The sequence below is a fragment of the Watersipora subatra genome, chromosome 8, assembly GCF_963576615.1.
Source record: "Watersipora subatra chromosome 8, tzWatSuba1.1, whole genome shotgun sequence".
Lineage (NCBI taxonomy): Eukaryota > Metazoa > Bryozoa > Gymnolaemata > Cheilostomatida > Watersiporidae > Watersipora > Watersipora subatra.
The window spans coordinates 59,485,084-59,547,047 of NC_088715.1; the positions used below are offsets into that span (position 1 = coordinate 59,485,084).

Sequence of the window (61,964 nt, forward strand, 5' to 3'; positions counted from 1 at the left end):
ACGTGAATGGAGTAACAGTAATCTTTTACAACCTGGAGTTTCTTGAACTTTCACATAACCATTTTGTGACAGTAATCATATAACCAAAGTAAATAGATAGCTCTCACTCTCGTTTCTCATTTTTGTTTTTATTGTCTCCCCTGCCCTGACTTTCCTATTGGTTAGATGAGCGTTTGCTTTGCTAGTACTTTACTAACTACATCTCTATGTCTATGTAGTGTGTGAAGTGTAGTCCTCATTGGTCATCTTCTCTACGTTAGTCTACCCTGAACCAACTACTGCGTACATTTTTAAATTCTTTTTTTAACCGTCCTTCTCAATTTGAGTTTAGAGAAAATTTTTCTTTTGCCGAGTCATATCTTCTTAAAAATATCTCATAAAAACCAGGCAGCACTTCACTAGTCTAGACCCTAACAAAAGTTACACTGGTAAGTAAAGCTATGGTAGTTCATCAAGCATTTTGTATGTTTAAGCATAAAAATGGAACATTTCAATTTAGAGCGCCAAGTTTAAGGCTGGTTCACACTATATCGCCGTATCTCATCGTTGATGACACAATACTTCAGTGATCGTCAATGATAACAATTTTCACACAATGTTCACACTATTCAAACCCATCGTTTGCAACAGCAAATACACTATGACATAGTGTTCTCATTTATCTTACGAAGAAACCTCTTTGTTTTCGCATGCTAGAATCAAATACTAGTCTTGCAGCAACTATCACGAACGGAAATAAATAAATCACACTGTCACAACCGTGAATTACTATCGTCAAAATGGTTCACATAGTACAGGCTGTCTGTTGATGATCGCCGAAATATCGGGCAAGTTTGACAGCTGCAAACTTCTCCAACGTATCCACCTTGCTTCATCGATGCTACCAATCTCTGTGCACATAATTGATGATGATTGCCGAAAGGACATCATCTCCATACAGTTATATAGTGTGAACCAGCCTTTAGCAATAAAAACGGATGGATTGTTTATAGGATAACCATGTGAGAAAGCCGCTTTTTCTCTTTGTAGTTGACATAGTCTACAAGGAGAAAGTCTATTCGACAAGGGTCCAATAGTATACTCTGTCTATGAGGGTCTACATACTCCTTGTCATCTTGTAGTCTACTAGACTGATGTTGCACAGAAGCAATTGTGGTTGGATGCCCTTCCTAACACCCCCATTGTCCTTGTAGGACTTAAACTCCCAACGTGCTGATCGTAAGTCAAAGCCCTAACCTCTGAACCATGACTCCTCCAAGAGCCAAAGTCTAGCTATATTTTACTAAATCAAACCTCTAAATAAGAGCTCAAGTTGTTCTGAGATCTGCTTGGTATAAATAAGAATATATTTTTGCAATAAGACTTTAAAATTCATAAAATTCAGTCTAAAACACAAAACCTATGGAAACTCCTGATACATGCAGTCGACCTTGCTTTCTTCTGTTTCATCACTCACCCGAACTTGTAATTGTCTAAACAATGTCCAGGGTTTAGACGATTGTCCGATACGGCCGCGTTTATCTGAATAATAACAGCTTTGACCAATAAGTGGCTATCGCGACAGACAATGTGTGCATGTGAGTTTCCTACCAGTGTTGTACTGAAATTTTCATTTTGTATTCTTACTGTTATTAATATTATGTTGTACCCTATTGTAGTTATAACCATATGTTACTCATATGTTACTGTATATGCATCTCGTACTATATTATAGCCTAGGAGTATGTGTGGTAGACAATATAGGCTGTTTAATGATCAGTAGGCAACTTTTCATGTTTGGACTTTTTACAAAGTCTAGAAATTAACAAATCGGATGAAATGTTAATTCAAAAACTGCATATGCAATGTCTCCAATTATAAGCTGCTTTAGAAATACAAAAAACAATAAATATCTTTACACTTGACAGACACATATATACTTGCGCATACGCTATAAATACACTCAAATGAAAAGCTTTATTTCTTAAAGTATGGGAAAATGGCTGTAATGTATTTTCATTTCCGCTACATAAAGTTGTGGTTATTTCTTGGTTGTTTCAGCTCTATCTAACGATCGTAGTTTATTTTTAACATTGCCCGTTGACGGGAGTATTTCGCTTAAACATAAGTATTTATTGGCAGAATATCACCAATTACTGCATTAGATATATGTTATTACAGAGAGTTATGAAAAGTGTAGCCAAGGCTAACCTCCAAGCTATATCAGTAAACAATTTTTAAAAATCTTTTTTTCATGACGGGCATTTTTATACCTCTCCTCGAATATAGGTATTCAAAATATTGAGTGAATATTACAAGCATATTTGAGTCGAATGTTTTACCTTTATAGACTCCATGATGCTTCGTGGCTCCAACCAGAACAATTTGAAATGTGCATGATATTTAACACTACAGTAGCACCGCATCACTGTTCAAGCAGCATACATTTCCGACATTTGAGTTACCGGTTTTAAAATCCTGTGTAAACTAGCCAAGAATATTTGTATTCATCCATTCACACATATGACAAACACCACCTAATATTTTCTGATAACAATATGCTACATCCACCATCATATATTTCAGTTTATGAACTTTCTGTTACTTCAATTCACTATCTTGACTCCTCTACAATACTATTAGATTACTAACTTTTAAAACTCATTTGTTCAACTCACCCAATAATTCCTGATTTCTGTTTTCTATTTTGGTTTTGGCACGTAACGACGAAAACCATCATTTTGTTGATGACTGATGCCAACATAAAGTTATACATAAACCAGAATGAGGATGGTGCCCAAATACTTTACAAAAAGCAGTCCTCCGAATAATTGAAATAATTTATTTGTTCAACATAAAATCAAAGACTACCTATAAGAGCAAATATAAACTATTGACCAACGTTGTTTGAAAGAGGATGCGTTAAATCTATATTGTATTTAATATTAAAGGTAAAAACCAACTGACAAAAGGCATGTTCACATAATAATGCCTTCATATAACCCGGGTGTGGCAAGTTGACCGGGTTATCTTGTAAAATACTGATACGGGACTTGGTCTAAATGTGTAGAAACAAGGCTGACAAGACGCTGGCAGCCAAGGCATGACTGACAGAAAAGTAAGTGAATTGTCGATACACAAAGGAGATAAGACTGGCCTGAGTGAGTGACTGCAGGTAAGATGACAGAGCTGATGATGCTGTAGATTCAAAAGTAAGGAGAGTTGAAGCGATTTCAGCCAATCTCAGAAAGATATGTGAGTGGAATGGCTATATTGCGCCAACTCGAGATGAAGTCAGTCTCTGTCCTCTGCAAACTGCGTACATATGTTAATATAATTATAAAGAAATTCAAAATAGTCATAAAAAGGAATGTGCAGTAATATTTGCTATACATCAGACGTCTGGCACCTGTTGACACTTGTTGATATTTTAACCGCATACTGATTGGCTGGTTTCATCCGGAGCACATTCTTTGGCATGTATCTTGTCTGTAGTCGTGGTGCAAACTTTATCGATTGTGTCAGCCTCTACTCGAACTGCCCCTGAAAACCAGAAAACTGGAAAAATTAGTTTCTCGCTATCCCTCTGACTGTTACAAATGTCTACCGCTACAAACTTTTACTGTTACAAACTTTTGTAATTACAAGCTTTGCGATCAGTGTTCGAAATGGGGGGGTACGCAGGGGTACAGCATACCCCTAAGAAAAATTAGTGGGGGTATTCCCTAGGACGCATACCTCCTCATATAAGGTTGCTCATATCTTATTAAATGCGGTAAAACCGGAATGAAGTGAAATGTTCACACAACGTTTTTTTCCTTTTCGTTCCGAACTTATATTAGCTCGAGTTCATTACACCGAAAACAGTGCGCGTTTTCGGGACGAAAAAATTACGCTACTGATCTTTAATTTCTTTAGTCAGTTTTTTGATATTATAGCAGATCAACTAAATTGTTTTGTTAAAAACCTGAGAACTGATCAGTTTTCTATCAACTGACACAATCGACGGGACCCTGTGTCGGCCGCCCTGTGAAACCCTCGAATAGCTTGAGATTAATCATTGCTTGGATTCTTCTCTTGTGTTTTGGATGGTAGTTTTGAATAAATTCTTGCTTATTATACTAGTTTCTTCGTTTCTTTCAATTCATAATAAAACAGCATGGGCCAATAGTTAACTTTTTTAAAGGTGAGTAAGAATTAGTGACTGTCATGAATTCAGAGTCTGTATTTAAAAAAATAGTGAGTGACTGAGCTTATCATATAATAATAATCATGGTGGCTTGGAGATGGGACTGTCTTGTGTCTGGGGTCTGTGTGGACTGTCTATAGGGCTTTTTGACTCACTCACATCACAACCTGGAGTCTCCATAGTCATAGAGCACATAGGTTGTGCAGCTAAGCCCACTTTCAATTTCTTACTGAACACAACACAGGGTTTTAAGTTATGGAAAACAGCATAATTTAGGGGCATTCATGCTAAAAAAAATTTCCGGGGGAGTACCCCCGGACCCCCTCTACTGAGAGGGTGCAGCGCCCTTCTCAGACTCACCCTGTGGACGGCGAGCAGGGCCGTTGGCCCTGGACACTACCCTCCTGGCATGACAGAGAGTACCCCCAAGAATCTCTCTCCACTTCAGACACTGTTTGCGATATAGTTTCAAGTGCTCACAAATATTTGGGAAAATCAATGTTTTATAGAAACCTTTCTTTGTTGAATGCATCATATTCAAGGCATTTTTGTGAAATAAAAACCAATCCATTCCTAGATAGTTTTTGTGTGCCAAAACTGATCATATGTCGGAGCAAATATTTTCACAATAATGAACACCATTTTTCAAAATTTGACATGAAATTCAAGGGAATATTTTATCACGTGATTCCAACATACATGCACATTGTTCAAAGCTTCTTGAATAACTGCATATTGTAAATCAGTAGATATGCACACAGTTCTACATCACATAATTTTATTCTACAGTGCCCAAATCATATTAAGCAGCTATTCAGATTTAATTTTAACATCAGAATATAGCGCCTTAGAATGACATGAAGAAATTTTAGAGCAAAATGAGCAATTCATTATAAACCTAGTAGCTATAGTACGATAGAAAGCAAAAGTAATGTGAAGACAGGAAATTCTAAAATGAAAGTGATAACGCTGGCTGTAACTAAAATAAAATGTAAATAATATTAAACAATAAAACATATATATATATACTATTAACATAAAAATAAATTAGCAATAAAAACTACTTATTGATCACTAATACCCTGTCAGTCGCGTGTGCTGTGGGAGACCGTCATGTGTGCCAATAAAGCATAAAGAATATCCGCACAATTATTCCACGGGAAAGCAGTTGACTGGTGCAGGTGTTTGGGTGTTGGTCTACCAAACTGAATGCCGCGAGTTCGAATCCCATACGGTGCAACCTTTTTTGGTGGCTTCAAACTGTGACTACAGACGGACGAACACTGATTATAGGCATGATTACTTAAGCTTTTCGGAATTCATTTTTAAAATAATTTGATAAAATTCATTTATATTATTGCCGCGTGTAATTCTATGCAAAATATACACCATTAGATTTCTTGGGCTATGGAACAAATTAAAAGAATTACAGGGTCGTAAGAGACAATTTGCTTAAACTTTTCATGATTTTGATGTACAAACTAACAACACTATTAAGCTAGCAGCCCCGTGTGCCGTGAGAGATTGTCATGTGTAATCACTATATCCATTATTATTATTGATTCACAAAACAGTAAGGTGATAGAGCAGCTTGGCAGTGGTCATGTGCTTGACTTTAAATCTGAAGCCTAGGGTTCGATCCCTGTGAGAGGTAATTTTTTTCCTAACATACTTGGTGTGGCTTCGGACAGACAGACACTGCTCTAATTACAGTAAAGCCTAGCTGAAGGTCCGGCATTGCCTGAGTAATAAAATATGTCTTTGCACAGAAAAATTATTTTTATTTAACATATAACAACAGTTACTATTCTAACTTTCCAACTTCGATTCATAGAAAAAGTGTTTTGTATCGATAATATTATGAGAAAAAATAAAACAGCTGTAAAGTTTTTCAGACAAGTGCAACTTTTGAATTTCATATCATGAAAGAAAGGTTTTACTAAATAAATTAGGAGAAAAAATAAAACAACTGTAAAGGCGTTTAAATTTAAAATATAAAATAACTAGCAAGCAATGGCTAAATAAAGTATTTCTTGCTACGATTCCAATGAAAAATTATTTGGTGTACAATTATGTGATTTTAATTTGTTTCAGTGCTGGCATCGTAAGGCGAAATACCGTAGAATGGTACAGAAACCCATAGTAAATATTTAATGCAAACACTCTTCCCCCGGTAAAAATAACCAAAATTTTATATACATACTTTACATACTTAAATTTAGTTATAAAACAATATGTTAACCTTAGTAACTATAGTTACCTACAGTAACTCTTGTGTATTTAGTGGTTATGATCTGCAAGAAAATGCAACATTACAAGGTACTACATGCAGTACGTACCGTGGGGAGTTCTTACCTTCGAGACAGACGTATAACATAAACTTTGAATTTAGCTTAAATGGATATATCTTACTAAACACATACTTAAAGCTAAGTTATAGTATGGATTTTGCTCAACTAAACTTCAATTTTTCATAGGCTAAAATTTTATCACTTATCTCTATTCAAATTCATTTTACTATAACTGTTAGCGAATAACGCTGAACTGAGATAGCGAGCTTCTTATATCTCTTTGAGTGGTCGTGGGAGTGATTTCAGCGAACAACAAATCAACATTTTCATTCTTTCATCGTAATCAGTACATCGGCCACCAAATTTTAATTTTGAGAGAAACTTTTGCTAATACCGTCCGGCGGAAAAAAATCACCCTCACATGGCGAGGACAAAAAAACATCGTGTTCCACATAGTGAGGCAAAAAAATCTTGACAGGGGCATCGCCACCGGAGGGCACACTGTATTAATTAACAAAATAGAAAGTGCACATTTAGCGTGTGCAATCGGGAAAAGGATATACAGTATCTGGTAAGAGCGCTGGGTGTGATAAGTATGACTTAGCATTATGGTTATGCACACTTGTTAGTAGACTTGCAATTTGAATGTCGCGAGTTCTAATCCAGTGCGAAGGTGATTTTTCATTGTTAAAGCTTTATCGCTATAGCTGGACAGAGAAACGACAGATGACAGACAAACTTTGATATTTATATATAAAGACTATATATGGACTTTTAGTCGTTCATCTGAAGTCCTCCCATCATTGTTTGAAAGTTAATCCGATCTAAAACTCAGCTTATGCTGGAAATGAATAAAATGGAATCATGATTCTATATAAAGAAGAATGCACTTTTTGAGCGATGTTTCTTTTCGTACAACACATCAGTTTCTATGGTGATGATGAGAATCAACACTTTTATTTGAATAAGATACGTGAAGTACTGAGCAGCTACAACTTTGTCATTGAAATGATGCCTTCTCCCAGTGTATGTAGCCAAGACTTAATGAACTTTCACAACAATTTAGTAGATTTTATCAGAAAGTATCAATACTTTTCGAATATTTGCGATTGTTTTTGATGTTTGAGGTGATCTGACTGCCGGGATGTTTTAAGATTAAAATTAACAAAACTTGATTGCGGTAGAAATACTAGGAAAAACATACATGTATATGACATCACCAGTTGCTATAGCTAATATAGGCTATTGCGTTCAAGTTGCAGCGTTATGCGTCTCTATTCGGTCGGCCTCTTTGCAACTATAGACATCATAGTCATGTGTTTTAATCGTGATCAAATGAGTGTTTTGGCCAAGATCAAATTTTGTCGATTTTAATCTCAAAACATCCTGGCAGTCAAATCACCTGAAACATCACAAACAATCACAAATGATAAAAAAATACCAAAATGCTTTGATGAAATGTTCTAAAATTCTGTGTAAGTTCATCTAGAAGCAAGCTGTAATGCCAACGCTGATGAGAGTAACACAGACAGCAGACTGACCTGACTGGGGATACATGGAGGTTTGCCTAATGAGAGAGTGAGCGTGCTCATTGTTACAGTCTCTGATAATCCTCTCCTTCTTCATCACAAACTCGCCCACATGTTTCGCTTTCAATACGAGTTCACCGGAAGGAATCGGGGCATATTCCTGCAATAAAGGGGAGCCTATACACATCCAAGATTCATGTTAGTAATTTCATGAAGAATTCCTAATACCTTAAATTCTTTTTAAAACTCAGCATAGGGTATTCACGATATCAACGGAATATCAAAACCTCATGCGACATAGTAGCCATTTATATAAGGCACATATAAAAATTTTTTTAGGCGTAACCTTCGTAACGCGGAGTTGTTTTTCCATCACAATGGTCTTTGAGACATTAATTTACCACAATAGAAATTCATGATGCACCGCTCTTCACTAATTTTACTACCAGCGACGCTAGCCGTGTATGACAGGACACACAACCTTGCAACAATATAGTAGATGGGAGAGCTACACGCCAAGGTCAATATTGGATATCATGACATTGCCTAATGGAAAAGTGAAAGCCATGAACTCGAGAAATTACATCTATTGATAAGTTAGTAAGCTGGCCAGGATTGGTATAAGTCCAACAATACTAAGAAGATCTTGATCACATGAATGGCTAGTTTTTTCAAACTCTGAAACATTGAATATATTTTCAGCCAGGTATTCAGACTCGGGTCTCGGGTTGGAAACACTCTTGCAACAACATGTTCATTAGGTTTAGCACATTTTTTTGTCAGAAATTGACTAAATTCATGAACCTAAGGCTATCTTTTGATGTTTTAGAAAGTTATTAAAAATTAATAGCTATTATACAAGTATTACTCAAATATAGTAGAAGCTATTATTCAAAAATATAAATTTCATAAAAGGAAAAAAGAAAACCATCAACAAAATCTGTCAAACCGAGCAAAACTTCTGTTACTACAGAACCTCTGTAAAGGGGCTCGTATTCTAGTTAAGTGAAAATAAGTGTTTGTTTTAAAGATTCTGCAGAAAGAAACTGATGGCACACCAGTGACCCTTTTGAATGTTTAGTTTTGGTGGTAAGTCTGTGCTAGGGAATAAGCAGAGAGCCACAATTTCAGTGTCGAGGTCATGTAAAATTATAAATGGTTCATGCTATATGTTAACCTCTGGTCCAACATAAGCACAAAAAACATACTACTGTAAAACCTCTATTTGAGCGTCACCTATATTTGAGTGTCACCTATATTTGAACGGCTATTTGAACGTCACTATGGGAGAATGGTTGAAAAATAGAACGCCACCCTTTAATTGAATGCCACATCTATTTAAGCGATCCTATTTGACACTCTTAATCTATACAAACCCATATCAGCGAGTGATCATTAGAAAAGTGTCCACAAAAATGCACTAATAATGACTCGATTACATCAATAACAATGAATTAGTTCATTGTTTCGGTTCATATCGAAGTCCGTTTTCCAACACCAAGTCTTTAGGGTGTTTCATTAAAAATGTTGATTGCAACACCATAGAAATAATTAGTAACTGTATCAGGCTAATAGTAGTTCCTTTTTTAACACAGTCTTTTTACTTCAATGTATGTGGGAAAAGATTTCGCATTTATTATTCTACCTTTTAGAATAGCAAATGATGAAATGATTGTAGGTTAATTGTAAGCAATCGATATCAACTGGTAGAGACATGTATTAGCTTCCTCGTGTATGTTTATCTAAAGATGTTTGACAAGACGGAGGTGAGTTAGAAAATTTCTTGCGTCAAAAAGGGTTAATGTCGCACCGCCCAAAGGAGAGCACAAAATATAGACATTTTATTCGCCTGTGAGAGGGTTAAGTTTACCTTCTCAGCAATCTAACGAAGTGTTTGAAAAATACAACGCCAGCCTTTATTTGAACATCACCTCTAATAAAGCGCCCCTCTAAAGGAAGTTTTGAACAATAGAACGTCATGGCGTTCAAATAAATATTTATGGTATATTTAAAATTAGCGGCAACCTTGCTTGATACTTTAGATACATTTAACAAATGCTAAATAATGCTACTCAGATTCAAAATCTACAACAAAAATAAGGGTAGGACAACCCAAAGTAGTAGCTATCAAATGTAACAGCCATAGTAGAGCACCTGTCTAGGGGATTGCTGTGTAGGGGCTCCTTGAGGCTCCTGTTGGACATTGCGAGGTCTACCTGGAGCGGTATGTCGAATCTGTTGAGGATCTTCATGCATAGGATGTTGTTGACGTAGTGGGTGATGCTGATGATGTAGATGCTGTTGGTGCGGTGGAGGCTGCTGGTATGGTGGGTGCTGTTGGTGAGGTGGATGATGCTGATATGGTGGGTGCTGCGCAACATTTTGATCATGTATAAAGGGTCCCTGTTGTCTTGGTAAATAAGTCCGTTGTACATGTAGGGGTTGCCTCATGTTTCCCATATTGCGAGGGCTTTGTGGAAAATAATTACCAGTAGAAGGGTCATACGGTGGAGGAGCAGAGTACCTATGCCCAGCGTCTGCTCTAGGGTCAATTCGGTAATAAAATTGATTTTGCGGTAGGTACTGCTGCCTGGGATCGTATGAAGCTTGCCATATTGGGTAAGGGTAGTGCTCAGCTTCTGGGGTATTAGGGTGTGGAGGGTTTTCTGTAAGAGGACTAGGGATGCCTTCCTGCTCACTTGCTGGTCCGACCAGTTCCATGTGAGACTCTAAAAATGCTTCCTTTCCATTGTCAAGCTGAGTCAACCTGTGATACGAAGCCTCCTGCATAGTGTTTGTCGGTCCTGTGTCAATAGAAGATGAATTTAAAGTAGAGAACATTAAAGAATCGTCACTGGCCGGAGGATCTTCCAACATCAAAGAACATGGCCCTGCATCAGGCGCAGGTAGATCATCAGAGTTACCAGCAGGAAGCTGCCGTACACTGATACTGTCCATGCTAGGTATGTTTAGTTCCAAACTAGTGGCAGCTTGCTGCTGTCCAATCGCATTCATCCATAGGTCTTGCTTGACACTTTGTCCAAGACCCTCCTTAGATGTTTCTTGAATGTTCTGACTAGGATCAGAAGTACTATCCCGGGAGCTGTTCACCTCTGGACAGCGGCATTCGCTGACCAGAACATGGAATGAAGAGACATCCAAACCATTCTCTTCGATTGAGGTTGGAGGAGAATTTAAATTCTCAGCTGGCAGCAAAATCACATCATCACGCTGAGTGATATCGGAGAAAGGAGAGGTAGGGAGTTTGATCGATAGGTCCTCTATAGAAGCTAAGTTTTCCGTGTTTGCTGTTGCTATTCCTGAATCAGCAGTCAAACAGCTACAACAACAAAACCGCTGTAACTAGAAATGCCATTGCTATCTGATGTTACGGCTGCGATCAGACAGGCCTCCTAGAAATGTTGTTTGGATTGCAAAACTTGGATTACAACTTTGCATTGCAAAACTAGCAAATTGAAGAAAACATTACACTTGGGTCTTGCTTTGTCTGCAAAAATAGAATAACAGACATAGAGAAATATAGCGTAAATGCAACTCCCAAACTTTTAAAAAGTTTAATGAAAGCTTTTAGGGTAGGTGGACTAGAATATAACATAACATATATTATAATATTTCAGTTTATGTATGTTTCAGTATATGAACTTTCTGTTACAACAATCTAAAATTCCCTATCCTGACTCCTCCACAATACTATTAGACTGTGAACCATTAAAGATGTGGTTGCGTCAAAAAATTCGATTTAATGAAATTAAGACCCATAAAAGGCTAAAACATCAGCTACAATTTGATGCCTTTTTTGTCTTTGTAGACCAACCCTGTCCAGGGATATATGCGTTTGAATAAGGCCCTCTTTTAAAAAGCTCACATTCTAGCGGGTACTTATTTCGTGACATCACTAGTAATACATCTGAAAAGAAACCACGAGCGATAAATATAAGGTCACTTCATTAGCCAATCATCAGCGCGAAATTTTTATATAGGTCGTAATAAATGTTATCACTCGTAAATCATGTTGTCTGTGATCTCAAATTTAGGGATTTTACTCTATTATTAAATCGCATGGACATCGATATTTACTAAATTAATTAACATCGTTACTTTGATGAATTACTCGATCAGCACGTTTTATTGGCGAAAAACATAATTGTATAAATTGCTGTGAAGTTACTGCGAAGGTGACTTTGAGTTTTCTGGGCATCAGGTGGTTAAAGTTCTACGGAGGAAGATCGGAGAATGGAAGTAAATTTATCTTTTACTTTGAGTCTCCTATAGAGTTTCCTGTTGAGTTTACATTCAGATTATATTTCCCTGTTTGAGGCTATAATGCAAGTTCCTGCGCGTGTGAGATACGAATGTACAGTGAGTTCTTGACGGCTTCTCTTTAATCCATAGCATCTAGCAATACAATGGCTTAGATTGATGAATATACTAAAGATAATATTTTAGTACTCATTAATACATGTACTAGTTAATAAAATTATAACTTTTTGCTATCATTAATCATGGTTTTATATCTTTTTATCTGTTCACCTAGCTACATTTGCTTCAAATTTTCTGTGGCAGTTCTATCTAGTAAATTAGATTTATGATTTGACTTTAGATGTTCACCTCTCACTTGTAGAAAGTGAAGAAAATCGATTGATCAATGCAAATCTTTAAATTCCAGAACCAAAGCTTCGAATCGTTGGCTTGGCATACTTGTGCCTTTGTTTAACATTTATTCGTTTTTAAAATTACACTCGCAATCTATCAAACTCCCAATTTGAAAGCTTTCAGTAGATACGTTTTAGAATGACATATCTATGAATGACATATATTTATTGCATTTGTTTTACTGATTACAGGATGTTTATGTCGTCCCACCAGCCGAAGCAGCTTTGTCAGTGTGGAAACTGCCATAAAGGGGAAAGGGAGACTTAAATGTGTGCTGCATAAACCATGATGTTTTGTTTGAGTTTGCTGCAGTAGATGAATTTGTCTTATTGTATCAGCTAAAACTATGTGAGTGGCCACGACTTGATGAATATTTTTAATAAAAGCTTTATGCCGAGATAAAAATTTTTTGCTTGTAAAAATTATATAATAAAATAATATTGTTGAAGATCATGCAAAACATGATTTGCAGAATATTGTAGTGAATTGGATACGGTATATGGATGTCCGGAGAACTTGAGAATGTGAGTTCAAATCCAGTTTGCAGCAGACTTATCATCCTTAAAACTCTATCCCTATGTATATTCTTTTCAAAGACGCAGCTTGCTTATTTTACTTACGGTAGTAAGAAACTAGTTTTCGGTGTGGGCAATGATATACAGCCCCGCCCCAAGGATAGGCGACGGACTTAATGTGGGCGGGGCTTTTGGGAGGCTGTATATCGTTAGTGTGGGTAGCGGCGGAATTGTGCCGATAAAAAGACCTTATTCTACATAGTTTGCTTGACAAAATTACCGTAGACCGGTAGAATTGGTAGTCGGTACTCAAATGTTTACACAGCATTTGGAGAAAGTGAGTAAGACAAATTTTCAATTTTCGTTATTTGAGGCCTTTGAAACATTCATAATAATGTATCTTTAGCGGGATTTAAAATTTTATTCTAACCAACATGAGCAAATAGAAAATAAAATATATGCCAATAGAGCCGCGTAGGACTAGACTTTTATCGCAAATAGCCGATGTGAATACGAGATATATTGACAGATAAATCACGCGTGACATCATTTTGGGCAAGTCTGGGCATGTTTTTTTGGCCTGAGCGTTTTTACCGCGATCAGATTTTTTTGATTTTAATCTTCAAATATTTTGGCAATGAGATCACCTAACACAACAAACAACATATCAACTGATAGGGAGAAAAAAAGATTTCAATAAGATCAACTCAAATTTGACGCAACCACATCTTTAAAACACATTTGTTCAACTCACTTAACAATTCCTAATTTCTGTCTTTTCAATTTTCTTTTGGAATGTAATCAAAAATTATATATGTATATATATATATACATATATATGTATATATACATATATATATATACATATATATATGTATATATATACATATATATATGTATATATATACACATATATATATACATATATATATGTATATATATACACATATATATATACATATATATATGTATATATACACATATATATACATATATGTATATATATATACATATATATATGTATATATATATATATGTTTACATATATACATATATATGAAGTTTATTAAAAACTACAGGTTAAAATCATTACTACTATTAGTTTCATGCAATCGTGTTGCAATCTTCAGGTAGAATGACTAAAATGTATAATGTACAAGCTATAAAATTACTTAATAAAGCTGAGGGCTTAATACTATTGTGTGATATATATATTATAGTATACAGCAAATTATGTAGTCAAATTATGTTATTGAGCTAATTAGGTGTTTTCTGGCATGCCAGTATGTGGATATCAGCTCACTTCTAGTGTTAAGGCTGGCTAACTTCGGTTCGAATATGATGAAGTACTTTTCCCATAGACATAACTGGCAAGATTTTGTTGATGTGTTGTAAGACCGCGCTCTTTTGATGATCTTGCAGGTTATATTATAGCGAATGTTCTTGTCTTTTAAGTCCCATATGTATTTACTCAATTCTGTTTGTAGCCTTTTAGTAGGATATTTAAAGGATGTTTTGTGGTTGGCTAGTCTTGTTTTAAAAGTTTCAGTGAGGCCTACATACGTTTGTGTCTCTTGCCCATCGCGTTCTTCAGACTCTACGGTTGCCTGATATACTATGCATTTTGAAAGGCATTCTCCATTTAGAGGGCAATTTTCCCGATTTTTGCAGTTGCATTTTCTGTCGGTGTAGGTTGGTTGCGATAGTGCTTGTTTATTGTGCCCGCTAATTATGTGGTTGATGTTTGAAGTACAGCTATAACTTAGTTTTACGGAGTTTTTGTTGAAGATTTTGTGTAATTTGTGTTCTGGTGAAAATTCACTCTCCAGGATCTGGAAAAATTGTTTACCGATCTCGGTGTTAACAGCTTTGTTGTATGGGGGGTGGCTACAAACAGAATTGAGTAAATACATATGGGACTTAAAAGACAAGAACATTCGCTATAATATAATCTGGAAGATCATCAAAAGAGCGCGGTCTTACAACACATCAACAAAATCTTGCCAGTTATGTCTATGGGAAAAGTATTTCATCATATTCGAACCGAAGTTAGCCAGCCTTAACACTAGAAGTGAGCTGATATCCACATGCCGGCATGCCAGAAAACACCTAATTAGCTCAATAACATAATTTGACTACATAATTTGCTGTATACTATAATATATGTATCACACAATAGTATTAAGCCCTCAGCTTTATTAAGTAATTTTATAGCTTGTACATTATACATTTTAGTCATTCTACCTGAAGATTGCAACACGATTGCATGAAACTAATAGTAGTAATGATTTTAACCTGTAGTTTTTAATAAACTTCATACACAGCTCTAATTGACTCGATTATTGAGCACTTTACAGTGTAAACCACATATACTATATACACATATATATGTATACATATATATATATACATATATATATATACATATATATACATATATATAAATATACATATATATAAATATACATATATATATATATATAACAAGGATTAAAAAAGAGACTAAATAAGTAAATAACCTGGCTCTGTCAGACTGGACGTGTTGCAAAAATGTATCCCTTCAGATTAATCTGACAGTTCCAGAAGAAGCCCTTGATAAGTGTTAGGACCACCCAAGGTAGCTTATAAAAACCTAGTCCTGGCGGTGTGTTTCTCTACTAGAGAACACTACCAAGCACTGTCACTACATGACAGAAGCCATTATTATAAACAAATAACAGTATGAATGGTGCATAAAATAGTAGGCTACGATGTTGACAAAGGAAAAACTTCATTTCAACAACATGTAAGACAACGTAGCAGAAGAATTAAATTATTCACGTGAAACGTGGCAATCCAATAAAAAGTAGTTTCTGCCTTTTATAAATATGTAAAACTAGATTTTATCTAAATTAAATTGAGATTTGTCTTCAAGAAATGAAAATTCTTTGACAGAAACTACAAAAGGATTTGCTAACTGGATAAACTAGAAGAATGTATTTGTCTCCAGATTTTCTTTTAAAGCTTTAGCGGATTATAGATTTTCTGGATGCTCATGATATCAGCCAATGATAAGCCAATGATTATAAAGAGTTTCAGCCAATGAAACGTCCAAGATACACATAATTAGAACATCAGCAAAAAATATAGAACTACTAACACGATTAACAGAAATATCTTAAGTGGAAGAGTTGTCATAGCAACCAAATAAACAGAGTTAATAGAGTTTAGGAATGAGAATAAGCTGAGGACAAGCAATTACTGATAGAACTACTTCTACAACCAATAAGGCAGCATTCAGAGGCAGCGTTTAGAGTAGTCAGAGGCAGCATTCAGAGCAAAAAGTGAGCAAAAACCGATGTTTGTGCTTCTGAGGACTACCCTAGGACACTTATGTATTCGCGGCATCTAACTTTCACGTTTTCGCGGCAACAGCCTCTCGCGAAAATTTCATGAGCAAAACTAAACTATCATAACGAACGAGCGAAAACGCGAAATTAAATGGCTTTCTGCATTGATATTCACAATCAAATCGTCATATTAGAAATGCAGGCAATTTTCGTGTGTGGTTGGCTCATTGGGCAAGTTTTGCTAAACTCATTATAGCTAATACACCGACTGAGCAGCTTGGCAAAACAAATTAAGATAATAAGTTTTTTGAAAAAGCCTAGACAAATGAAGACGATGATGATACTAGTTTAGTTATTGAATTTGTAACTGATGAAGATGACAGTCTGGTAGGGAAAGGCATAAAATTGAATAATAATTATTGTGGTGATGAATTTTATTACCAACCAAAAGCGATAACAACCCGGGGCCATGGCCACCACGGCACCGCGTGCTATAAATACTTGAATTCTAATATTGGTACAACATCAGTCACTACGGCAGGGACCTTGACATCATTGATAGTCCAGGAGACAAACTGCAGCAAGCGATCAAATTGCATTATTGATCACGACTACACATTTCTACCTGCGGTTCACAAGTACAAACTACCGTACTTTTCGGACGATTAGCCGCTACTTTTTTCTGATGATTTGAGCCATGCGGCTTATAGGTAGGCCTACAAGGGTGCGGCTAATCACTGTGGCTTTTTCTTTCACCGCTAGGGCGCACTAACGGGAATCTCCAATTAGTGCACTTCTAGCTGTGAAAGAAAATACGAAACAATGCCTCACGGTACTGTCCCGTTAGGCACTAAGTTAAAAAGCGTCGGATAATACAAAACTGTGCCGTTCTGCACTGTTCCGTTTTAAATGGCAAAGTTGCTACCAGGTTAAAACACAGTCCTTAGTTCTGCGGCCTATGGTAATGTGCGGCTTATGTATTGTTTTATTATCACTTTTTTTAAATAAAGCACATGCAGCTTATATAAAGGTGCGGTTTATAGTCCAAACAGTACGGTAGTCCCAAATTGAAAAATATTTCGTACCAGTGGACTGGACCTGAGGAATCTAATGTTTGTTCCACTGCATTTATTTTCACATCACTATATTTTCGCACTCATCAGAGCTGCGAAATTAAGTTGCTGCGAAATTTTACTCTGTATGCTACTCACGAAACTAAATACTAGCGAAATATAAGTGTCCTAGGGTAGTACCGGTAGTGACAGCAAGCTGGAGCCATCGTCAGTGCCTTAGACAGAAAGTTCAGTTCGAGAAATCTCTGGTTTGTAATCTGGAGGTTTAACAGAAAGGCCGCGGCAGCACTTGAAATATATAAGGACTGATTGATTAACTAGTGCGTCAGAAAGAAGCCTTGCTACATTTTGATAGTCAGCCATTACAAATGCGAGCGCGAGACGATGCCTCATCGCCGCGAACATTTAGATGACTTCCATCCCATTATCTTCAGTATTTACTTTTTACTCGACGCAATAACTTCTCTACAGCCGAAAAAAGACTTAATCGCTTCTTCCAAAATATGAAAACTCTGAAAATCAAGGTATGGCTTTCGACACAACCGAGAAGAACACAGACTCTAAAGAATCTAACACTCTGTGCAAAAATTAATTTGATTAGTTTACGTAATCACGTAGGAACAGTATTTGTAAACAGAGCCATGTGAAAGCCGGTATTCCGACCTTTAGGGTTTCCAACACACACTGTGCAGGAATACTGGCCATTAGGGTTCAAAAGGTTGAGTAAATGTTACAAGCGGCATAAAGCGTGATCAAACAGAGCTGGACTGGTTCCACAGCGAACTAACCTGCTTTGAACTCTAACAACGCCTGATATGGCCTTCTGCTTGGGTGTGGCAATAACTGGAAGAGGAGCGATGGTGGAGCCTGGATCTAACAAGAGAAAAACCTCTACTGTAAGTATTGAAAACATATCCGTTGATGCGTAATACTAGAGGTACTGAGTCAATGAAAGATTTTTTTATGAAAACTAGTAAACTGGTAGTCCTAAGCGCCGTAAGAGATCATTATGTGTAATAACTATGTGCACAATTATTCCTTGCATGCTCTATGGTGGTTTTGTAGTGCAGTTGGTAGCGTGCTTCGCTACAAAGCTAAAATGCCCAAGTTCATCTTCTGTGTGGGGCAATCTTCTTTCTAACACGCTTAGAATGACTTTGGACAGACACAGTTTTTATTATAATAAGGAATAATCTAGGCATCTTTAATTTCATGGAATGCTCAGCGGTATTAGACTTGAAACACTGAATATAAGGCCCACTGTAACACAGCACGTGCAACGGGCCTTTTTACAATGTTATATTCTTCTATGCAGATGGATAATCCTGGATTGAAAATAAAATACTTAGGAAGAAAAGCCTCTTATTTCCATATGAAAGCTGACTTCATTCCCCCGAAGGTTTTCACTCAAGGAAACCAACTAGTTACGCAGTTCCAATGCTCAACGTAAATTATAGTCAAGAGGACTTGTAACAGGTTTACTCAAAGATGAATATGCACAAGATTTTTGTAAATTTCATCAAAAAGTATCAGTATTTTTCTATCATTTGCGATTGTTTTTTATGTTTGAAGTGATGGAGTACCAGGATGTTTCAAGATTAAAATCGACAAAAATTGATTGCGATTAAAATGCTCGGATCAAGTGAAAATGTGATTATGAAATCTACAGTTTCCAAGAGACTGACAGGATAGAGAATAGAAACACATAATGCAAATACTTGATCGCAATAGCTGATAACAACTATAGACGATAGCAACTAGTGATGTCATTTCGCATATATTTCTTCTAAGCGATTTAACCGCAATAAAGTTCTGTCGACTTAAATATTCAAACATTCTAGCAGTCGTATCACCTAAAACATCAAAACAATCGCAATGATAGAAAATTACTGGTACTTTCAGATCAAATCTACTAAATTTTTGCACAAGTGCATCTTTAGACCACAATATTTATTTGAAAAACTTTTAGCCAAATTCTAGATCATAGACATCACAAGTTTTTTGAGAATCAACTGATTCATCTAAGTCTGTGATTATAAAAAGCAATAAAATGATTGATAATCACAATAAAGATTACTGAAAATAAATTGTGGACAATCATGAGTCTATAAATCTCAGTGTTTGTCTTTTTGTCCACCCTGTGTCCACCCTGTGTCCAGTTATAGCAATAAAAATCTAGCAATGAAAATTCCGCACGGCACTGATTTTGATCTTGGGATCTCCAGATCTAGAGGCAGCAAACTTAAGCTATCCATCGGTTTTTTTTAACGTCATCAAGTCGTTTGCACATGCGCTCGTTCACGAAAAAGCCACCATATTTGTAGAAAACGATCGTTTTTCTTTTATTCTTTTATTTAATAATATTTCATGGTGTTGGTTTGATATTATAATAAAAAAATTGCTAACAAAAGCATCGTTTTAAAAAATTCATTGCAAAAGCTTCATGTTTTTAACGATGAAAGTTGCCTATAAAGATGGCTGACAACGATAAAATGACATCACGAAAAACAAAGGATTAAGAGTGCCCTTCTACCGTTCCGCAGTTCGTGCTTACTTTAGTTACTTAAAGGTTGACTTGCAACAAAATTCACATTACAGTTATTTGGTATCAAAAGATTCACCATGTCTTACTCTGTTGTGTTGTAGGTGTCAAATACGTGGAAATTTGATTACCAGCTCTTGAAAGCTCAAAAACGATTTTTTGATTGTTGAAAAAATAATTGATTGTTCGAAACAGCATTCTAAGAATCATTCATAATCATTCATTCACTGGCAGTCTAGTGTGCTGTGAAAGATCGTCAGGTGTAATAACAACACGTACAATTATTCAGATATGCCTGCGAGCAGTCGGGCGACACAGTTATTAGAGTCTCTATACAATGCAGGATGTTGCAAGTTTGAACCTCGTAGACGCGATCTTTTTTCACATACGGACAAACAAATATGACTCTTATTATGGTAGAGATTGAGAATTCGGTGAACAAGTCGTCAACTTTTATCTTGAAAACGAGCATGTTAAGATGATGAGTGCTAACTTTATCCAAACAAATGGTGGAATGTTTATTAGCGCTGCACATTAAGCTGAATACCCATAACTTTATGAGCTGAAGTAATAACATATCCACTACGCAACAGGCTTACCATCTCTGTTAGCCGGTTCATCAACTTCCTCTGGGCAAGGTATAGACAACTTCCTACTAGCTACAAATCCAATAGATAAGTTTTAAATAATGTGAAACCATAGACATCGATACAAGAACACCATGAAGGTTTGTGTTCAAAGATCATATACAAACGACGGATTGATAACACAAGAAGATGTTACAAACATGCTTTTTATTAGGCATGTTGGTAACATCTTCTCGAAGATGAAACTGACAGCAACAAGCAAACATCCACAAAATGAGGCAGCTAGGAGAGATTATGGTAACTAAAACAGAGTGAAAAAAGACATTCTTAACGGGACAACAAAACATATTTTAAATGAAGAGAAATCAACTAGCAACTCCTAGTTCTTCCTAAGCGTGCCAACCCTACAGCTTCCCTCACCCATTTCTAGTTATTTCTAACTATTTAATGATTAAGCTTTTTCAAGATGCTGTTTCATGTAAAAACTTCAATGGAAATAATTTAAAGATGCAGTCAAATACTTGTACACAAAAGTGCATCTTTACGAGGATCATAAATCTACAGGACTGAAAATAAATCTTCGCTAAAAAACTGTGCTTTTAGCTACTCATATTATTTAGCAAAAGATGAGATGCTCTCAGTCGACATATTTGGAGAGGTCACCTTAAGGTCACCTTAGAACGAACAAGAAAATATGTTGCGCTATAATTATACAGATAATTGTTTCCAACAAATACTTCTTCAACCTATATTCCTCAATTAGCTGTTTTTTTTATATATTATTGTATTTTGCAGATGTTTGAATGACCTCCTTTATTATATAATTCTTTTCGCGAGTACTTTATCTACAGTGTTCAATTGTTAGTCTGTGATACTATACTATTTTCCTTTAGCTAATTGAGTTGTTGCTAAAATGTTATATCACTACATCAGACTCATTTAGAAGCTTCAATCTACTCAACTAGAGATACACCTGAAAAATTATATGACTTCAATCTATCCAACTAGAGATATACCTGAATATTATATGACTTCAATGTATTCGATTAGAGATATACCTGAATATAGTATGACGTCAATATATTCAACTAGAGATATACCTGAATATAGTACGACTTCAATATATTCAACTAGAGATACACTTGAATATAGTACGACTTCAGTCTATTCAACTAGAGATATACCTGAATATAGTACGACTTCAATCTATTCAACTAGAGACATACCTGAACATAGTACGACTTCAGTCTATTCAACTAGAAATACACCTGAATGTAGTATGACTTGAAACTATTCGTCTACAACAATACCTGAAGTGCCTGACTTCTCGAGCAAGCAGTCGACATCCCCAGCGCCAAGCTGATGATCACAGACAGGTGTACTGTTGATAGACTCTGCCTTGCTTCTGCTCCTATGAACCTGTACAAGCTCCATATTCCCACTCACAACCTGGTGATCCATGGTGACTGCTGATTGACTCGTCAACTCCAACGCTATAGAGCTAGGTTTAGTGTTGCTTGATCCCGCGGACTGATCTATATTTACTGCAAAGATTGAAAGAAAGCTTCAACAGCGCTTGTGTAAGCAGTAGCAAACAAAAGGGGCATAAACCTTTAAAAACCTTAGGCTTAAAAACTGCAAACATAATTTTATTATCGCCAGAACACGCTTATCTTAACCATATCATGAAGGTGAAAATGTTGGTTCTTATTAGGAAGGCTTTTATACCACTCAGTGCACATTTGCTAATGTGTTAGCGAAGGGGGCGTAACTTCTTGTCTTTCAGAAAGTTACTAAAAATAAACCCTTTATGACTAATTAAAAAGGACACGAATCGTTAACCTCTTTGAACAGAACATAAAGCAAAGCCGCCAATATTGAAAACTAGAAATATACGACGTAGCGTTGTAATAAAACCATTGACAGCCATGATTGGTATGTAGCTAGTAACACATCTGCAAAATATTGACCACTAAACATCTGTGTCCTCAAACCCTAGGTTATATAACCCCTATTTTAGTGGAAATATGAAACTGCAATACGTTTTTAAAGCTGATTGAAAACAGCGTGACAAAAAACCAAAACAGCAAACAAAGAAGCTGAAAGTAGACCACCACTCGCTGACTGTCGCTGACCACCCACCCATATGGACGTCTCCTGTTACACCGATGTTCACATGATGATAGAAATTGTTGATATTCTGTACATTTGGTGTATTCTGAACGGGCTGGATTTCACCTTGACCGAGGGGACTTGTCACACCTACCCGAGGGGCTCGCTCAGTGTTGCTAGAGTATCCTGATTCTGAGCCCTCGCTACTGTCCACCGACTTCAGCTTGCCACTCTCAGCCTTCAATAGCAAGTCTAGATTGTATAACATATTGCAAGGTAAGATGAGAGAGTGTTGTGACTGAAATAATATATCGGATGTTTCTGACCCCTGCGACAGCAATGACTCTGTAGATGGCTATCATAGAAGCAGGAGATTTTAGCAATGTTGAGAACATGGCAGGTAGTTGGAGATTGAAGGAGGAAATGTGAAACTAGGTATAAACGACCAGCAGTTTAATAATGATTTGTAGAAATTGTGATTAATCTACCTTAATATATCCTAAGTTGTTATGGTTTGTCTGTCTGTTAGTCTGTGTAAATACTGCTTCCACATTTCGCCTGATTTTGTCCAAATTTCACCCAATTGTGCTCCCACCTTCAACTAGGCCACCAAAAGTATGCGGTTTTAAAAACCCTTTTGGTTCTTACAATCAACCTATTAAACACCCACCTGCTGACATCTGTTGACTATCGGATTGAAAATAAAAGGAATCCTGGGCATCATTAGGCTTACTGCGAGTTGTTAATAGGAGAAACATAACAAAAAACTACAAAAGCTCATTTTTGAGAAAGATTAATGACCTAGAGGTGCAATGCTTTTATAAGATTGATAGAACTGACAAAAAAACTACCAGACATGTAAGTTTGACCTTATTTCAGGTGATTTGTAACCCCATTTTTCTTCTTTTTGTTGTTTTAACATTATTGTATAACATAATTTAAATTTTTTTTATTTGAAATAAAATTACTGCCAATAAATTAATATGTATACTACTTTATTGGCAATAACTTAATAAATGAATATATATATATACAGTCAAACATGGATAACTCGAACTTCAAGGGACCGAGCAAAAGTGTTCGAATTATCAGAGCATTCAAGTTATCAGAGCACTGTCACAAGTCCATATATTTACTTATTTATTAGTAGATACATGTACATATACAAACTATAATATAAATCAAAAGCACAAATGGCTTGTTTCAAATTAAATGCTTCTAATGTAAAGTTTAAAACGTTTTCATGAAAAAGTATAGAGATTTTTCTATCACTTGAGATTGGTTTGTTGTTTGAGGTGATGTTATTGCCAGGACGTTTTTCAGATTGACATTGGCAAAACTTGATCGTTGTTGAAATGCTCAAAAGAAAAGACATTTTTTTCTTTTGGGGTTTTACCCACCATCAATTTTGCCGTTTTTTCTTGAAGTTTATGCAGATTACTTTACTTTACCTGGGATTCGTTAAGAGCAACACTCCGAGGCAGTTCAATTAGAAGTTTTACGAGGTTTTACGGTACATTCTATATCACTCACGCTTTTTTAATAGATACTTATTGAATGTACACACGTATTCTGTGTTTAGGTCAAACGATGAATAGTTTTTTGTAGCTCAGACAACGTATACGTTTAATTACAACATTTTTTAAGACGTTTTAAACATTCAACATTCCGACGTTGATTCAACACGGAATCAACGCCGGAAAACTATTCATCACGGGTTAGCCGAGTCACGCACTCAAGGATTTTCGCCACGCACATACAAAACAACATGCGATTTTTGTTTTGTATGTGCGTGGCGAAAATTCTTGCGCGCGTGACCCGGCTAGCCCGTGCTATTCATCGTATCGCTGTATAAATCAAATTTCACCAAACTTTTAGAAAAGTCGTTGACAAAAATATTTTGCCGATGGTGGTAATAACGACGCTTATGAATTACGAAAAGATGAAGTTTACCTCTATGGCTTTGAATAAAGTGATTTTCTAAAGCGAAAACAACCGTTTCGGTAGCTGTTGGGCAAAAAAACAGTTCGAACTAACAGTGTTGAATTCGAGTTATCTATAGCAATTTATCATTACGTGGGAACGGACCAAAGGAAATGTTCGAATTAACCATTTTTTCGAGCTATCCGTGGACGAGTTATCCATGTTTGACTGTATATATATATATCGTATTGGCATACAAAAAGTTGTATGGAACTATTGATATTAGTATCGTGGCAGTCTAGTGTAATGTGAGAGATCATCAAGAAAGTGGCAAGATGGTCGATTTTTGCAAGCTGGAAAGGTCGGTCTACAAAGACGAAAGTTGGGAGTTCGAAACCCGTTGAAAGCAATATTTTTTACTAACCTCTAAGCATTGCTTCAGACAGGGCTTATGTTATAATAAAAAATGACATGATTTTATAAACTTCAAAAATCAAAACATTGTATTAGAATTAATGTCTTTTGTTAGTATTTTTAATTTTTGACTTTATGCATTACCTAATATGAGGCAGTAATCCACTCAGATGAGTTGATTACAATAAATAATAATCCTTTTGGGTGGAAATTTTGAAAGAAACTATGGAACTATTATCTGCACTTGTTAACTTGTAAATAAGTTATTACCTTGTTAACTGATATGGTGGGAAAGCTGTGCCAATTGAGCCTTAGTTACAATAAAACTGTCAGAACCAGTTAAGATAAACTCAGGCAACCACTCAAACAGTTGAACAGTTGGCACATAGCCAAGAAAGCAACTTTTTAGAGCACCTTACTGAACAAATCAATTTCCCTGCAGGATAACCGCTACCAACGGCGAAACTACAGTAAACGGCACTATAATGTAAACCTCTTTTTACGTAAATTTACCGAACGTAAATAATTTATGCAGTTTTTGCTTTATAGTACATAAGAAATTCCATATAACTCCATATAATTCCATTTAACTCGATATAATTCCTCTTAACTCGGTGGAAGTTATCAAAATCAATTTGAACGAGAGACCCATAGTTAGCCGTAAAAATATCACTTTCTCTCTTGTCACACTTGGAAGAGAAAATGACATATAGAGTTATTTGTTGTATATATTTTTTATTATATTTTATGCATACACAATATTTTTTTCTTGAAGCGTATAACTTAACCTTGCAGTGGAGAAAAAGAAAAAGGAATGGATTAAAATTAATTGAAGGCATGCGGTACCCTTAACATAAACTTAGCGCAATCACGGACCCTAAACCATGTATAAGGGATAAATAAAGAGAAATATTGTCAATACAAATTAATAATATCACAGTTACTGTACAGTCATTAAATTAGATCATTAAGTTTAGTTTTTTCCTGTATGACAGGTCAAAGAGGTGAGTTTGGGAAGATCGTAAAATGGATGAAGCTAGTTACATGTATTTTACTGTTCACACAACATAAAATCCCACATAACGTAAACATTCTTTTGCTCGTTCCAGGCCGGTATTCCTTGGCTCTAGAGCTTTCAAGCATCAATGACTCTCAAAATAAAATTTTGAGTCATTGATTGATTGATTGATTAAGAATGATCAGTGTATTGCTCATGACCAGCCTGTTTATTTTTAGTGGCTGATCAACCAAAACACCTAGTTACTACACCACAAGGTTTACCTGGAGAAGAATGCAGTTAATTACTTTTGTTCATTCATTGTAGTCAATGTTCATCTAAACAGCTAAAAGCTCTATCTTTCAACAAAAGGGCTTTTTGAAGCAAGTTTGCAATGGCACAAGTTTTATATGATAAGGAAAATGCAAGTTTGGGGGTCTTCTTCACACCTCCAATATAAGCAATAGAGTTCAGTTTCCAAGTCTTAACTCTTTCACTACCGCAAGCCCATGTATCGGCTCGAGTTACCTTCTCTTCGTGGCCGGCTTTTAGACAGCGCGTTAGTTTATTAATAATTACTCAGCTTTCGCTTCAGATAGACCAATAAAATCTGGTCTCCATAAAAACAAGCTAGAAAGCAGAGCTAGAAATAAATTCGGTAGCGAAAGAGTTAACAAAGTTTCACAAGATCACTCATTTGGCAAGATCACAACGGAGACAATATAGAACGCTCATTGCTAGTAAATTAGTTGTTGGAAATTCCAAGTGAATGAGCTTAGACTGCAATTCTTAGTACTTGGCCACCGAAAAACACCAAAAAGTTGGGGCGGCTCAGCCGCCCCAGGGAATACAGGACTGGTTTGTTATACATTGTAGGTGTGTCTACTGTATATAATCTGACTGGTTCATTATACATTGTAGGTGTGTCTACTGTATATAATCTGACTGGTTCGTTATACATTGTAGGAGTGTCTACTGTATGTAGTCTGAGTTATGGCATGAATAATCAAGAATGCTTTAGGTTATTCTTGAATATCATTTGTCCTTTGCAGACGATATAGCCATAGGTAGTTGCAGAAAATGAAAATATAAAAAAAGAAAATAGTTGCAGAAAATGAAATGGAAAAACAATTCCGAATCGAACACCGTAACCAACATCATGAATTTACTTCATGTTCAGAATTGAAATTTGATCAGATAACTGGATGAGCGTTGACCTTGCTTATTTGCAAAGCACTACAAAAAAATTGTAGTTCAATTGTGATTTTGTTAACAAAAAGGCGTCATACAATTATAACAAAATGCAAGAATTTGATAAATAGGAAATGCGTACCAGATTAGCAGCACATGTGCCTACCTCAGGACCTATGGAGTCGTTCACACCCGTATATAGAGGATCTCTTTGTTTAGTAAGTTCATCATCATGCCCTGAATAATATAGTAAAATCAAAAATTAGCCTTATGCCAAGTAATATGGAGGATATGACACTTAATAAAATAACAAACATGTTAACTGATTAATCTGACTTCAATAACTAGAAACGTTTAGCTTTGAAAACAATCAAAAACTAAAAATGACCCGGCTCTAAGATATGATATCGCCATGGGGAGGACAACTCACTATCCCAAAGTACTGACAGTAATACAAAAGTAAATATTTTTATTAGAATTCTTCTATTGAAGTCTTTGCCGCAATACATACTCAGAATGCATAGCAACCTTCACCTTAAACTAAGAACATTTTACAACTTTTTTGACGAACATTTTTAGAACATCAATCGGCTGGTGTGAACATAGATTTAGAGAGATTTTTTAGCACACAAAGAACTCTCCAGTTATAAATAAATAAAAATTATGCACAAACCTTTGAAAAGGCTATAAATATTTAAAACATTGGTTCACCCGGAATGGCTAATTTTGCTGTTTTACGCAAAATATCAACTATCTTAAGCCGATTTAGTTTATTTCTAGGAATTTGTAGACTATTATTTCATGCATTTCACTGAACTTTTATATCTATCTTTGTGGAGTATAAGAAGAGCTTGTGCATTGTTTGAAGCTTTTCCACCTGTTACTGCTTGTCACTCGCAATATACTGCACTTCTGGTTTTCTGCTATTATAGAGACACGATGAGTGACGTGAGCTCAACATTCCATGGAGTGATTTTAAATTAATAGATCTGACTGAATTCAGTGTAATTTTTCAACTTTCTCAGATGGTTTGACAACCTATTTCCTTAATTTTTTCAGAATTAAGAGTTAGCAACTCCAAAAACTAATTTTTCCGTCACCCAATTCCATGTGTATATATGTACAGATTGCATATTTGGCATCTTGTTGCTACGCTACAAGGGCATTAACTCAGGTAAAAGGACAAAACAGAATTCGGTGCTAGCCTTCCTAGATTTTAACAGGTGAATAAAAATCAGCCAAAGACACGACTGCAGTAAAGAATGAATGTTGAATCTCCAAACACCGAACCAGACTTACTTGATGATAAATTGATTTCATTTCCAGCTCTCGACCTCCCCTTCTGGCAGCAATAGTTGATGAGTAACACAGTGATAATTCCTCCGAACAATAGCCCCACCAGACAGACAGCGATGATGACATTTCGTACCTTCATATTGACAAAAGGGCCTGCTGTTGTTGCACTCTTTACAAGATCACTCTCTACAATTCATTAAATTTAATGTAAGGAATCCCTTTAAGATTAAGTATGACGTCTGCTTAGCTCACTGCAATCAGAGGCTGTGTTTGTAACGACCATTGCTACACATACAATGGTTCCGTGATCTTAGCTAGACATGTCTGTGTCCAGTAGCAAGGAAACCTCGACCACTGCAGACATGCACAGTTGCAGAGAACAACTTGAAGGTTGACTAGCAACAAAATTCACATTACAGTCATTTGGTATCATTTGGATTCACCATGTCTTACTCAGTTGTGTTGTAGGTGCAAAACATGTGGAAATGTGATTACAAGCTCTTAAAAGCTCATAAACAAACAGTTAATCGCAGTCATCACGAGACCAAGACCGCCATAGGCTGGAATCCCTTTCCAAAACAGGTCAAATGAGACGTAGTTGAACAAGATGGCTTCTTTTTACACATTCATGCAAGCTCATTCGTCGAAATATTTTCACAAATATACTTCACGCATTCAATAAAACTATGTCTATTGTCCTTACCCGTCTATTTCATCATCATTGTAATGCTGTCATTTTGAGCACTGATATATCAAAACCTGCCGTAAAACCCGTTTAATTTTTTAACCTTAGCTCAAAGGAATGCTTACCATCCTTTGATAAACCTGACAAGCCTGTTGGTCATATGTGATAGTCGAAAGATGCTGCAGAAATTGTTCGCACTAAATGGCAGAAAGTATGGATCACATGATTAGATTACGACTAGATGATTAGACCAAACTGAAGCGAAACTGTAAAGTAGCGAGCATCTATATCTAATAAGGGCTCTCCGGTAAAACCCGAAGCGTTTGTCCTAAACTAGTGCTACGAGACGTTTTATATCGAGCCTTTTATTGGCCTATGAATTCACATGCCAAAACTATAACCATGTCGAGTTGAGTACGTTGTCGAAATAAGGGATTCTAAACTACGGCGTTTTCATGATGGCTACGATTAACTGCTCATTTTTGAGTTTTTAAGAGCTTGTAATCACATTTTCACATATTTTGTACCTACAACACCTCAGAGTAAGACATGTTGAATCTTTTGATACCAAATAACTGTAATGTGAATTTTGCTGCAAGTAAACCTGTAGGCCGTCATTCCTGTCATCATCAGTCACCTTTTTTGGGAATTGAATGCCAGCCTAACGGTTGCAGGTGAGGCATACTACTGCTAGGCCACAGCCGCTCTCTCAATTCATATGCTCATGCGTACCAACATACTAGAATTATTTCTAAAAAAATTTGCCAGTCTGTGTACACAAGTGACTGGTCTAAATCATAAGCCCAGAAAACAGAGTTGTCTGCTCACAATAACTCCTTGACACTGAGTAGACAACTCTTCATAATAACTAGTGAGGTTTGAGTTTATGTATTGACAAATACAGTTATTCATTCATTCATTCATTCAGTAAGGACTGGCGAGTTGCTTCTAGAGCAACAAATGACATAAGAGAAACAATTTCAAATCACACATTAATATACTAGTATGTATTACAATAGAATTATCAATTGCTCAACCTGTCAGATGTCAAAGTTGGAACATTTTTCTAGTTTGAAAGTTCCATTCTCTTTTGAAACACAACGTAATTGAACATACTCCTAGATATAATGGAAAAATAGAAAGATTGTGATGAATATTACAACTGTAAAAAATATTTTAGCCATAGTTTGGAATCTGTTAAAATTTCATGATAGAACCAACTGCAATGAATTCCATTGAAACACCAACTGCTATAGATTTCATAGAAGTATTGACTACAATAGATTCCATAGAGGCATTGACTGCAATGGATTCCATAAAAAACACCAACTGCTATGGATTCCATAGAAACACCGACTGCTAAGGATTCCATAAGAGAACCAAAGAATAACCTAACAATGTGTCAATTGAATCTAGCCAAAGAATTCAATACATTGAAACCCAAATATTTGCAGCTTACGGCAAGTAAACTGGCCAATAGAAGCTTTCTTACTGAATAAGTTTAAAATACGTCTAATATCATATTCCATTCTGTTTAGCAAACAGTTCATCTCTTCTGATACCCAAACTTGTGTGGTTCTTATAGCAATATGTAAGAAGGCATTCTCTTTGTCGCTGCAGCCATCTAGCCCTAACCATCTACCATTCATCCATCGTGAAAGCAGTAAAAACTTTACATATACTGTCACATGCGCTTCGCAAAAACACAGCAAATTTGATTTTAGAATCATAACTAGATTCGAAGCTTCACGCCGCTGAAGAACAACGTGTGTCAGCTTTACGCTCGCTGACACACGTTTCATAAAAATTAATTTATGCTAATTATTTATAAAAAAAACAGCTATTAGTTCCTTAGGCTAAACATGAGCTTCCACAAAGTTTTAGTAGATTTTATCAGAAAGTATCGGTATTTTTCTATCATTTTCGATTGTTTTTGATGTTTGAGGTGATCTGACTGCTAGGATATTTTATGATTGAAATCCAGCTTGATTGCGGTAAAAACGCTCAGAAGAAAAAACGTGTGAAATGACGTCACTGGTTGCTATCATTGCTATAGTTGATATCAGCTATTGCGTTCAAGTTATAGTGTTACGCGTCTCTATTTTGTCGGTCTCTTTGGGACTATAGACGTCATAATTGCACTTTTGGTTGATCTGAGCATTTTAATCAGCGACCGAGTTTTGTTGATTTTAATTTTGAAACAATCTGACAATCAGATTACCTCAAACACCGAAAACAATCGCAAATTATATAAAATACCGATACTTTCTGATAAAATCTACTAAAATTTTGAGCAAATCCATCATTAAGGTAGCAGCAGATTCACCAACTCACGGCTGTTCTTGTGAAAAAAGCCTCCGCTGACATTCTGATTAACTGGCTCCCGAGTGGAAGATATCAACACTGGATCTACAAAATAGATCAAACTAAGCATCATTACCAAAGAAATAGAACTGCTGCAAAATAATAAGAGATCTAGTAAAAGTCTTTCATTTTTAAAAACACCTATGCTAGCCTCACCGACATCTATATCTATATATATAAATCTCAGTGTTTGTTTGTCTTTTTGTACACCTTGTGTCCAGTTATAGCGATTAAAATCTAGCAATGAAAAGTCCATAACGCAAAAGATTTGATCTCTGAACCTCCCATTCTCAAGGCAACAAGCTAACCTATTAAGCTACACAGAATACAATGGATTCATTGGACAGATAGTCATTATCTGGGTTTAACATCACTAAAGCTTGCTCTCACGGCTCTTATTAGTATGTTAAGAAATACATATACTAGCTTACTCAAATTAGCCAATGGCAACTACATTACCTGCCAATGTTTATAAGCTGTTTTTATAACCCTTGCAACACCAGGCATTCTGCTGGTCTATGTATATTGTTATAAATACAACTGAACAGGTTGTTTCATGCTTTGGCTAAAATATTTGGTTTGTTTATTGACACATACATCTTGCTAAAAACAGACTGATTGAACAAAGAAATATTATTTGAAAAATACAAGTGTATAGACTTTTACTGCACTTTTCTTTAATGTTTTTATTTATAAATCATATTTTTGAAAAAATTTGGCACCTTTTTAGAGACGCTGTCATGTAATGTTAACAGCAGAATAAATCCACATCCTATACTTAAGTTGCGCAATTGTAAATTTTAAACTTTTTTCTAAAAACTTGAGGAAGTTTATTTTACTTCTAATGAAACCGCTGACAAAGAAATAAAGTTGTTTTTCAAAATATCTTTTGTAATCTTGGAACAAAATATAAACTTATAATTTTAATTAGAATTTCGTGAAATGGGAGACAATTTCAAATCATTCCAGCACAATAGGGAAACACAGTAGGCACATGATAAAGTTTTACTTAAGCCAACAATGACAAGACCTCAAATTTGCCTCACAACAAACGTTGGCTGAGTGGCAGACTTATTTAGTATTCCAAAAAATTAGTTTATCTTGATTTTAAACTGATGAGTATAATTATGTCAAAAAATTATAAAATTTTAAAATACAGACACAGCTGAGTGTTAAAATATATTCAAGATTTCAGTTTCCACCAGCAATATAATCCACATAAATCCATAGTGAAAGCTTTACTGATTTGCAAACAAGTGATGATCCTTGGATGCTGACGCTGTAGCTAAACGTTTTAGTTTCATGGTTGAAAGTGCTAATGAAGAAACTGCTGTAAAACACAGATTCTGATGAATCAGATGACACTGGTCAAAGGTTTAACTTTTAAACTAGAGTAATCAAACCTGAGGTGAGAGCTTATTTACACTTCATCTAATAAAGTTGGGGCACTTTGTTACCATAACGTGATATTCCGGTCACAGCATAGTGAATGACACAAAGAATCATTAGCCAATATTAAACAAGAAACAATTATGTATTTGTTAATTTCTATACAACTATTTGATTCAGCGCCAGAACAGATTAATCAACTCTCTCCACTACATGTCTACACGAATATCTAGAGGTCAAGTATTAAGACTCCACCCTGCATCTACACCAAATGAAAAGTACACGATCCCTGCTAAAACGATTATAATTTCATACTCGACACAACTAGACAAATTTAGAGATAAAATTGCTAATTTCCGCATTTGAGTGACACATTTTCTAGTGAGAAACATTTATGTGAGCCAGTGATAAAACTGTAGTTGATTAGAAATATAATTAAATGCTAAGACACCCCATGTAGTGTGACAAGTAGAAGTCAGTGACTTCTGCGGTAGACAGCAATTGCGTTCATTAGCGAATGACAGGCTGCCACAGATTAAAAAATATGCTAAATTTCTATAACAGTCAAAAAGGAGAGTCATGCTGTTACAGCTCAGAGGCCTCATGCATACGGAGAGGGCACCTTTAAAGGCCTCATGCATACGGAGAGGGCACCTTTAAAGGCCTCATGCATACGGAGAGGGCACCTTTAAAGGCCTCATGCATACGGAGAGAGCACCTTTAAAGGCCTCATGCATACAGGGCCTGAGAGAGCACCTTTAAAGGCCTCATGCATACGGAGAGGGCACCTTTAAAGGCCTCATGCATACAGGGCCTGAGAGAGCACCTTTAAAGGCCTCATGCATACAGGGCCTGAGAGGGCACCTTTAAAGGCCTCATGCATACAGGGCCTGAGAGAGCACCTTTAAAGGCCTCATGCATACGGAGAGGGCACCTTTAAAGGTCTCATGCATACAGGGCCTGAGAGACCACCTTTAAAGGCCTCATGCATACAGGGACCGAGAGGGCACATTTAAAGGAATATCTCATTATTTCCATTTGTCTGAACGTAAAGCTGGTAATAAAAACCTCTAGTGGATCTGCAGATGTTGAAAGATAGTAATTTTTTAGGTAATCGAGTTCTAAACCGAATTTAACAGCTATGGCTTGTTTCTTTAAAAACAATACATATTGTACCGGTCTTTCTAAACAACCATTTTAAATGTTATAGATCTAGCAAGTCTTTTTGAGAGTAAACAGAAGTTTTTTTTGTCAATTCATATTATTTTTGTTTTCAAGGTTTAAAGCTCAAGCATATAAAATGTGTTTGCTGACCATTCATCATTATTTTGTGCGTCAAAAACTCTTATAAAACTGGTGAACGCAGTGACAAGAGATTACTAAAAATGTAATGCATCATTTAGGTTAAAAAAAACTGGCATTCAAACCAAACACAAGCATGCGAGATAAAGATGTTGAGAGGGTCACATATTCAGGAAACCATTTCATGCCATTATAAGCTAAAAATGATACATCATTCTGCTCAACTTTCTAAAGACATAGATATTACTTTTGTTACCGAAGACTCAGAAATTCACAGCATGCATAAGACAACAACTCCAATAACATAGCATACCTGGATTACATAAAGTTCCCTCTAATGTCTTGTTCCAGGTGCAGAATCTAAAACAGTGTACTACGTTACTCATCAAGCAAATGAATACCTGATACCTGCCCAACTATGACTGTGAGAGTGGCAAATTGATTGAATACAATAATTATAACATAGTTGTGTTCAGACAGCGTACCAGCCAGATTAAGGTGACACACCAACTAAGTTAAGGTAGCATAGCTACCAGTTAAAGGCAGCATAGTAACCAAGTGAAGGCAGCATAGTAACCAAGTGAAGGCAGCATAGTAACCAAGTGAAGGCAGCTAGTAAACAAGTGAAGGCAGCATAGTAACCAAGTGAAGGCAGCATAGTAACCAAGTGAAGGCAGCATAGTAACCAAGTGAAGGCAGCATAGTAACCAAGTGAAGGCAACATAGTAACCAAGTGAAGGCGGCATAGTAACCAAGTGAAGGCGGCATAGTAACCAAGTGAAGGCAGCATAGTAACCAAGTGAAGGCAGCATAGTAACCAAGTGAAGGCAGCATAGTAACCAAGTGAAGGCAACATAGTAACCAAGTGAAGGCGGCATAGTAACCAAGTGAAGGCGGCATAGTAACCAAGTGAAGGCGGCATAGTAACCTAGTGAAGGCGGCATAGTAACCAAGTGAAGGCGGCATAGTAACCAAGTGAAGGCGGCATAGTAACCAAGTGAAAGCGGCATAGTAACCAAGTGAAGGCGGCATAGTAACCAAGTGAAGGCGGCATAGTAACCAAGTGAAGGCAGCATACCCTCAGACAGTACTCTCTCTTGCATTACTCAGAGTGAAGGGAATCAAAAGTCACCCAATTTCAAGGTTGACTTGCAACAAAGTTCACATTACAGTTATTTCAACTTATTCGGTCACAAAAGGTTCACCATGTCTTACTCTGCTGTGTTGTAAGTTTAAAATATGTGGAAATGTGATTACAAACTCTTAAAAGCTCAAAAACAAACAGTTAATCGCAGCCATCACAAAAATGCTGAAGGTTGGAATCCCTTTTCTTCGATGACAAACTCAACACGACGTGGTTTTTGTTTTGACACATGATGTTATCACTTGAATTGCAAGGCCAATAAAAGGCTCAATATAAAACGTCTCGTTGCACTAGTTTATGACAAACACTTCGGGTTTACGAAAACTCCTTATTAAATATAAATGCTCGCTACTTTACAGTTTCATTTCAGCTTGGTCTAATTATCTAGTCATAATCTGATCTAGTGACCCATATTTGCTGCCAAATGACGCGAACAATTTCTGCAGCATTTTTCAACTATCACATATGATCAACAGGCTTGTCATGTTTATCAGAGGATGATATGCACTCCTTCGAGCTAAGGTTAAAAAGTTAGACTAATTTTTAGGCTGGCTTAGAGATATCAGAGCTCAAAGTGACAGCATTACAATGATGATGAAATAGACGTGTAAGGACAATAGACATGGTTTTATTGAATGCGTGAAGTATATTTGTGAAAATATTTTGATGGATGAGGTTGCATGAAAGTGTAAACAGAAGCACACCGTGTTCAACTATGTCCCATTTGAGCGGTTCTGGAGAGGAATTCCATCCTACTGCGTTTTCGTGATGACTGCGTTTAACTGTTCGCTTTTTAGATTTTAGAGCTTGTTATCACATTTCTACATATTTTGCACCTACAACACAGCTGAGTAAGACATGGTGAATCTTTTGATACCAAATAACTGTAAAGTGAATTTTATTGCAAGCACACCTTTTACGCAGACAGCATGACATGATGGCAATCATTCGTGTATAACAAGCTGTTTCGATTAAATCTTTCACAGCAAAACTAAAAAACAGATGTTAGATATTTGTGGTTCTGAAACCAGGAATGGTTTGCTTGTGACAAATATGACCTAAGGAAACACTGCTAGCAATAGCCCTGTTGTAGCTGCAGACGTAAGATGTTGACAGATCTGGTATCTGCTCCCACAGTCGTCATCGATTGCAATCGATCAATTTTAGGTATGATCTCTGCGAGCTGCGTTACGTTCAAACCAAGATCGGCAAGGTTTATCTCACAGAAAACAGTGTAAGCGAGCACTAAAAACCTATCCAGTAAGGGCCATACAATAAAAAAATCTACTCAAAATTCCTGCTGCACAAGCGCTGCTGAAAATATATACTTTGATTCTTCCAGGCTTGAGGCATTTATTAATATCTTAATATTTTATGCTGTGATTAGTGACCGATTACCTTATAACAAATGCATTCAGCATACGCTAAAAACTGGATTAATTTGTGAGCGATTAAGGGTGAAAAAACAGTACCAGTCATCCATCGCTCCAAGTGACAAGTGGAAGATAACTCCAAACTTACAACACGCATCGGACTATTCAAATTAGAGCAAGGTTAAGGAAGTTGGAAAACTAAAAATGTTCAAAAATTTGGGAAAGGCGCCATATTATCGATGGTAAGGCGGGTAGGCGAAGCATAAAATTCTGACTCACACTCCCTTGACAGTACATCTAGAACACTCGAGGTAGGTGATGGAGTCCCCAGCAGGTTTATAACCTGAAGCACAACCGAAATAGCAAAGAGCTCCGGGATGAACGGTGGGCAGATCCATTCCTCGGTATTTATAAGTGTTCTTAGTACAAGTGGCCCTCACTCCAGGCTGTAGTAATGGTGTTATATCACATCCTGCAGCAGAATTATATTCATATTTGAATATGAACTTGAAAAATCTTTTAGAAATTAGTTAGTTGTCTTTTAAAACACTTGACAGTTGAAAACAAACCGTAATCGAACAAACTCGATTACGGTTAAAACGATGAGATGAAGCGAATGGTCGACTATGACATTTATAATTACAAAGAGACCAACAGAATAGAGACGCGTAATGCTGCAACTTGAACGCAATAGCTGATATCAACTATAGCAACAATAGCTACTAGTGATGTCATTTCACACGTATTTTTCTCCTGAGCCTTTTAACCGCTAGCAAGTTTTGTTGATTTTAATTTTGAAACATCCTGGAAATCAGGACTTCAAACATCAAAAACAATCGCATGTGATAAAAAAATATTGATATTTTCTGAATAAAAACTACTAAAATCTTTTGTAAGATTCTCAAACGAGTAAGCTTTAAAAAACTTGAAGTTTCTTATTTGATGTCTTAAAGTGTTCTTTTAACAAATCTATCTTGTATAACCTGTTGCTATATTTCAACTTGTCATCTGACCCGAGTTTCAACTGTTAAAAGTGTTAAAAGGCAGCTAACTAATTTCTAAAATTTTGTGTAAGTTCATGTTCAATGTAGCTTTTGTACAGTCCATCCAGTACCTACTTAAACATGGTCACTTGGATTAGGATGGAGTACAGTCCATCCAGTACCTACTTAAACATGGTCACTTGGATTAGGATGGAGTACAGTCCATCCAGTACCTACTTAAACATGGTCACTTGGATTAGGATGGAGTACAGTCCATCCAGTACCTACTTAAACATGGTCACTTGGATTAGGGTGGAGTACAGTCCATCCAGTACCTACTTAAACATGGTCACTTGGATTAGGATGGAGTACAGTCCATCCAGTACCTACTTAAACATGGTCACTTGGATTAGGGTGGAGTACAGTCCATCCAGTACCTACTTAAACATGGTCACTTGGATTAGGGTGGAGTACAGTCCATCCAGTACCTACTTAAATATGGTCACTTGGATTAGGATGGAGTACAGTCCATCCAGTACCTACTTAAACATGGTCACTTGGATTAGGGTGGAGTACAGTCCATCCAGTACCTACTTAAACATGGTCACTTGGATTAGGGTGGAGTACAGTCCATCCAGTACCTACTTAAACATGGTCACTTGGATTAGGGTGGAGTACAGTCCATCCAGTACCTACTTAAACATGGTCACTTGGATTAGGATGGAGTACAGTCCATCCAGTACCTACTTAAACATGGTCACTTGGATTAGGGTGGAGTACAGTCCATCCAGTACCTACTTAAACATGGTCACTTGGATTAGGATGGAGTACAGTCCATCCAGTACCTACTTAAACATGGTCACTTGGATTAGGATGGAGTACAGTCCATCCAGTACCTACTTAAACATGGTCACTTGGATTAGGATGGAGTACAGTCCATCCAGTACCTACTTAAACATGGTCACTTGGATTAGGATGGAGTACAGTCCATCCAGTACCTACTTAAACATGGTCATTTGGATTAGGATGGAGTACAGTCCATCCAGTACCTACTTAAACATGGTCACTTGGATTAGGGTGGAGTACAGTCCATCCAGTACCTACTTAAACATGGTCACTTGGATTAGGATGGCGTACAGTCCATCCAGTACCTACTTAAACATGGTCACTTGGATTAGGGCGGAGTACAGTCCATCCAGGACCTACTTAAACATGGTCACTTGGATTAGGATGGAGTACAGTCCATCCAGTACCTACTTAAACATGGTCGCTTGGATTAGGATGGAGTACAGTCCATCCAGTACCTACTTAAACATGGTCACTTGGATTAGGGTGGAGTACAGTCCATCCAGTACCTACTTAAATATGGTCACTTGGATTAGGATGGAGTACAGTCCATCCAGTACCTACTTAAACATGGTCACTTGGATTAGGGTGGAGTAGTCCATCCAGTACCTACTTAAACATGGTCACTTGGATTAGGGTGGAGTACAGTCCATCCAGTACCTACTTAAACATGGTCACTTGGATTAGGGTGGAGTACAGTCCATCCAGTATCTACTTAAACATGGTCACTTGGATTAGGATGGAGTACAGTCCATCCAGTACCTACTTAAACATGGTCACTTGGATTAGGGTGGAGTACAGTCCATCCAGTACCTACTTAAACATGGTCACTTGGATTAGGATGGAGTACAGTCCATCCAGTACCTACTTAAACATGGTCACTTGGATTAGGATGGAGTACAGTCCATCCAGTACCTACTTAAACATGGTCACTTGGATTAGGATGGAGTACAGTCCATCCAGTACCTACTTAAACATGGTCACTTGGATTAGGATGGAGTACAGTCCATCCAGTACCTACTTAAACATGGTCACTTGGATTAGGATGGAGTACAGTCCATCCAGTACCTACTTAAACATGGTCACTTGGATTAGGGTGGAGTACAGTCCATCCAGTACCTACTTAAACATGGTCACTTGGATTAGGATGGCGTACAGTCCATCCAGTACCTACTTAAACATGGTCACTTGGATTAGGGCGGAGTACAGTCCATCCAGGACCTACTTAAACATGGTCACTTGGATTAGGATGGAGTACAGTCCATCCAGTACCTACTTAAACATGGTCGCTTGGATTAGGATGGAGTACAGTCCATCCAGTACCTACTTAAACATGGTCACTTGGATTAGGGTGGAGTAATTATCTTTGCAAATCTGGGCACGGATCATTAAGCGAACTAAGCTACAAATTTGATCGATGCCAAACAACTAACATAATTTCTCACTTTTCTACAGCATATCACATCCGAGTACACATGCTCAACTGCCCTCTTTAATCTACACAATTAGAAGAAAAACAAAAAGGTCAAAAGCGTTTATTATGAATTACATATAGTTTATTATGAATTACATATAGTTTATTATGAATTACATATAGTTTACTATGAATTACATATAGTTTATTATGAATTAGATATAGTTTATTATGAATTACATATAGTTTATCATGAATTACATATAGTTTATTATGAATTACATATAGTTTATTATGAATTACATATAGTTTTAAAGATAAATAGTTCCAAATTTTTACTAAACAAACACTCTTTGGATATTAAATATTCTACTACTTTAAATGACAAAAGTCCTAAAAATGATCTCCACGCCCTTTATGAATTCGACGGTTGTTTTACGGAGTAAACTGTATTAATTAAATGCATTGTTATATGTATATAATTAATAGTACCGTGGCAGTCTAGTGCAATGAGAGATTGTCATGTTTGTTGATGAAGCGGAGAGAATAAATATCTGTACAACAATTCTGAAATACTGGAAGGGGATGATGACTAACCCGTGTGTTAAAGTGTGTGCTACTAAAGTCTGGGCTACGAAAGTGTGGGCTACTACTCTCAACTACCCGATGAGTGTTAGCGTGTTCACCTTGGTAGACTATCAAGGTGAAGGTTATGAGTTCAAATCACATAAGAAGCAATCATTTATTCTAACCTTGGCTCTTACTATAGCAAAGATCTGGTAGTATCATGTTGCAACACCCTAGTGACACCACGAGACCCTAGTGACCCCATAAAACCTTAGTGACCCTGTAACACCCTAGTGACACCATGAGACCCTAGTGACCCCATAACACCCTAGTGTCTTCATTATACCCTAGTGACACCATGAGACCCTAGTGACCACATAACACCCTAGTGACCACATAGCACCCTAGTGACCACATAGCACCCTAGTGACCACATAGCACCCTAGTGACCCCGTAACACTCTGGTGTCCCCGTAACACCCTAGTGACCCCATGAGACCCTAGTGACCCCATAACACCCTAGTGACCTCATAACACCCTAGTAACTCCATGAGACCCTAGTGACCCCGTAACAACCTAGTGTCCCCGTAACACCCTAATGACCCCATGAGACCCTAGCGACCCCATAACACCCTAGTGACCACATAGCACCCTAGTGACCACATAGCACCCTAGTGACTCCATGAGACCCTAGTGACCCCGTAACAACCTAGTTTCCCCGTAACACCCTAATGACCCCATGAGACCCTAGCGACCTCATAACACCCTAGTGACCTCATAACACCCTAGTAACTCCATGAGACCCTGAATATAAATCCGAGCAAGATCTATTATCATATTATTATATTATCAAAACTAATACCAAAGCAGTATCGTGTGCCATGAGAGATTGCCATGCATAACTATGTGCACAAATATTATTCGATGTGGAAAGGTGCTCTCGAGAGGTGTAGTCGGTGTAGTGGCAGCTGAGTAGATGACTTAGCTTTGAATCTAAATATGTGGATTATCTAGATATGTGGATTATCTAGATACCACTACCATGCGGAATATTCTTTCTTCCTAACGCTCTTTGCGTGACTTCGGACAAACGCGACTCTTATTATAGTAAATATTATTGGCTAAAATAAATGACTTCATCTTCAACAAAAGAAAATTCCAACTAGAGGCTAGTCGATATTGAATACTAAAAAACCTAAAATGAATATGAAATGAATACCATCCATTAACAAACACGTTTCAGCGGGACAATAGATATTGCTAAGAAATCGACTCACTCGCAACAGAGTCATTGTTTGATGAAATGGTAGGATTGACCTCCGCATATATCGCCTCTCCCATTCGCTCGCTCTGACACCCTGGCTGGATCCTGCTATATCTGTTCTTTGAAAACATGCAGAGAAAGCACCTGTCATCCCAATAGGACCTATCGAGAGAATTGAGTCAAATATGAAGGACTGCAGTTATTGGAAAGCATATCAACTAGCAGAGGGCTGGCCATGCAAGTACAGTCATACCTCTACATAAGAGCTTCGTGCGTTCTGGGACTGAGCTAGTACATCAATTTACTCGTGTCTCAAGGCGCTAGTTCCTATATAAAATAACCAAATACAAATCAATCTGCTACCATTCTAGGAAAAAGCCCCATAAAACAGGATAATACGGTGGTAAAAAAGAGTGTTTAGTACAGGACTGAGCTAGTACATCAATTTACTCGTGTCTCAAGGCGCTGGTTCCTATATAAAATAACCAAATACAAATCAATCCGTTACCATTCTAGAAAAAAACCCATAAAACAAGATAATACGGTGGAAAACGTGTGTTTAGTACAGTGGACCCTCGCCATACGATTTCAATTAGTTCCAGTGCTGGCATCGAAAGGTGGTAATGTCGTATAGAGGGTTATAGAAACCCGTAAAATTATCTAATGCAACCACCCCATGGCAAAAATGATCAATGTTTTATATACATACTGTACATAATAAAATTAGTAACAAAATATTATGTTAACCTTAGAAACTATAGTTACCTACGGTAACTTTAGTGTATTTAGTGGTTATGATCTACAATAAAATGTAACTTTACAATATACAATGTGCAGTACGTACCGGAGGGAGTTCTTACCTTCGAAACAGACGTATACCATGAACATTGAATTTAACTTTAATGAATTTAGTTTAATAAACACGTGCTTTAAGCTAAGTTCAAGTATGCATTTTATTAAACTTCAACTTTGTCATCGGGTAAAACTTTAGCCTCATTCTGTGTCCGGTTTCGGTTTCACTATACTGAGAGATAGAGCGAGCATCGTATCTCTTTCATGCGTTCTGGGAAGGAATTCGGCAAATAGCATATCGGCATCTTCGTTATTCCGACATATTCACCACACCGAATGCCAAGTTTAAATTTTGAGAGAAATCTTTGTTGACATTGTATAGCGGAAAAAATATAAAATGGCGAGGGCAAAAAAACATCCTGTTTCACATCGTAAGGTGAATAAATCGTATAACTGGGTCATCGTGATCCGAGGTCACACTGGAATGGCTTTTTATTACCTACACTAACAAAGTAACAAATACCTATTTAGTTGATTAAATCTGCAATAAAATGTAATGTTATTATGTACACCACTGTAAGTGGCTATTAGTGGATATTAGTGGCTAATCGCAGTCTGAGAGAGACTTGACAACAACGCATTTCGTATACTAAACTTTTGTGACGCTACATAACAGAAACTTTGAATTTAACTTAAATGAACTTGGCTAACTAAACTCACATTTTTAATCTTTCACTTAACTTCCCTTCTTTCTGTTGGTCTCAATTGTTTATTGTCTGTTTCAGTTGGCCCTTTTTGCCTCATGTTATCCATAATTTTTAGCCAGCCTTTAGAAAACATTTTTCAAACTGATTTGAGGAGGAAGACCAAGTAATGTCATTCACGAAAGCGGCCTCTCGCATGCTTGACCACATAGTGGCCATCAAGAACTGGCTCATATCTCAAAGATTACTCATATCTTCAGGAAAAAACCTTCTCCAAATTCTGCTCAAATCTCGATTTCCTCGTATGTTGGGCCCTCAAATGTCAAGATATGACTGTATATGACTGTGATATGTGAAGATATGACTGTATATGACTGTGATATGTGAAGATATGACTGTATATGACTGTGATATGTCAAGATATGATTGTATATGACTGTGATATGTGAAGCTATGGTTGTATATGACTGTAATATGTGAAGATATGACTGTATATGACTGTATATGACTGCGATATGTGAAGGTGTGACTGTAATCTAAAAAATCTTCCATTCCAATTACAATTGAGTGAAAATTGAGTTATAAGTAGGCTATAGTTGAGTTATAGAAAATCTCAAATTTTTCGCGGTTAATCAACACTACCCTCTTCTCAATTTTAATCTTGAAAATCCAGTTCACCTAAAAACATACCCAAATGAGAGAAAAATACCGATCCTTTCTGATAAAACCTATCAAGATTAAAGGCTGTATCTCAAGGATACACAATGTGACAAGAGGAACACCGACCCATGTTGCCAGCATGGTCCGTGGCCAACTTCCCTACCAGCCAAATGATCCGGTAAGTCAACATTCTCATGGGAGGCATGAAGAGGTAAGCTTGGCCAGTTCTGTGAGTTATTTCAGGTGCCAATACGCCAGTCTATTGATCCCAATTACGAATGAAAATGGAATGTAGGCGTTGGCATAACTGCCTTATGAAATACGTTTATGGAGCAATGGCGCATACCTAGCCTTTTTTACAAGTGATGCAAGTGTGAGGCAGATGGCTAACTCACTCTAAACATAAATGCTCTTTCTTGATGGTAATCAATTAAAAATTAGCAAAAGCGTAACGATAACAAAAAGTATTAGCATGAATAAATATGCGACACATTTATAAGACATATATTCAAACCAATGTAAAAAAAACTGTTTATCTAAATCGTTTTGCGGGTTACATACATTTGTGTTTCAAGCATGAAATAAGCGATTGCATCATTAAAACGAATAGAGGCAGCAAAATAAGACCGTCAATAATCTACTTATGATACGAGCAACTTACCAAATTTCCACAATCTGATGTAAAAATTAAAGAGACTGGAGTTCACACTCGAAGTAGTTTTTAGGATACGGCGTTTGAGTTTTTTCAAACACAGCTGTTTGTAATCGAAAGTGAAATGGCAAGAAAAAACTAGACAACAATACGAAAAAAGATAAAAGTAATGTATGATACATCAATTAATTTAGTTTCTACTATATTTACAATAAATCAGAACAAGCTTTGGCGCATACATGTACTTTGGCCTGTCACAGTCACTCTACTGCCGAACCAACTGTATCAACACTTCTGAGCATATACTTCTCTCTAAGGTCACTTTTAACAGATTATTAATGTAGGTTTTACATATAATCTAGGTTACAATATTTAGTTTTTGACATATATTGTTATGTAATGCACTTGCTTTATTGCTATGAATAATTACTTTGCGTACGCATCATGGATTTGTGTGCTCGAGATGGAATGAAACAAAATACAGTGTATTCTTATAAAAAGACAGGCAGCTACATAACTGTAACAACAATAATACGTATTTGTAATTGACCTGTGTTACTGCTCAAGTATACTATTAGATAAAATAGATATTAATATATAATAGATACATGCAGTAGGCCTATGCTAGCTGACTAGTGTTCCAAGAGGAGATTAGTCCCAATTTAAACAAAATCCTCAGACTTGGCAGTTGTCAGACCTCTTAGAACAACTTGACCTTCTTAGCCCTAAATCAGAAATTTCGTGTTAAACTTTCTCCTTTTATAACAATTTATCTCAATGTAGTCAATTCTGCTAGTGTTACCGCTGTTCATTCATATCAGCAGGAGAATATGAACATGACGTACAGACGGTGGAAAATTAAAACTTAAAAAAAAGTAAATAAAAATCCAGCGGAGGAAAAAGATAGTAGGCCTATATAGAAATGGCTACAGAATCCTGAATAGTTCAGCGAATACTTTGGGAGACACCTGCCCTACTTCAATCTTGTTTAGTTTGTATGAAAACTTTATGTTGGGTGGCTCATGTCTCTTTCGCTACTTCCATTTCACACTGAGGGAGTATTTATATTTCATTTTGATGATCGTCTGATTAATGATTGTCTAGTAAATCCTAGTATATGTACAACAAGAGAAATTTCAATGATTCAACTGTCAAATGTCAATGTTTGGACGTTTTTTCTAGTTTAAAAGTGTCATTTTTTTCAAAAACCACGTAATTGAATATACCCATAGATATAGTGTAAAGATAGAGATTGTGATGAATATTAAAACTGTAAAAAACCTTTTTGTCATATTTTCGTACTAAGTATTAGAATTCCACCATAACGCCAACTGCAATGAATTCCATAGAAGAATCAATCGCTATGGATTCCATGGAAGCACCAACTGCAATGAATGCCATAGAAGAATCAATCGCTATGGATTCCATGGAAGCACCAACTGCAATGAATGCCATAGAGGAATCAATCGCTATGGATTCCATGGAAGCACCAACTGCAATGAATGCCATAAGAGAACCGAATGCTGTGGATTCCATAGGAGAACCAATAGCTTACGCCCTACGTTAAGTAATCTGGCCACAAAAAGTTTTTATATCGAATAGTAAATACAAGAGAAATTAAGTAAGTACTAGTAAGTACTGATATGAAACTAGCCTTGAGCACAGACTTTATTTGACTTACACAGCTCATGCTCACATTAAAACATGCCAAAGCATTAATAGCATTGTTAAGAAGGCAGTTACAGCCCACACCCTCTATAAGAGCTTGAGTGATCTTGTTATGACATTCCAACAATAATCTACGTGTAGTGTGAGTGAAAGTGATTACAAACGTACGACCAATGGGTGCAGAGCTCTTTGCTCGTGATGCGGTCAAGAGAAGCCGTGACATTTATTTCGGCTGAGCAGGGCTGCGAAAGAGCAAACGCACAGATAATGACCGCAGCGAGTTCCAGACATCCGCCTCCATAGTTTCTGGGTAGGAGTGGGTGCATGTAGCCCACTTTGGCAGCAGCTTGCAGCAGACTACTTCTTCACCTACATAAACACAAACATGAGAGTTTGAGATACATACCTGCTGTAGACTGCATAGTTCACAGGCTATACATCCAGTGATCTATGAGTGCAGCGATCTTTCACGAGCTGCATAGCTCACAGGCTATACATACAGTGAACTATGAGTACAGCGATCTTTCACGGGCTGCATAGCTCACAGGCTATACATACAGTGAACTATGAGTACAGCGATCTTTCACGGGCTGCATAGCTCACAGGCTATACATAAAGTGAACTATGAGTACAGCGATCTTTCACGGGCTGCATAGCTCACAGGCTATACATCCAGTGAACTATGAGTGCAGCGATCTTTCATGGACTGCACAGCTTACAGGCTATACATACAGTGAACTATGAGTACAGCATCTTTCACGGGCTGCATAGCTCACAGGCTATACATACAGTGAACTATGAGTACAGCGATCTTTCACGGGCTGCATAGCTCACAGGCTATACATACAGTGAACTATGAGTACAGCAATCTTTCACGGGCTGCATAGCTCACAGGCTATACATACAGTGAACTATGAGTACAGCGATCTTTCACGGGCTGCATAGCTCACAGGCTATACATACAGTGAACTATGAGTACAGCGATCTTTCACGGGCTGCATAGCTCACAGGCTATACATCCAGTGATCTATGAGTGCAATTACAGAGGCCTAGTTGATAACATTAATGAACACATTTTGTTATATTGCCCATCCAGCAGCCTCCAAGTGCTTCTAATTCCCTCGACGTATGTTTACACTGGCAGTGAGCAGTATTGGCATGTTTGCAGTTAGACACGGAGTGAATATCGACATATACTCAGTGCCTAGACGTTCTGAGCTGCAGACCATTTTACTCACACGTTTAGCATTAGCCTTAGCATCTTGATTTATCACTTGGAAATTAGCTAACAGCCAAACGTGGATACTCAATGCAGTTTACCCCTACTGTTTGAACGGTTGTAAAATTCAACCATTTATAGCTGTGCACAAAATTTATTTTCATTTCTGTCAGCCAAAAGCTTTGTAATTTCATGCCTTGTCAGACGAAGTTGCTCATGTTTATCATACTAAAATAATTATCCTTCAACAGCTCTGTGAAATGGCGTTATCAGTTCCATTATTTATATCGTATGTAATAAATATTTTAAATGAATATATATGTTTGGTAGAACCACTTGTGTGAATCTATCTTGCTGAAGTCATTACTAATGCCTTGGCAATGCGAGCTGCGTTTGGCCACCAAACTGTGTTTACAGACACCATTTCATTTCACGGGTGTAGAGGTTGGGAAAGACCTCTTTTCATGATGCAAATATAGAGAGTGTTGCTGTACAGCTCCGTTATCAACGCCTTAGGATCTTATGCTCAGATCCACAATCGCTGGTAAAAGCTACCATTTCTTACCCTGGTGACACGATGAATGTGTATATTTACCGCTACAGCACAATGAACTTGGAGGCTAAGTTGCAGCGTCTAAAAGGGGATGTTAACCAGAAACAAACATCTCTACCTCTATGAAGAAATTTTACAGATGTTAATGTATCGCTGTAGCTTTCTATAGCAACCACTTGAGTAGGATTTATTCCAGATACTATCATACTTTCTATAAAGGTTCTTTTCTAGAAAGGTGTCACATTTTAAACAAGCCTGATTTTTAGTTAAAATGCCCTTTAACCCTTTCACTGCCATCCATGTACAAATTTAGCTATCTACTTACTGCCAGCCATTTTACTAAAAATTGCCGATTTTGCTGCGTGATATGTATACAATGTTTTTCAATTTCAAACCCTATCTAACACATATTCGTAGCATATTTTTTGTTGCCAACATGTTTACAAACAGAGCTATACAAAAAGTTCAATGTATCTATATCACGTGCCTTACTAAAGCTATAAGAAACTACGATCGCTACGAAGCTATAACGATCCTCTACAATGTTCGTTATTTTTACAAAACTATTACTTTGGCCACAATCAGAGTCAGTGCTGTCAATTTCATTATCTGAACATTTAATTAATTCTGAATTTGAACCGCTATGATGTCATCAACATAAGTAATTCTTCGTTTTCCAACTCGATAGGTACTTGCAAAAGCCATAAAACACTAAATAGTTCGAACGTCAGAAAAAAATGTTTGTTTTTGAGTTGGAAAGTCCCAAACAAATATTTAAAATGTAGGCTAATTTTATAGAAGACTCTTCTGGACAACACTGTCAATATCATAAAAATACTAAAGATCGTTGGTTATGTTGTTAAGGTTATGTTGTCAACGAATAATAAAATAAAGTTACTGCGCAATCACTGGGAAATTCGCAAAAATGCGCTTACGGCAGTTGACCATAGATTTTGCATACTGCAGTGAATGGGTTAAGACAGTCCATTTTGAGCCACTTTGCACTAATAAAACTGATCTGATCGATAATCGAGAGGTCATCTAGAGTGCGACCTTGACAAGGACAAGCTTGAGGCTTATCGCAATGATAACAGCTCTTCGAGATAAGACCTAGAAGAGTGGCATTGTTTTTAGGATTATCATTGTCCTGAGCAGTTTACAATCTTTGCCCAGTCAATTATGTAAACATACCTTAAACAGATTGTACATAATGTACTGCCACTGATGCAAGCAGCGTTTTGTGAGTGGCTTTGTTCTTTGCTAGACAGTGGTTTTATGAGTAGACACAAATCTACTAAAGTCAGCAGAAATATAATCCATTTTAGCAGGCTAATGCTCAGTTGGGACATCCTATCGATGTCTGGTTGGCTAAAAACTGATCATAACCTCTCAGCTTTCTTCACGGTGATCATAAGCCCTTGTACTTCTTGACAAAACCTTAGCATGAAATTGCATATGGTAGATTATTTTCAACTATTTTTCAAGGTTGTTTCACATTATAACAATCACTATGTTTAAAATTGTGCAGAGGATGTGGATGTGGAGTTGTGCACACGTTGAGTTACCATGCGATAGCCTAAGTGTTTCAAAGAACATTTGCATGCGGCGGATTAACACGGGCATTTCGTTAAAAAAGGTAAGGATTTCTACTCCAGAGTCTATAGTGGCCCACTCCTGTCTGCTCAAATCAAAATAGGAATGGCTAAGTATGAAAAATATTTAAAATGGAATAGCTCGCACAGCATTTTCTTGCGCATCATTCGCGAGTGTCGTCCCATCTCTTGCAAGCATGAAACATTTGGTAAAAGTTTGTAAGTAACAAAACTCACTTGACTTGTAGATTTGAACTATTTCCATACTTCAGATGACGCAAACACGTGGATTAACCGTGTAATAGAGGTATTTACATGATACGTAGGAGTGGTCGCACAACTCCCAATTGATCATAGCTGACAAGTTTACATGCTACGAATAAATTGTCGCACAACTCCGCGTTTTCTATATTAGCTTGTTGTGCTTTCAGCTACAACAAGGCGCAAATTTTATATCACGGCTGACACTATTTTATATCACGGCTGACACTATTTTATATCACGGCTGACACTATTTTATATCACGGCTGACACTATTTTATATCACGGCTGACACTATTTTATATCACGGCTGACACTATTTTATATCACGGCTGACACTATTTTATATCACGGCTGACACTATTTTATATCACGGCTGACACTATTTTATATCACGGCTGACACTATTTTACATCACGGCTGACACTATTTTATATCACGGCTGACACTATTTTATATCACGGCTGACACTATTTTATATCACGGCTGACACTATTTTATATCACGGCTGACACTATTTTATATCACTGCTGACACTATTTTATATCACGGCTGACACTATTTTATATCACGGCTGACACTATTTTATATCACGGCTGACACTATTTTATATCACGGCTGACACTATTTTATATCACGGCTGACACTATTTTATATCACGGCTGACATTATTTTATATCACGGCTGACACTATTTTATATCACGGCTGACACTATTTTATATCACGGCTGACACGATTAAAATGCGTCTAAGGTCAATGTTAATGTCAAAACGTGTGAAAAATATTTCTTTCAAATTCGGAGTTAATATTTTTTATTTCGGAGATATTTTTAAAACATGTGCATTAAAAACAGAGCTGCGTAGGGATGCTGTAAGGACGTCACCAATGAAGACGATAAAAACCTAACCTCCGATCGCAAAGATTTATGCATTAATACAAATATTGATGTTTACATCATACGCAGTACTCCATTGTTGATATGATGTTTTCAAAAACAACTCCTTGAATCGAAGGTTTGAATCGCTTCGAAGAACTAAATATATGACGTTTGAAACCATTTACAGTACATGCTACGAAGATGAAAAATACAACAAAAAGTCGTAGCCTGTAACGCTAGTGATACTCTGGATAGGCTTTAGTTAAAACAGACAGTTGATCTAAAAATAGCTGCAGATAATCTCTTTATCGTTAACAGCGCTTCAACTAAATCTGAATGCTAACAAATTATCGGTATCAGTATCCCCAAAATTGTTGAAACAAATGCATCTTTGTATTACGAAAAGGTTTTACTATTAAATTTTGAAGTATAGGTACATTAGAACATAACCGCGACACGATTGGCTAAAACTGTTGCCACACAGTACTGCTACTAAACCCAGAGCTCATATCATTACTGTAGCAGAAGTTACCAGGTAATGATACGAGTACATTTATAATCATAGCAGCATTGTCTTTCTCCGAATATCATTTTCAAAAGCAAGTTTTCTAAGAACTCTGGCAAACTGATATCAGGAATTCGGGATACGACAATTGACAGAAATGGATGATCCCTTAACTCTTTGTGCACATCGAGCTAGTTGCAAAGTGCGACTCGACACAGCGTTTGCCAAGGGCTTTACAGTAATACTTCAACTTACGAGTGCTCCAACGTACGAGAAACTTGAGATACGAGCCAACTTTCAAGCAAGTTTTAGCGAGCCATGTTTGAGATACGAGCACTTAAGTCAGTTGCCAAGTATGCCGGAGGTGTTTTATGAGAACAGCATCACTCTGTATTTTTCAACTGCTCAGGTTATACTGTTGTACCATGTTTTTTTTGTGCACGATTTTCTGTGCAGAATTATGTGAATTAAACGTACTGTGCGTAGACCAAAAGTTTGCCAGTAAAATGAAAGATAATACAAAGAAAAAGCAAATGATAACAATTGATATTAAACGGAAAAATATTGAAAAATATGCGAAATGTGTATGCGTGATTGAGCTAGCTCGGCAATATGACAGAAATACATTCATAATTATCAAACAGAAGGATTATATTCAGGGCATTTAGTTCGCAAAAGGACTAACCATAGTTTCTAAACGGTGCAGCGATCTTCACGACCGCTGATGGCATTGGACAAACAATTGGCCGGTGACAGCGTAACTGAAACGATGCTATGTAAAAAGGCCGGCGCTATCTATCCAAACTGTTTAATAGACATTCGGACAAGCTGGCTAGTAGTCGTGCATTAACCATTTGTGACGACACCTATGTTCGTCCTAATCGCAACACGTTGCAAGGGCGACAAAGGCAAACGTCTTTAGATAGGTTTATCTTAAAACGGCCGGCTAGTCGTGAAAGCGAAAAAAAAAGGAAAAATTTCTCGCTAACCAGCGAGAAACTTCAAACTATGAACGCCGAAGAAATTTTAATTATGGTTAGTTGAAAATGAAAGTTTGCTTTTAGGTTTGCTTCTGAGTTTGTCTTTTAACACTTTGATAAGATCCAAATTTATCAAAGTCAAATGTTGTAACGAAGGATAACTTATATCTCCCTCCCTGGCAAATGCGAGTGTTAACTGCTATTGTATGTATTTAATTTTACATTTTAATCAATCACATTTCTTTGCATTATTTATTTGTTGCTTTTTGAAAGCATGTAGTACGTAAGGACAATAACCAACATGTTCTTTCTGTTACAATATCTTGTTTTGAGTGTTTTATTTGCTTTTTAGAGTATGGAAACCAATCAATATATATTTAATTGTTCTATATATAAATAAATTGCACCAACATGCGAGTAAATTGACATACGAGCTAAGTCTCGGAACGCATTAAGCTCGTAAGTTGAAGTATGACTGTAATAGGTTTCGGATAAAACATATCTGCTTAGTGAACTGCTAACTAATCGTGTCTGTACTTAAACTAACAAAAACAATCCTCTGCCTGTGTTGAGATATTAGAAAACATGTTTACAGCTCATGCTGAGCTGAGATTCACTCTGCAAAACATTTTTATGGCATTTTCTTCTTCGCAATAACCACTAGTGTCAGACGAATTACAGCAACCAAGGCTTCAGAAATCGTAGACCTATAACTCTTGATGAATATCTCAGGCAGGGGTGTCCAAACTTTTTGCAAAGGGGGCCAGATTTGGCGTGCTAAAAATATAGGGGCCAACCTTGGCAGAAGTTTTTCACATATAACAGCAAATAATTCAAATAAATTTTACTGAGCCAACCTGTGTTTCATATTTGCTTTTTTATTTTAATTTCAGTTATCTTACGCATGTGTTTTGGTTCGTTTGAAACATGCATATAAAAATTGCATTGACATAATTGAATTTTAATAATCACTTAACTTTTTTAAAGCTAACTTTTTTGTAACAATTGAACAACAGAAGTAATTGTACTCTTGAGTAAAAATTACATTTGCAACGTGCAACAATATCTCACCATGGCAGTTTGATATTTATAGAATTTTTAAACACAATTACAGAGAAATGAACAAGTAATAGGCATATCAACAAGTGCAGGGCTCATTTAAAATATGACAGTAACTATAAATGTTGATTGGATTTTTAAATGTTTAACACGGAGGCAACAGCGCTTCTGCCCAATTTATTAACCCCTAGAACCCTGGTCGTTTTTATCAGTGGTGTCAGTAACCCTAAGCAATTTGTCCAACGATCTTAAGTTTTAAAATTTTTATTAAATATAACTAAACATGCTCATAATACAATGATATTTGGTAAAACATTAGTAAAAGGGTCGAGCAACTCACAGAAAATGTCATCAAACAGAAAAAAACGATGCGTCAACATTATTCGGGCCAAAACTATAAAAGTTTGTACGATTTTAAAAAAATCGTAAAAACATTTACAGTAGTATCATATCCATTGAGCACATGTTCATCCTCATTTCATGACTCAAAATATAGTGGAAAATTATAGTTAGTATCATAAATTTTGTTATTTACATCACAATCGTTTATGACCTACCAACAAACGAGTCGTATCAATTTTTTTGCGATACCGTTCTAATAAAATTTGTTATTAAGTCGAAGGAAGTGAAGATATTTGAAAACTGTTACATATGGCGCCTTACAGTGCCTCGCGTTGCGTGTTTGCAACTCGAGTTGATCAACTCGAGTTGCACAACTCGAGTTGTGAACGCGCAACACGACTTTTCAAAAGTAAGGTGCAATATATTGGTATTACGGTAGCATAACCGTAGATATGGTTATATTAACGATGGTACATCAAGAGGCACCCGTTAGCTAATAGAAATTAAACTATGTGTGTACTGTAAAACTAGAACTAATAGCGAATTATTAGAATTATACTGTGCCGAGTTTGCAACTCGAGTTGTACAACTCGAGTTGCAGAACTCGAGTTGTACAACTCGAGTTTGTAAATATAACTCGAGTTGTACAACTCGAGTTGCACAACTCGAGTTCATCAAAACCCAAGCCGAGTTCTTTCAACAGCAACTCGAGTTCAACAACTCGGCTTGAGAACATCTCATCATTTTATTTTCTCTAGCTATATGGAATTTTTTTGTGCATCATTAAACGCCGTTGAAATAATTTCTATGTTCATTTTCGGTGTTCATTCAGTTTCTTGTCAGATTCTAGAGAGATGACTCTTTTTCATTTGAAAAAGAAGTTGCCCGGCTGGCTGCGAATTTCTTTTTCCCAAACAGGTTTACATACGGCAGTAAAATTCTGGCTCATGATTGGCTTTAGTAATTGAGTTTTAGTAACCAAAACTTACATCATTACAATAGAAATCAATAGTTATAATTAGAAAGAAACACAAAATTCTAAATAACGTAGCAAAACTGATGTTATCATTCAAAAAGTGCTGTTTAAACGTAAGAGGCGCTCACTTAAAACTCATTAATTTAAGCCATTTTGAATAAAATTTTGAAATTTTGTGTATTTCTCTAATTATAACTATTGACTTTCCATGTAATGATGTAAGTTTTGATTACTAAAACTCAATTACTAAAGCCAATCATGAGCCAAAATTTTACTGCCGTTTGTAAACCTGTTTGGGAAAAAAATTTCGCTGCTCGGTTCTCATATAGATTGTTCTTAGTTTGCTTTTTACATTCTACAATTGTTTTTGTCTCTTTATATTTATAGAAATGAATATGCGCTAATCTCGCCAATATATATAATTTAAATATGTATACATATTTAAATTATTATTAAATTTCTGTAAATGAGACACCCCAATTACTCACTTTGCTTTCTTTACGAACCCGTGTTAGTTTTGCGCATAGGTAACACAACTCAAGGTCATAAACCCAGGCCGAGTTGTACAATTCGGCAACTCGAGTTGGACAACACGGCAACTCGAGTTGTACAACTCGAGTTGTGAACGCGCAACGCGAGGCACTGTAAGGCGCCATAGTTACAAATGGACGAGCCATTTCTGGTCAAACATCCTGTGCAAGAATTAATATGATTGGTTTACGCTGTTACTTAGAAACTGTTTTTGTAAACGAAGCCATGCGAATGCCAGAATTTCAGCCGTTAGGGAATTTGACAGACCCTACGCAATGCTGGAAAATCGGCCATTAGGGTTCAAAGGGTTAATTCCACAGGCAGGCCAGATGTTATTGATTTTGTGACAGAGGCTGCGGGGCCGGATGAAAATTGACCCTGGGCCACATTTAGCCCTGGGATTTGACTTTGGACATGCCTGATCTAGGGAGTAATAGTAATAGTAATTTGAATTTTAAAAAAAATAATATTACCGTAAAATATAATAATAGTGAAGTCGGCTGACTCGGAATACACTAACGTTGTTAGTCATGGTGAGAAGGGAGGAGCTGAAAAAGTTTCCCAGCGCATTTTGTAACTCAGTTGTAGACTTGTTTTCATGGCATCATATAAAATTTTATGCCGATTTGTTATCAAAATCTTTAGAATAGAAAAGTCAAAAAATGAATTGAGTAGGTTAATAGTGAAATGCTGCTTACCGGATGCCACAAAGAACAATAAAATTACAGTTTACAATAGCACATGTATTATATCTTTCGACTTTTTAACTTTCAATTTGATAATTGTAAATAATTGCCCAATTTTGTAAAAAAAGTTGTGTGAGTTTTTGCAAGCATAAATTGAGCCAATCTTAGGCAGAATTGTATCCGTGTCATACACCTTGACTTGCAGATCCTGATAAAAATGAATTATCATATAAGACTATGACTTGCACTGCTTCCACTGTGTGGACGATGCATGTGCCTTTGGAGGTGTGGAGTTCAGTTACTTTGAAATTGAGTATTTCAATGAACATTCAAGCAACTCACATTTAACTCACCTAATTAATGCTTGACCCCATAGGTCAAATATTAACCTAATTAATGACCCTATAAATAAATGCACAGTCTTGACACGTTCAAGCCCGGTTCCCATATCGATTGTGAGACCCGGCGGTAATCTTGCGCAGCAAAACACTTACGACGCTAGGCTCGCGGCTTCTGTTCACATAAAGCTGTATCCCTAATAATCGCATTAAAATGTTCGCTCGCCATGCTGTTTCAAAAATGCTGACCTTCACCTGTACAGTGCATTTCGAGAAGGTTTTGCCTGCAAATCTTTACAAAATTTAAACAGCGCTAAACCTTTGCGTTGACCGCCGACAACCGGCGATACTCGGCGCATATGTTCACATTTCACCATTGATTGCCGGTGGTCCTGTCACCAGTACTTGCGGCATATATGGGAACAAGGCTTTAACTTAGCGGCATTTGTTCGGAACATTGGCAGCATATTGGTACTGCTCAAATCGAAATAAAAACCACTGAAGCGTGAAAGTGTTTAGAATGGAATAGCCTGTGCGATATTTTAATGCGCATTATTCGCAAGCGTGAAACATTCGGTAAAAATTTGTGAGAAATAAAACTTGTTTGCCTTGCAGACTTTTGCCGATTTTATCTTGCGGATGACGAAAACTTGCGGATTAACCGTATAATGGAAGCAGTGAATAGTAGATATTGTTTCAGTCAACGCATGTGTCTATATGTAGGAGAAACTGCTGCCATTGCAGGGACGGCAGCAGGCGGCGTCTTTGCTGAGACGTATTTTATGTAGACTGCAAAATTCTACCAATTAGTAGCTCAACTAGCTGGCCTTGTGAAGACAGCAGGTTGTGTACACTCACTGTTTCCATGACGCTGCCTTGTGAAGACAGCCGGTTGTGTACACTCACTGTTTCCATGATGCTGTCAATTGGCAAGTTTGAACCATCCACAAGATAGAAATGGCAAAAATCTCGCAAGTCTAACAAGTTCTGTTACCCCCACAAAACTTGCATCGAATGTTTCATGCTTACAAATGATAAAATTGCACTCACGGATGATGCGCAATAAAATGCTGTGCAAGCCAATTCATTGGTAAAGGTTGACTTGCAACAAAATTCACATTACAGTTGTTTAGTATCAAAAGATTCACCATGTCTTACTCTGCTGTGATGTAGGTGCAAAGTATGTGGAAATGTGATTATAAGCTTTTAAAAGCTCAAAAACGAACAGTTAATCGCAGCCATCACGAAAACGCCGTAGGTTGGAATCCCTCTCGAAATAGTTCAATTCAATAAAACGATGTCTATGGTCTTACGCGTCTATTTCATTTTCATTGTAATGCTGAGCACTGATATCTCAAAACTAGCCTAAAAATTAGCCCATTTTTAAACTCAGCTCGAGGAAGTGCATATCACATCATCTTCTGATAAACATGAGGAGTCTGTTGGTCAAATGGGATAGTCGAAAAGTGCTGCAGAAATTGTTCTCTCCATTTGGCCGGAAAAATGGGTCACATGATCAGATTACAACTAGATGATTAGACCAAGCTAAAACGAAACTGTAAAGTAGCGAGCATCTACATTTTATGAGGGCTTGCTGGTAAAACCCGAAGTGTTTGTCATAAACTAGTGCTACGAAAAGTGTAATATTAAACTTTTTATTGACCTTTCATTTCACTTGATGACATCACATGTCAAAACAATAACCAAATCGAGTTGAGTATGTCATCAACATAAAGGGATTCCAACCTATGGCCATTTTTTCAACTGTTTGATTTTGAGCTTGTAAGAGCTTGTAATCACATTTCCACATATTTTGAACCTACAACACAGCAGAGTAAAACATGGTGAACCTTTTGATACAAAATAACTGTAATGTAAATTTTGTTGCAAATCAACCTTTAAATCAGCTTATAAACGATGACAGGTAATGTAGTTGCCAGCCACTTGCCATTAGCCTGGCACATTGTCAAAGACTAATTTGAGTAAGCTACTAAAGTATTGCTAAACTTACTAATAAGAGCTGTGAGATCAAGCTTCATTGACATTGAGTAAAGCAGAGTGCTATGCGTATTTTAACCCAGATAATGACTCATATCCCCTAGTTGGTACAGGTATCGTAGCCTAATTGGTTAGGGTGTCGCTTAGTGAATGGGAGGTGCCAAGAGAAAATTTGCTGCGATACGGATTTGTCATTGCTAGATATTATTCGCTATAGCAAGACAGACCAGATTACGACAGACAACAAACTTTGACATATATATCTATATATATATTTTTCAAAGTTTGTCGTCGTATGTGTATTTGTAGGATTGATTGTCCGGCTATAAATCTTAAAATTTTGGAATAAAGTTTCCGTACTGAAGAAGATTTGAACATCCCCATGCAGGTCACCAGTCTGACACCCTACCCACTAGACTCAGAAATCGAATTGCAAGCTAGCCAATATAAGTCATTATATGAGGGCAAATACCTAGCCGCTTTGCGTACGCGCGGGTCATAGCATAACATCACTAGAAGTTCACATTATTAAACGTACTGGCTAATAGCGCGCAGGCCAATTGCAAAAACTCTCACTACTTCTCATTGTTTATAAGACAAAACGCTTTTCTCATGATATGTAGTTCGATAGTTAGAATGGCTAATGTTGTTAAGTGAAACTCTGCTAACTCGACCTTCACGGGACCGAGAGAAAGTCTTCGAGTTATCAGAGCGTTCAAGTTATGAGAACACTGTCACAAGTGCATGTATTTATCAGTACATATACAAACTATGTATAAATCAAAAGCATCGATTGCTTGTTGCAAGTTAAGGAGCCTCTCATCAGTCTCATGTAATGTTTTAACAATTTTTATCAGAAAGTATAAATATCTTCCTATTAGCCTGCGTACTTGAGATTTGTTTGTTTGTTTTAGGTGATGTGACTGCCAGGACGTTTTCAGACTAAAATAGGCAAAACTTGATCGCGGTTGAAACTCTCAAAAAAAAAGACTTTGTTTGAGCGTTTTAACAAAAAACAATTTTACCAATTTTTCTTTAAGTTTATCTGAAGGTTACCTCGCTTTTCCTTGCTTACGGAAGGCTATCCTCAAGCGGATGTTTGGTAAAATTTGGTTTTTGCAAACCTTTAGAAAAGTCGTTAACGAAAATATTTTGCCGATAGTGGTAATAATGATGCTTGAAAACTACTAAAAGTTGATGTTTATCTCTATGGCTTGGAATAAAGTGATATTCTAAAGCGATAACAACCGTCTCGGTAGCCGTAGGGCAAAAAACTGTTCGAGTTAGCGAAGTTAAGGTCGCGTTATCTAAAGCAATTTATCATTGCGTGGGAACGGACCAAACAAATCCGTTCGAGTTAACCTGTGTTCAAGCTATCCGAGGGTGAGTTATCTGAGTTTCCCTGTATATGTTAAATACAAATCAATTTTCTGTCAAAAGACTTTTCTATTACCCTGGCAACGCCGGGTAGCACAGCTAGTATACATATATTTGTCAAAGTTTGTTGTCTGTCTGTCCTTCGGTATGTCCAGCTATAGCCTTTAGAATCTTGGAGTTAAAATTCCGCATTCTTATGGATTTGCAACCATAAGTTTTAAATCCACGCTCTACCACTGAACTATACAAGGTGTATTGATCAAAGACACTATCATATACCGTATAGCATATGCACACGCTGAATGAGGTATTATTTGAAACTCCATTAACGCTATGAAACACGATGCTTTTTCGTGTTTTCTTGAACTGCTACTTTCGGTTTTTCGTAAGGTTCAATTGCTATATCGCTATCAAGGCCGATTCGTTTTATGTGGACAATTGTATTATCTCTGTAGGAAGAGCCTCTACAGTCTCTCTCCGTTCAGTCAGACAAAGACTTACGATATCTCATTTTCAAGAGGTACCAATATCTCAGTATTGAGACGTACCAGCATAGTTGTATCCAATGTTTTAATCAATGGATACAACTTTACTCATGTTGCGTAACATGACTCATAACGTAACATGACTCATAACGGCTCATATCGCCTCAGAATTTAATGCATCTCGCGTAGCTTAATTGGTAAAACATTTGCTTGATGAACAAGAGGTTATGAGATCAAATCTTCTGCGATACGAATTCATCATTCCAAGATTTTAATAGCTATAGCTGGACAAACTGAAGTACACACAAACTTTGAGACATATATATAGATGGCAAGCTAATGATAGCATTTAAACACGACTTTTACCTACACAAGTACATGTAATCTATAAAACCAATACACGCAATACAGAAGTACTTTTAACTAATAATGTGAGTCTAAATGGCAACTTTAATATTATTATAAATAAATGTAAATGTTCAAACTCAACTGGCAGTCTGATTGCCACTGTTAAATCAATTAGGTAAGAGGTAACTTGCATGCCTTGATTAACTAAAGAAAAGCAGGACTCGCAAAAACTGCAAATGTTTACTCTATCTTCATAAAGATGTTACATTTTGACATTTGTTGATTCGGCATGAAAAGTGTGCCAAACTGAACAATTGAAACTCAAATCAAAGTATCACGTTTCCTCGTTATTAAAGGCTGATGATAAAAAATCATCGAACCAAAAAATGCTATTTTATTTTATGAAAAAAACATTCGCATCAAACTCCAAGAACCTCGTGTAATAAGTTTCTTGAATTGTTAGCTTCTGAAAGTGTTGTCGATTGCATGCAGTAAAAGCTTGAAAAAGGATTTTTCAGTCGATAAGGGTTGAACCAATCGTCAATTTTAAGCGAAGATGAAGCATGATAGTTTTTCAATTGTTATGCTGCAGTTGGAGTTATCCTACAGTTAGAGTTATCCTACAGTTAGAGTTATCCTACAGTTGGAGTCATGCTACAGTTAAGGGTGATTGGAATAACTAGCATCCTCGACTGAGGTGTTACAAGTCTAAGTGTACTAAGTAAGTCATATTTGCGCATATGATCGACCTCAAAATACAAGAAATTCGAGATGCGACCAGAATTTCTATCAAATTTTCACTTTGAAATACGAGACAAAATTGAGACATGAGTACACGAGCCGGTTCTCAATGCGGTCGCTAGGTAGTTCAAGTAGGTGAGAGGCTACTTTCGAGAACAGCATCGTTCAGTCTTTCTCATCAATTGGAGAAAAAAAATTTTAAAAAGGCCAACTAAAAGTCATAGTAAAAACTAGGACAAAAATTAGACTAAAATAAAATAACTAAAATTTATAGGCTAAACTTGGCAAAAATGCCAAGCCGGAGGACGGTAAGAAAAGATGAAAAGAAAGACAAAATTAGAATTAAGTTTAGTGTAAGATTAAAACCTATCTTTAAGTGGATGCTTGGTAAGCTTAATTCATTTAAGTTGAAGTTAAAGATGATGTTATGTTACGTAGCATCATAAAACTGTGGCATTCTAAACATGTTACCTTCAAGCGTCTCTCATACCGCCATCGGCCACTACATCTACTGAAGTGTAAGAGCTACAAACCGTACTGTACATAATAATATTACATTTTATAGCAGATCATAACCACTATATAGGTTACTTGTTGAGTGTAGGTGGTAAAATACAACAATTACAGACATTTTTCTAATGTAATTTA

The 61,964-nt window shown here is 36.7% G+C and overlaps 1 protein-coding gene across 1 annotated transcript; it reads right to left on the minus strand.

Moving 5' to 3' along the window:
- Positions 1-2,803: 2,803 nt before the first annotated feature.
- LOC137401537 (uncharacterized) lies at positions 2,804-46,957 on the minus strand. The gene is made up of 14 exons (XM_068087940.1): positions 46,616-46,957; positions 41,985-42,133; positions 37,178-37,370; positions 34,695-34,741; positions 31,661-31,735; positions 28,645-28,827; positions 27,512-27,582; positions 22,851-23,058; positions 22,019-22,252; positions 20,721-20,780; positions 18,368-18,452; positions 10,143-11,328; positions 8,001-8,148; positions 2,804-3,522 (listed from the first exon to the last, which is right to left on the minus strand). Exons 1-14 carry the CDS (start codon positions 46,771-46,773, stop codon positions 3,410-3,412), a joined length of 2,910 nt encoding a protein of 969 aa, XP_067944041.1. The 5' UTR covers positions 46,774-46,957; the 3' UTR covers positions 2,804-3,409.
- Positions 46,958-61,964: the final 15,007 nt, after the last annotated feature.

Excerpts from the sequence above, each read along its gene's own strand:
- LOC137401537 (XM_068087940.1), bottom strand. The coding sequence starts at position 46,773 with ATGCACCCACTCCTACCCAGAAACTATGGAGGCGGATGTCTGGAACTC. Across the intron at positions 22,253-22,850 it reads AACAGGAGACGTCCATATGG|TAAATATAGATCAGTCCGCG; the intron begins GTGGGTGGTCAG and ends CAATCTTTGCAG. Across the intron at positions 20,781-22,018 it reads CGAGAAGTCAGGCACTTCAG|CTAGTAGGAAGTTGTCTATA; the intron begins GTATTGTTGTAG and ends TTGGATTTGTAG.